We start from the raw sequence: 72,089 nt of genomic DNA, 5'->3' as shown, positions 1-72,089 counted from the left end.
ATCCAGTGTGACCTTGCCTGGCCTTGGCCACCAGCATTACATACAACCAAAGCCAGGATACACAAAATGTGGCAGGAAACTGGAGACAATGCCCAGGAGGTGCAGGCTCAAGGTGAGATACTTTCTGAGACAAACAAATATACACAATTCTAACATCTGCCTTAAGCAAGTTCATTGTGACATTCCGTTCTCCCCTCAGCTCATAAATCCAAAGGAGCTGGATGTTGGTTTGAAGCAGTGATTCTTAGAAAGTGGTGCCCGGGCCAGCAGGCTCAGTATTACTTGAGATTGTGTTAGAAATGCAAATTCTAGGGTCCCACTCCAGACCTACTCAATCAGAAACTGTAGGAATGGGGCCCAGTGATGTGCTTTCATAAGTCCCCCTGTTGATTCTGATGTACACTAGAGATGAAAAAGTATTGGAAAGAGTTATTTTAAAAAAGATATCTTTCAGCCTGGTTGGTTTGCTCAGTGGTAGAGCATTGGCCCGGTGTGTGGATGTCCCAGGTTCGGTTCCTGGTCAGGGCACACAGGAGAAGCAACCAACTGCTTCTTCACCCCTCCCCCTCTCTCTTCTATTTCTCTTTCCCCCTCCTGCAGCCAAGGCTCCACTGGGGCAGGCTGGCCCTGGCACTGAGGATGGCACTATGGCCTCTCCTCAGGCACTAAAATGGTTCCAGATGCAATGAAGCAACAGCCACACTGGGCAGAGCATCACCCCCTAGTGGGTTTGCAGGGTGGATCCCAGTTGGGAGCATGCCTCCCTGCATCTTATTTAAGAAAAATACAAAAAACAAGATATATCTTTCAAAAGGGGCACAGTGTCTCACTGCTGATGTGGGGAATCAGAACAAAAGCTTATTAGGAAACTACAGTAACTATGTTAAAGGCAAGAAAGAAGTCTTTCAAGAAGACAATTTGACTTTGGGTGAGGGGTACGCAACAAAATCAAATGTCAAAATAATCTGGAGATGTTTTCTCTGAACATATGTACCCTGATTTATCAATGTCACCCATTAAAATTAATAAAAAAAATATGTGAAGTGAAAAAAAAAAGAAGCAGAAAGACAAAGCCAATGGCTCTCCTGCTGGATATGAGGAGTGGATGAACTGATTTCATATGTATACAAGAGCCCAGTGGCTATTTGCTTTCTGGTTCTTAAGATGTACAGCCTCCTCAATTCCCTTGAACTGTCCCACTCCTCATATCCAGCAGGAGAGCCATTGGCTTTGTCTTTCTGCTTCTTTTTTTTTTCACTTCACATATTTTTTTTATTAATTTTAATGGGGTATACATTAAAAATGTATACATATGAAATCAGTTCATCTAGTTACTGTCATATATTTTCTGCCTTCAACTTGTATACATATGAAATCTTGTATACATATAAAATCAGTTCATCTAGTTACTGTCATATATTTTCTGCCTTCAACTCTCTCTAGATTTCTTGCAGTTAGAAACTTTTGTGCATCTTGTTCATCATGAACGTGACAGCAGAAGTAAATGATAGATACCTACACATTTTTAAACTTTTCTCTTCATTGTGAATGTGGATACTAGGTATTACTTGTGTGTAAATTTTGTCTAGACATCTGAGTGTAACAGGAAACATGCCTACCCAAATTTATTACTTGAGTGATATGGGAGCCTCCTGGGAAGGACCTTTGTTTTAAAGGAAGAGAAATTAGAAAGATTGACCCAGTAGCCAATACTGTGTCACTGGTGAGATCCTACTACTCAGATTTGCCTGTTGACCAGTAGTTTTGTGGAAGAAGGGTGGGTTGCAGGTAAAAACAGATAGTTGCTTTAAATCAACAGCCCAGAGATCTCAGGGCATAAGCAGCACCACTTTGGTGCCTGCAAGGAAAAGAACAACTCACTGGGAGAGAGAATCCACCTTCACTTTTCTGTAAGGAAAACGACTTTTGTTTTAGGGCATTCACAATTCCAGAAAATGCCTTCAAGTGTTTTCTGATTCTCAGCAGTATGGGAGTCACCTGAGGCTCCTCTGACCCACGACCCACATGGTGCTAATCCCTGCTGCCCCCTGAATGACCTTGGCAGTAGCCCAAGAACACCGGCATTATAAAGAAGGTACAATATAGGAGAGAATTTGCACTTCCCTCTCATTTCCTGGCCTGTATTCTCTTGTCATTTTCAGTTGTGTTTATGGCAGATGGGGAGGTTTGGGGTGGCATTCAGGACAAATTTGTGTGTCTCTTCATTGCCTGTCTCACACTGTGACACCTAGGCCACAACTCTGATACAAAATAGGTGTTCAGGTAATCACATTGATTGAGAGGCCCATGAAAGCAAACCTTTTAAGAATGATTTGATATTTAGCAAAAATGTGGCATGCTGGTGAATTACAAACAAGGTGAGTCCATTTACTTTGCTAAACATATCCAACCCACAGAAATATTGTATTTGACTCCCAAAAATGGGAAACAAGGAGAAAAAGACTGAAAAACTATTAACAGTAGGGGGAAACAACGAGGCATATATTTGCTCTGTGGTGTGCTGCCTCTTTCCCACTTATGAATTCTGCTTTGAAAATCCTGCCAACAGCCAGGCCTTGTTGTGAATGCCTGTGGATAGCTAAGCTCCTTGAGCTCCCCTACCTGCTACCACTGCCACCCTCAGCCCTTCACCCCCTGCCTCTGCTCTCCCCACCTCCATCCTTCACCTTCCTCCCACAGCGAGGGTCCTTCTGCTGGGTGGCTTTCTCAGAAGTAGCCACCGCCTTCCTGATGGCAAATATACTCTCATACTTGTGTTTCTTAGTGTTACTTGCATGGGCAAAGGCCTCCGGAAATAATAAGTGCCTGACTCTCTGCTGTATTGCTTTGCCTTAGCTACCACTTTGCTGCCCTCGTCCAAGGACTCTTACATCAGATGTGTATGTGTGTGTGTGTGTGTGTGTGTGTGTGTGTGAGAGAGAGAGAGAGAGAGAGAGAGAGAGAGAGAGGAAAGGAGAGAGATGAGAAGCATTGACTCATAGTTGTTCATTGATTGCTTAGACGTGCCTTGACAGAGGGCTCCAGCTGAGACAGTGACCTCTGGGCTCAAGTCAGTGACCGTGTGGTCCTGTCTATGACTCCATGCTCAAGCCAGCAACCCTGTGCTCAAGCTGGTGCCCTTGGGGGTTTGAACCTGGATCCTCTGAGTTTCAGGCCGATGCTCTATCCACTGTGCCACCACCTCAGATTTAATCCCCATGTCAGTCCCACGAGGCTTCCTGGTGAGGACATTTCTGACCCTCCCCTACTACCCCATCTTATGCCATGATACTAAAAAAATCTGCACATATTGAACATACTAAATAGGATGAAAGCATTGTGTTTCAACCCAAACATTAGCAAAATTCTTAAGAGTGCTCTGTGGACCACCTGCATCAGAATTATGTGGAAGCAAATTAACAAGGTGAAGTCCTCAGTCCTACCTCCAGCTTTTTGATTCTGTAAGTTTTTGATTCTGTAAGTTTTTGATTCTGTAAGTCTAAGTGCAAAAAAAAAAAAAAAAAAAAATCCACCCAGTTTTAGAGGCACTGCTTTATATCTGCTTCTTAATCTCCACTGAAAGTGGAGGAGAGGGGTAGAAAAGTGGAAGATTCTTTTAAAAACTATAACACACACGTGGGTCCCACTGTACAGCAAGTAAATGAGAATTTCCGAATGTAGAAACTAGCCATTGTGTTTGTAAAAAGCCTCCTGCCCTGGCCGGTTGGCTCAGCGGTAGAGCATCGGCCTGGCGTGCGGGGGACCCGGATTCGATTCCCGGCCAGGGCACATAGGAGAAGTGCCCATTTGCTTCTTCACCCCCACCCCTCCTTCCTCTCTGTCTCTCTCTTCCCCTCCCGCAGCCAAGGCTCCATTGGAGCAAAGATGGCCCGGGCGCTGCGGATGGCTCCTTGGCCTCTGCCCCAGGTGCTAGAGTGGCTCTGGTCGCAACAGAGCAACGCCCCGGAGGGGCAGAGCATCGCCCCTGGTGGGCGTGCCGGGTGGATCCCGGTCGGGCACATGCGGGAGTCTGTCTGAGTGTCTCTCCCCGTTTCCGGCTTCAGAAAAATACAAAAAAAAAAAAAAGCCTCCTAAGTGAATCAAGAGGGCAGCCAGGTTTGAAAATAGCCACTTTAGGCTAGATGATTCAATATATGCAGTCCAAACTCTGTAATGTGAAAACTATTTTAACAAAGTTAGCTCCCTTTAACCATGTTGCCTAAAACCTTCTGGTCTATAGGGCATGCCAATTATGTATTCCCTTCTGAGTTTTGCTATAGAATTATCTAGCCTTGACTTTTTTTTTAGTCTTTTTTTTTTTTTTTTGGTGGGGGGAGGGTTTTTTCCTGATTATGTAAATAACAGAAAAAAGATAAAAACTGGCTCTACAAGCTTGTGGTATACAGCTGAAATAGTTCTAGCAGGTGTGTTTTATAATAACTACACAGTGTTTTAAAAAAGATTTAAATTAATAGTTAAAAGTTGAGGTTTATTTTCACATAAAAATTCAAATTTGCTGCAATGAGGGGAATACCAGAAGTTTCAGCGACATTGCAGCCATCTTCTTCAGGAGTGCTGAGTGGTAGCTGCTCCTTGGGAGGGGGCGATGAGGGCCCAGTCTGCCTGTCTGGCTCTCCCTAGCCCACTTGTGGTTGGGTCCTCAGGTGTTGTATTAGTGACCTTTAGGATAAAGGAATGGATTTAATCAACATTTGAGTACTTACTAAGTGTCAAGCACTCTATAAAGTAAATGCTTTTATTCCCCCCACAAACCTATGAAAAATGCATTATCTTCTTAATAGTAAACTCCAACTCTGGACTGGGTTGAGCTGAAAGTCTAGGTCAGAATGCTAGTCCAAGTCTGTATGCTGCCGAAGCTTCCCCAGGTCCTCATGCTTGTAGGAACTGTAGACATTTTGGCTTGGTTCCATACCTCTTAGATTAGAGATGAAACTTTTTGGAACACCTGTGTAGTATTTTGCATTCAGTTAAGGCTTCATCACCTGGATTAAGGGAATTTAGAAATCAGTAAATTTAGTAAGGACTTCAGTCTAATTAGCTTCAAGTATAAAGGCAGCTTTTTGGGCAATTTAAGACAGATTTGCAATCCTATTAAGTGGAAGCAATCATGTATGTAACCTGAACATTTCAAGGAGAGTTAATAATGACTTCTCAGTCACCTCAGGGAACTGAATGGGAAGAACATTTGTTCAATGCAGTCAGTTATTGGAGTAGTTTTTTTGTAACAAAAATTTTAATGTATCTCTGGGGAAATGAAGCTTCATGCTCACAACTCATAGCAGTCACTTTAACTCTGGTAGTCTTAAATACCACTTTTTTGGTATAGTTTTCAACATGTTATAAATATTTTATAGTAGTTTGCTAAACAGCATTTTATATTCTTTCAATGACATCTCTGGGCCAGAATTCTTCCTTTAGATATAGATCTCAAGTAATGAGTATAAGTGGAAAAATGCTATTTCCATATGCCTTTTAATAACACATCACATGCAGAATTGAAGCATGCAATTGCTTTTTTCTTTTTTTTATGTAGAGCACTTCAGGGTCATTGAGAATGAGTTGAAAAGAAGGCAAGTGGTGAACCATCCTGTGTGCAGAAAATTTTCCACGTCCCAAGTAGCATGTGTGGCTTGGCAAGTTAGGGGAAGATAGGAATAGAGAAAAAAAACCAAAGGACATTAAACAATATTCAAATGAATAGTGTTATAATAAACAAATCAAATTAATGTAAAATGTAAAAATGAAACTAATAGTGATTTAGGTATAACTGGTTTATGCCCTTTTGAGATAACTCCATATGTTTGAAATGTGTGCCAAGGCTTAGAGTGTCAAAATTGATAATGAGTGTATTAATAAAATTAGCTATACCCATGTGTGACTTCCCAAGATAACTATGCATGTAAGACTGTGATTAAGATGGAAATTCCCCCAAGCATGTAACCCTGAGATAACGTATGTATTGAACCATGATTATGAGTGGAATTTCCCCAAGTGAGTTACCCTATGACGTGACAAGTGGTGAAACCATATATGATATAAATAGCTGGGGTGAGGATCAAGTCAGTTGCCCGAGACTCCAACGCAGACTCCACATCACCCATCACGATCGTGTGGCAGCTGCCACAAAGCACTCCTCCTCTCCAAGCAAGTTCATTCGGGGCCCTGCCAAAGTGAGGACCTAGACTTAGCCAGCCACTCCTCTTAACCGTGAGTGAATTAAAGTCTATGTTACTTAGCTCGGTATGAGTGTCTTTGCCTATTCAATTGACTCCTCATTACTTTCATTTTACATCATGAACTACTCAATGAACCCAGCTATAACTTAATTATAACCGACTAACTAGTTTACCACGACAAATAGTTATCAGGATAAGAAAACATTTGAAGCTATTATTAGATCATGATCAGTGAGCTTTTGCCTTTGTATTCCTACAGTTTCTGCCAGGAGTTGGTGGCTGTGTCTTTGAATACATTGCCTGTCTGTCTACCTCTGTCTGAGCATAACCCTTGGGGGTTGTAGGTCTTTGGCAACTATAGTTGACAGAACTGGAATAGACCAAATAGGTACTTCTTATCACCTAACTCTGGCAGAGGCCCTGGAAGAATTAATTCTTTCTCTTTGGCTTTTACCAGCACATTGCAGGAGCTATCAAAGTCAGGCCCAAAATAAAGAAAACATTGGCTATCTTAATTCCCAAGATGCTTCCCTAAATCATTGAAAGGAAGAGAAGTTAGGTGGGTTGTGTGCTACCATGGGGGCTCATTTGCTCTGGTCTGGTCCTAGTTTTCTGTGTGTCAGCCTTTTATTCCCCCATGGTATGGGAAGATTCTCCAATGCTGGGAATCATCTCTCTTAGGGTATGGATAGAGGCTGGAGATTCTGTCCCAGATCTTGTCTCATGGGGTCAAAAAGACTGGCATCCTCAGGCCCTCACATAGGAGATTTCTTTTTTCAAAGTGAGAGGAGGGAAAATCGTGGGATGGACTCCTGCATGCACCGCAGCCAGGATCTACCAGCAAACCCTATCTGGGGTCAATGCTTGAGTCAACCAAGCTATCCCCAGTGCCTGAGGCCAATGCTTGAACAAACTGAACCACTGGCTGTGGGAGGGGAAGAGGAAGAGAAGAGGGAGAGGTAGGGGAAGAGAAGCAGATGGTCACTTCTCTTGTGTGCCCTGACTGTGCATGAATCGAACCCAGGATATCCATACACTGGGCTGATGCTCTATTCACTGAGCCAACTGGCCAGGGCCCACATAGAGGATTTTAATTCTTGCAGTCTCTTGAAAGGAAGGACCTTGGACTGGAGACAATGCTTCCTGGAATTTTCCCACAGAGGTGCCTACAGGTCTGCCTAGGTGAAGGCTTACTTATATTACATCTAAGAATAGTTTCCTTGTTTCTTAATTATGCAACAATGTTGTGATCTCTTAGCAGGAAATGGTAGGGTATAAATGATGAGTTCAAGAATTTGCATCATTTAGATCAACATCCAAATCCAGACTAACCAGTTACTAGATATGTGTTCCAGAGCACAGAGCTCTGAGCCTCAATTTCTTCATCTGTAAAATGAGACAGTGTTAAACTGAAGGGGATATTATAATTAAATGAGAGGATTAAATGAGAATGCATTATATACGGATGTTATAGATGCTGGCACATGAGTGATCAATAAATAGACATTGTTTTTAAGTGAGAAAGTATTCCTAAAGGTAACCTCAACTCCATCAGGTGTCAAAAAGATTCCTGAATTTTCAGTACCACTTCCACAGATCGCCATCAACAACAGATGAGATGTCTTCTAGTCTGGGAGTATCAGCATCTGCAGTGTACCATTTATTAGGGATCTAGTGCTTGCCTATGCTCAAAGTAAGATCACATTTTAGTGTTCACCATTAAGAGAGTCAGATGGGAGTCAGCATACTGCAGACCACTATTTTATGGGAATCCAGAGTGAGGCCACATTTAATAAGGATTACACTCTTTTAAGGTATACTTTTTTCAGTAGGAGTGAATTAGGACTCTCTATTCCTGAAAAGACTGTCTCACCCTTCTGTCTTCTCAACAGTCACAGCTTTGCCATCCTGTCTGCCTTGGGACCAAACACAAAAATCTCATCATGCCCCATATCCCTGTTCATCATAAGAAGTTCAGGATTGATGTCACTGCTCATCTCCCCATTCTTGAATTCCATTACCTCCTTCCTTGCATCACCATTTCTTGAAACTCTTACTTTGTTCCCAGGAACATAAGGTTAACCATGATTAAAATGCACTTTACACAGAGCCTCTTCTATGAATGTTCTCTTTACTTTTTAGCTCTGACCTGCTTTTCTCTTGACAACTTCTCTGCATGAGTGATGTGATCTGACTTACATTTTAAAATGATCGGACTGGTATGATCCTTCTCCATTATACCCACTATTCATCCATTCATTCAGTAGCCAGTTTAACATGAAATATAAACCCTCCAACTGGAATGGAACAGATTATCTTAAATGGAACAATCTCTCTCTCCCTCTGTCTCTCTCCCTCTGTCTCTCTCTCTCTGTCTCTCTCTCTCTATCTTACACACCCTCTTTTACTCTCTCACACACACCTTTTCTTATAATCCTTTTCAAGGAAGAATTAAGTGGATGACTACCTGCCTCATAACTTTTTCAAATGCAGGTAGTTGTAAGCTAGGGCTGTATTCAAAACCAGCTAATTTACTGCATGAACAAGCCTAATCCTGGTGAATATTTTGAGGTAATCAATACACAGTTATCAAGTGAGAGAAGCAGCATTTCTGCTATATCTCTGTGGGTTCTCATCCTCTCCAGCCACTTTGTTACCAGAACAAGCTGGAGCTTGTGCTACCCATCTCTATGAAGCCAGTACACAGAGACAAGGACTGAAGTGAATATAAATGACTTTCATTGAAATGCTAGCAATTCATTAAAGTATGAATTGATGTTAAAGTATACCTTAACATCCTCAGTTTGCAGGCCTCTTTTATAAGGGTGATTAGGCCTAGTTAGGGATGAGAAAGGAATGTGGCTACATGTCCTTTCACAGGTCCGGATCCCATTTTCCATTAAACCTTGGCATATTCACCATTCTTGCAGATAAGTTTTCCGGCCTTGTAACTTTTCTTAGGAACTTGGATTGGATCTGAATGCTCCGTGGTCAGGGCTGTGGACTCTTGCATTTGATCTTGGCTTGATATCTGGGCTAGGGAAGCAGTTCAGCTGACATTCATATACCTGAAAAACAACAACAACAACACTCAGACAATTCTACAATATAGAATGGGAACATGTTTATTGTCTGTCCCCTTACAACTTCTCCCACAGGGTCCTATAGAGACTTATCTTAGATAAAACTATACAGTTGACACAGTTGACTTTGGTCGTAAACAGAGCTTAGTATACTTAACAATGAAAATTAAGGAGCAATCTTTTGTAGTAGGATTATTGTGTTTTTAAGCAAGAATCCTCCAGGCTGACTCATTCCTCATGTAGTAGAGAAGATGATGGAGAATTAATGGCCTCAGACTTATAGGTGTTCCTAATCACATTTTTAATCATCCTTGGGAAGAGAAGAGACAATTGCTGCTTGTCTAAATGCTTCTGAAAGTTTTCTGACCCCTGGTTTATACAACATCATGTATGAGTTTGCCCTAATTACCAGTCGAGTGAAAGATGTAGGCACAACACCCACAGTTGTAGAAATAGAGACAGCTGAATGAAATAACAAAAAGGTTTAAAATAATCAGTAATTTATTTATGTTGGTGAATTTTTTTTAACTAAGTGAGAAACAGGGAGGTAGAGAGACAAACTCCCTCATGTGCCCAGACCGGGACCCACCTGGCAAGCCCCCTACAGGGCGATGCTCTGCCCATCTGGGGCCACTGCTCCATTGCTTGGCAACTGAGCTATTTTAGCACCTGAGGTGAGGATGGAGCTATCCTCAGTACCCAGAGCCAACTTGCTCAAACCATTCAAGCCATGGCTGTGGGAGGAGAAGAGAGAGAGAGAAAGAAAGGGTGAAGGGGTGGAGAAGCAGATGGTTGCTTCTCCTGTGTGTCCTGACTGGGAATAGAAGTTGGGACTTCCACATACCAGGTTGTTGCTCTACTGCTGAGCCAACCTGCCAGGGTCTATGTTGGTGAATTTAACATAATTTATTTTCTAATAACAGATCTAAGAGCCTTAGATATCAATATTACTTTAGCCTAGTTCTGCACTCTGTCAAGAATTAATTCCCCTTTTCTACTTTTCTGGTCTTTTTGTGAAAACCTGGAGAGCAATAGGGAGAAATAAGGTCTTAGGAGAGGAGACTAAAGGTGAGAAGTGATGATTTAAAATTTTTACTTTCAAGTCTGATTTATTGATCTCTGTGTGTCTTGTATAGATATGCTGGAGACATAAAAGCACACACAGAACATCACATAGTATGATTTTGTCCCATAAAAATATCATCTGGGATTAACATTAGTAAGTTATAGGTGATTGCTGGAGCTTTATTTTGGTCACTCATATTGTTCTTCTAATGTAAAGACAGAAAAAAGAATTATTAGCCTATTCATTACATTTCTCCTTGTAAAATATCTTTGTTCTTCCATGATTGATTTATAGACCTTTCTTTCAAGTGATGTAAAGTACAACTAACATGAACTTTTTGTCAATGCACACAAATTGTCTCCACCATTAGCTAAAACTGAAATTTATCCGTAAGATGTTACTGAACACTAGCTTTGAAAAGTTTCTTAGAATTATGTGAAGAACAGTTTTATAATGCAAATGGTTTTTATAATTGACAAAGATATTTACATTATTTACAAAAAAATGTGTTTCATCACCCTAACAAATTATTGTCCAATACTGCTCTATATAAATATGGCCTTAATGAAGAAATTACAAAGATATTACAAAGATAAACATCACCATAAGCTTAGGTCAAGAGCATCAATACTCATTTGAAATTAACGTGATTATACATAATATGATGTGTGAACAGATTGTTTCCTTACCTTGCTGGTTTAAATTTTAGATGCCTGACAATATTGCATAGTGTTTATTTTGGAATCGCCCTACATGCAATGTGTCTAACATAATACGAGCATTTTATAAATGAAATATTCACAGTTGGGAATTAAATCTTGGTAGGCAAATTACATTTTAAAACTAATTGGCTTAATATGAAGAAAGTAAAAACTTGTGATATTTCTAATGTTTCTTTATTTTAAAATGCATTCATTAAAATTGAATTTCTACAATATTAGAAAGAGTTGAGTGAAATGAGGAGAAATAGATGTATTGGTGGATAAAAATTGAAGGTGACTTTTATAAAAGATGAAATTGCACTAAATTGGTTCAATACTAAAAGTTTTCTATGTTCCAGACCTTGCTTTGCAGATGGCAACACAGAGTGGTCCTGGTCCAGTTAATGCACTGCTAGAGTGAATTATGAGAAGGCTAGACATGATTTAGTGAGTTGGAGCTGATGCCTTAAGTTCTGAAAATGGTGAATGTAGTTGGGAAACATCAGAAATAATCACAAAAAATGACCCCATAAATCTTAAACACATCACTGAAAAAAATACGTCCAGAAAATAATGTTTACCACATATTAGTGTTTCATGTTGAGGAAGCAGAGGTTCCTTGGGTTATTCAATTGAACCAATTTCTTAAGCTCTGCTGGCAAATAATTCATGACCAATTATACTTTGTCTAAAATAACAGACAGTAGGATAATATGAATAAATGGGATGCCATTTTTAATTTATAGTTTTAGTATTTGGTGATTATGGCCTTAGTTTGCTTTTTAATAGTGATAGTTCTGAGGATAAGGTATTAGAGAGAATTTGAAAGAATTAAGTATGAGAGAAATGTATGTGATACTTTGATATGGATGCTGAGATTTAGGTCTTGACCCTGTGGTTAGAAAGCATCCCATACAGAGTTCACTGTCATGGACAGGATTTTAACAATTTACTTGATTTTCAAATTAATCAACCTAGAGTCCCTCATGTTCACATTTATTTATTTATTTATTTTTATTTTTTATTTTTTGTATTTTTCTGAAGCTGGAAACGGGGAGAGACAGTCAGACAGACTCCCGCATGCGCCCAACCGGGATCCACCCGGCACGCCCACCAGGGGCGACGCTCTGCCCACCAGGGGGCGTCGCTCTGCCGCGACCAGAGCCACTCTAGTGCCTGGGGCAGAGGCCAAGGAGCCATCCCCAGTGCCCAGGCCATCTTTGCTCCAATGGAGCCTTGGCTGCAGGAGGGGAAGAGAGAGACAGAGAGGAAGGAGGGGGGGTGGAGAAGCAAATGGGTGCTTCTCTTATGTGCCCTGGCCGGGAATCAAACCCAGGTCCCCCACACGCCAGGCCGACGCTCTACCGCTGAGCCAACTGGCCAGGGCCTCACATTTTTTTTTAAAATAAACAATTTAGAATGAACAGGAAAAAACTTCTGCCCTATACTTCTTAATTCCTTTAAAAAGTCCAAATAATAACATGATTTCCACAGAACTTAACAACTTTAATTATTGCTTCTTTAAAAGCTTTCCCTGCCTGACCAGGCAGTGGTGCATTGGACAGAGCATTGGACTGGGATGTGGAGGACCTAGTTTCAAAACCCCAAGGTCACTGGCTTGAGTGTGGGCTCACCAGCTTGAGCATGGGGTCACTGGTTTGAGAGTGGGATCATAGACATGACCTCATGGTTGCTAGCTTGAGCCCAAAGGTCACTGGCTTGAAGCTCAAGGTCACTGGCTTGAGCAAGGGGTCACTAGCTCTGCTGTATCCCTGTCAAGGCACATATGAGAAAACAGTCATTGAATACTAAGGTGGCACAATGAAGAATTGATACTTCTCATCTCTTTCCTTTTCTCTCTATCTCTCTCTCTTTCTGTCAAAAAAATGTGTTTGTCTTTCCTACTTGTATGTGACATACAATAGGTCTGGGATTTTGTTGTGTTTGTTTGCCTTTATGTGTTTTAGTGTCTATACAAGACACGATCGATGGATATTTGTTGACTAAATAATAAATAAAAAAGTTTGGTCCATAATCTTGAAGTCCCGAGGGTCATTGTCGCCTCCATGGATAGACAGAACCCATGAATTAACATGGCCCAGTAATGCCAACAGGGTGACATAAATGTGCACAGAATATACAAGAGAAAAAACATACCTCAAGTTCTGAGAAGGTTTATTTCAAGGAGCAACCAAGTGACAAAAGAAATGCAGTGATACTATTTCTCTCCACTTAACCAATCATTTTAGTATATTATTTTGATGTAGATGCTTCATAGCAATATCCACCTCCTAACTATTAAAAGTTTTTCATGTGCAAGTGCCAAAAAACATAACCTAAGTTTGCTTTTAATAAAAGGGGACACAATTCCTTTCTAATAATATGAATAACTAGGTATTATCCAAATAATAAATCTATTCAAGACTCTTATTTTTAAAACAAATAAAAATGCTATGGTATATAAAAACTATTCCAAAAATATTGAAGATATGCTAAAATAGTGAGATATTGTAAGGTCAATATCAAAGGTGAAAGCCCAGAGAGGTAAATTGACCATAAAATCTTCTTTTGTTCAAAGAACATTTACCAAACCTGTTTTTTTCCCCCTTTTTGAGGGGGTTGGAGGTGGGCAACTTTGATCAAAATAAGAACCAGCAAAAAAAATTACAGCATTTTTTTCAACATGGGCACTCTTCCCCCATAAATCTGGGACTCTAAAGGCCATCCTTCAGAGTAAGGATAATTCAGAATGAAATCTGCACTATTCCAGGTCAGAGAACAGAGGAGAGGCGCCCATCTGCTTCTCCACCCCTACCCCTTCTCACTTCTCTCTCTCTCTCTCTCTCTTCTCCTCCCCTCCTGCAGCCAATGTTTGATTGCAGTGAGTTGGCCCTGGGCACTGAGGATAGCTTTATAGCCTCTGCCTCAGGTGCTAAAAAAATGGCTCCAGTTGCATCAGAGCAAGGGTCCCAGATGGGCAGAGCATCGCCCCCTAATGGGCTTGCTTAGTGGATTCCGGTTGGGACACTTGCAAAAGTCTGTCTGTCTCTCTGCCTCCCCTCCTCTCACTAAAAAAAAATATGCTCTAGATTTCTACTGCCAAGGGCCTGTAGGAAAATATACCTTTATGCTAAGCAGAGCAGGGACGTAAAAACCTTGAGAGTTTCATGAATAGGTTGACTGTCAGGTGAATTTTTAGATTAAGTTAGTACCATGGTGGTGGTCCAGAAGCAAATCCAAATTTTTGGATAAATATCCTTAAAGAATCTCTTAAAAATAAACAAAGCAATATTTCCAAGTTTAATAATAAGCTCACAGGTAAAAAAGGGTGTGGATGGGCAACTAAGCACAGAAGAAAGCCAGGAAACATATCTTAATTTTGCTTTTCATCATAGATGATTCAAGGCAGGGATTTGTGGGCATGTAGTTTATTTGGGAAATGCAGGTGACACTAGTTGGGAAGTGGAGAAGTGATATAGAAGGCAGCCAATAAAGACCAAAGTGGGTGATTAGAAGTTAAATTCACTAGGAAACAGGAAATAGTACAGAAAACACATCTCAGAATAAACCCCTTTAAAAGGTAAGGAAACTCACTTTTAAAGGACAATTCTGGTTGATGGATCATTGGTTGATGGTTGGTCAGTGTGGGGTTGCTACAGTGAATTCTCTGGCACTTCTGGACAGCCACACACATGGGTTGTACAGCTGTCCTGGTTCTGGGGAAAAGAGCCATTGGGTAGAGTCCAGAGTGCAGATGCTGGCTGTGGGAGTCTGCCCCAGGACACAGGACAGGCCCAGGGATGTGGGTGGGGCACTGACAGCATCTGCTGCAAGAGAAATAGCAGAACAGATACACAAAGATGAAAGAGAATAGAATTTTCAGACATTGATTATAAATGGAAACATATAAAGGCAAATTTGAAAAATTTATAGATGGAACAGGAGAGTATAAAATGTCACAAAGAAGTTTTATAAATTACCCAACTAGAAATTCAGAAAATAAAAAAATACAACAACCAAGAAAACAAAACAAACATAAACAAACAAACAAACTCAATGGTTGGTAAATTACACCTCAGTGAGGTTAATTAAAAAAGAAGTAAAAACCTCAGTGGATTGGGCCCAATAGCAGGTGAGACTCAGGTGAATAAAGCATTAGTGAGTTGGAGGATAAACAGGTTAAAATAAATTGTCCAGAGTGCAACAGAGACAGCCAAAAAGATGAAAAATGCAGATAAAAGCAATAGAGACTTACTACACATGGTGAAAAGATCTAACATTTGATTAGAGTTTCATAAGGAGAGGCAAGAGAATAAAGAAGAGGTGATATTTAAAGAAATAGCGGTACCACATAGGCTTTAACCACCTTTGTGTTACAACCTGACCGGTACCTCACCTCAGCAATTGCTACTTTCTCTTGCTTCCTGCCTGACAATTTGATGCCTATGTGAGGTATTGTCGGTACCTGCTGGCACTCATGTATGCACAACATGGAAATGTGTGGGAGTTATGGGCACCATTTTGACATTGGGGAACAGGTCTCATTGAGGGACCAATGAGAGACTTATAGGTAAATGCATCCTCCTTTCCTCCCCTGAGTGGACAATTCTGAGATACAGATTCATAAGGCTCCTCATAATATTTAATGTGAATGAGCATCAGTTACCCTCAGGGATGGCCTACTTGATAATGCATTCTTGTATAGGCTTTTCTCCTCTATCCTTCACTCCTTTCTGAGATCACTTCTCAAACTACCTGTACATAATTGACTCAGTCTCAGCTTTTGCAAGGGATCAAATGGAAGAAAACAAATATTAATGTAACTAGTCACATTACAGATTAAAGTAGAAAAAAAACATAGGTAATATATATATATATAATACATATATATATATATATATATACAGAAAAAATACTTTTATAGAATTCAGGATCTATTCATGATAAAAACTTAACATACCTACAAATAAAAGAAAGTTCCTCAGCCTGATTATCAAACATGCTTGATGGTGACATATTCAAAGCTTTCCCCTTGACTAATATTGTGGATATTCTGTTGCTCTTTATCTCATAATCTGGTCAGGAAAAAACCCAAAACCATCTGTCTATTTCAATAGCGGAGATGAAATACTACAGGGAAATGATTACACAGATGCCAGAAGTGTGGAGAAACTAAAGGGATGGTGAACTCTGCTGTAGATTAGAAATACAGGAAGGGCTTGGGTTGGAGGGGGGAGTATTCTCAGAGACCAGAAGCTGGGGCCTTCAGATAGAGCTAGAACAGGGGTCGGGAACCTATGGCTGGTGAGCCAGATGTGGCTCTTTTGATGGCTGCATCTGGCTCGCAGACAAATCTTTAATAAAACAAAATAACGTTAAAAATATAAAACATTGTCATGTATTACAATCCATTCATTTCCTACTGCTCATGTTCGTGGTTGTGGGTGGCTAGAGCCAATCACAGCTGTCCTCCAGGACAACACCAAATTTTTATTGCATAATGCATAATGTACACAGGTCGTTGTATGGCTCTCACAGAATTACATTTTAAAATATGTGGCGTTTATGGCTCTCTCAACCAAAAAGGTTCCTGACCCCTGAGCTAGAACGATGATAGCACAGGGACCACAAAGGGAAGGCCTATGCTTGGCAGGAGCTACTAACAATGAAGAGACCTAGCTGCTGCCAGACACTTTCCAACTGGGTGACAAAGAAATTCCCTGTTTTCTCTTCTTCCACATTCTAATCTTCCACCAGTACCTCCCTTTGGTCACATTCAACTGGAAACCAGAGGATAAGAGAATCTGTTGATGTAATACATAAATTTATTTCTCTTGGGATGTGCATCAAGGTGAAGGATGAACAAACTATGCAATACAGAAGAGAAATAATTATCACAAAAGTCAGGGAAGTAGCCACCTCCAGGGTGAGGGGGGAAGTATACACGTGCCTCCTGAGTGCTGGCCATGTTTTATTTCTTGACCTGATAGGTAGTTACACTGGTGTTTGCTTTGTAATTCTTTAAGCCTCACATATATTTTAGGCTCTCTTTTGTCTATATGACATATCTTATAAAAAGTAAAAAGGAGAAAAAAGAAAATTCATAGACTCACATAACTGAAAAATTCAGAGGTAAGACTAACTTTGACTGTCTTTTATCTAGAGATTCAAATGTTGCCAACAAGGCTCTTCTCTGTCATCCCACCTCATGCTCAAGGTGGATGCAACAATCTCACCTTTTGCCACACTGATGATAGTCTTTCCCTCTTTCCCAATTGCTTCAATGAATATTTCATTGGCCTTTTCTCCATCACATGCTCCTTCCTAATGCTAATCAACGTGGGCAAGGAGAGCGAGAAATTGTTTCCACACAGATTTCGTTAGTGGAGACTGGAGAACATGTGACTCCTCTAAAGGAATCAGTTCCAGTAGGTGGGGGGAGGATGGGGGGGCACATGCCAAGTGACCATTCTTCCACTTTCATCAGTCCTTATCCACCCAACTCCTGGGCTGATGAATCTCTCATGTTGCTGTATTGCCTACTAGGACCTAAAGAGAAACAGGAAATGAAGGAGATAGAAACTGAGCTCTCTGTGATTTGTGTTTCTGTTCTGCATCCTGACAAGTTTTTGTTAAATAATATTTGCTAGTTGATTCCAGGAAATATTAAATATTATTAAATGATTGTTTAAATCATAGGGTTTCTCTAAGTTGTCTACTTCCCCCTCCTTCACCCCAGATACCTTAAGAGGTCACTATACCCAGCTCTGAAAGGAATTAGAAATATAAGCTAACTCAGAGAGAGGCTCATTAGGTGAGTGATGGTAACTATTCTGTGTACCGTAGATGGCATGGACCCTACATTTGGTTTACTGAATCTGTAAATAATAATTTTACATCTTTTAAACACTCTTACTTAATCATTTTTTTTAAAAAAACAAAAAAGGCATACCGGTATGTGTCCTTCATGTCTACATCTTAATATATGTCTATTAACTTTTGTTTTGAAGCATAATATTGCTTAAACATTTCAACTGTAAATTTAATTGTTGACTATAATTAACCTCATAGGCAGGATGAACACCAAGTGGCACTGCTCAGATTCCACTTGGAGGAAGGTGCATTGCCCCCGCTGCTGAGAATGTGATCAGCAGACTGTTTTCAGCTGTCAGCCCCTTGAGGGATTGCCTCCATGCCTTTCTTGGGGGGTGTGATGGCTAACTGTGTGTACCAACCTCGCTAGACCACTATATTCACTATTTGGTCTACCTTCATTCTAGATGTTTCTGGGAAGGTATTTTTTAAGTGAGAGTAACATTTAAGTCAGACTTTGAGCAAAGCCGATTGTCCGCCATAATGTGGGTGGGCCTAATCAAATTAGCCGAAGACCTTAATAGAAAAAGGTTGATTTCTGCAGAAGACAGGAGCTTTCTGCAAGCCCACTGCCTTTGGATTTGAACTGCAATGCTCCTCTGGGCCTTCATCCTGCCAGCCTACCCTGCCAATTTTGAACTGACCGGGCCTCTACAATTGTGTAAGGTAATTTAAAAAATCAATTTTTCTCTTTCTCACACTCTTTCTCCACATACTGTATATATTCTGTTAGTTCTATTCTGGAGAATATTGATTATATAGGTAGATTGCATTTAATGACAAATTAAGGTGGGAATATAAAGTCCAGTCATTTTTCCCGAACATGAGAATCCCCCCTTCTTTCCTGCTCTCCCTCCTTACCCAATACACTGGGGGCTGATTAGAGTTACATGTTCACACTCTAACCCATTAGTTTTAACTTACGCCATATACTTTTAAAGGTCAAACTTTGTGCTGTGATTACCACATGAACTCCAGTCTATTTCTCCAAAAATGAGCTTAAAGTAGGGCCATTTCAGTTAGCGTGTGGTGGTGTTTTGAGTCCTCAGCTAGACCACAGACTTGCCTGTTGTTGACTTTTCTTTTATAGTGCTCAGATATCTTTTTTGGATTTTCCCGATCAATTGTTTATCATTGTGGATGCACTTCTTTTTGTATATATTAGACAGAAATAAAATAGAATATAGCAAGATAATATGATAAAAATGTAATGTAATAGGAGTGCTATTAGAACTGAATTTGAGTTGCGTTTCTTGCTGCTGTAGACTTAGGAGGAGTGGAAAGTTTTGCTAGCTTCCCTATCCAAGTCCTTATTTCCAAGTCCTGTCTTCTACCATACTTCCAACCCACCCCTAACCATGGTAAGGAGAGCTCAGATCTTAGGGACATTTTTTTTTTACTTGGTTTCTGTTTAAAATAGGAATAAAAGCCAGAAAATGGTTACCTTCAGCAGATGGGTGTAGGTTGCTGTTGACTGGAAAGAGGCATGAGAGAACTTTCTGGGGTGATAGAAATATTTTATATTTTGATCTGGATGATAGCTACATAAAAGTGTACAAATGTAAATATCTTTGAGCAATACACTGAAGATTTGTGTGCTTTATGCATCACACCCCCGTAGGTGTCTTTCTCAATTAGAGCCCCAGGCATAAAGTAGAGGACCTTTAATTTGTTTTACTGAGATATAATTGATGTACTATTGATTAGTTTTAGATGTACACATAATAATTGGTATATTTATATGCTATATTATGTAATGATTACCCCAGTAAGTTTAGTTAACATCCATCCCCTCACATGGGTACTCATTTTTTCTCTTGTAATGAGAAATTTTAAGACCTATTCTCTTAGAAATAGAAGACTCTTGAGGTTGAAAATTTAACCTCTTTTGGAGTTCTTTCTACTCTTTTACTATAATTTACACCTGGGTCCAATCCTAGTGATTTTCTGCTCAGCCTGCAGGTGGTTAAGTCTTTTTTCTATGTTGCCAAAGGGCCTCTGGCTTTCACATGTTGTCTTAAAATGGTAATTAATGATACTTAGCATTTTATTGATTTCTTCAATATATTGGATGTACCCAGCAACTGCCAACAATTTCATAATCTTTATTGCAACTACTTCCCTTGTAGTTCTCAAATGCCTTGTAGATTGCACCTGGCAATGCACTCCCTTCTGCTGATACTCCATTCCAGTCTATCACCCATAAGAGTTTTCAACAGTTGTACCACTACAACAAGCCAGGGCTTATCTATACTCTACCTGCTACCAATAATGGGCTCTTCTTTGCCAGCTAGTCACTGAGTCATCCAACTCCAAATTTCACCTGAGATTCTGCTTTGTAAGTATTATTTATTTCCAGCATCGATTGTTGCAGATCAGGTTCTGGTAAACAGACTCTGAGACATTGGTATTTCCTACAGTAAGTTTATTTGAGCATGCTCTTTAGACCAATGCCTTTGAGGGAAGAATGAAGGCAGAATTGGGTTGAGGGAGAAACTGAATTACTGTATAGGTGCAACATTAGCTTCAGCCAACATTATGGGAAACTCTTAAACTAGCCTTTCAGTGATTTCCCCAGTTTAGTAGAAGAGCCAGTCTTTTATAAGAGCATATCAGCTAGTTATTAAATGTGGGTTTCCGAGATAAATCAATAGTGCTAGACAGAGAGGTTTCACCACACAGTTGTTAGACAGCTATTGCTCCTGAAGTTTTGACTTGTGCTGTTGGACTGTGGTCTTCTATTATTACTCAGGAGTTTACCTAATTATAAATGGACTTAAAGTATCCTATGTAATAAAATTGGTAGAGGTTCAAAATCTTTTATTTGGGAAATCATTTCATTGTTGAGATACAAAGGAATGTGAGTGCGAGTGTGCAGAGTAATTTACTATTATATTAATATGCCTTACTATGGTAGATTCCATTGTTCAAAATATTTGCTGCTTCCCCCTATGGGAGGATTAAATATCCTCAGCTAGATTATATGTCTCTCTCTCTCTCTTTTTAGTGAGAGGAGGGGAGATAGTGAGACAGACTCCTGCATGCACCTCTACCAGGATTCACCTAGTAATCCCTGTCTAGGGCTGAACCAATCTATTTTTAGCACCTGAGGCTGATGGGCTCTGACCATCCAAGCTATCCTTAGTGCCTGGGGCTGACGCTGGAACTAATTGAGCCATGGGCTGTGGGAGAGGAAGAGGCAAAGAAAGGGGAGAGGGAGGAGAAGAGAAACAGATGGTTGCTTCTCAGGTGTTCAACCTGAGAGCGTGAAGCTGTTCAGGTGTTCCTGACCCAAAATAGAACCCAAGATGTCCAAATGCAGGTCAATGCTCTATCCACTGAGAAAACTGGCCAGGGCCCTCACCCACTCCTTTGATATCAGACTTTGTTCTGTGCATTGCAATGAAGTGAAATGGCCGATGAGTAAAAACTTCTGAGCAGAAGTTTTCAGACTCCAGTGAATGGTCTCCTACTTGATCCTCTTTTCCTTCTTTTATAATATGAGAAATAATCCAGTTAGGGGCTATTTCATCCATCTGGGCCTTGACATACAGATGCATGGGGCGGAGCCACAGTTGACTCATGATGAAAATTCAAAGTAAGTGAGAAATAACCTCTGCTGGTTTAGGAAATTGAGATTTCTTTTTTTCTTTTTGATAGGTTGTTTGTTATTACAGCATACTTTAGCCAAAGTTGACTGATACAGTTAAGTTTCATAAGTTTCATTTTGTGTAGACTCTGTTTGGAGATTCGGTACATTCACCTAAAAATGACTAAGGGGCACCAGATTGAAGTAATTCTCTCTCTGGTAGGAATATTGCAGAAGTAAAATAGACCATTCCATCTCATCCCTGTAATCTGGTCATTTCAGTGTTTTGTTTTGTTTTCATTTTTGTAACAACAGTGAAGGCTAGGAGAAGGAAGACAGGGCAACACTGAGAAGGTAAACAGGTAAACAGTCCCTCGCGAGGGTGGGGAATGATGAGTAGGGAGAACAGCAGCTCTGTAATTACAAGAAAAGAAGATAAATTGCTAGTTTTGAATTAGCATTTTTAAAAGATATATGGTATTAGTTTTTTTGAATAAGAAGTTTGTTCTGTAGTTTGGGTAGGATCAAAGGGGAAAGCATGAGGCTTTCTTACACAGCTTTGTCTGCACTTACAGATGGTACACATTTTGTATATCCATGCATACCCACACCCTCAAATGTATGAACACACACAGATGCATTCAGTGAAGTTACATGTTTATTTCCTTCACTGAATATTATCAGTGAGTAAAATAGTAACCCAAACAGCTAAAGATGCTTTTAGGCAGTGATTTTCAACCTTTTTTTTTCATGGCACAAACACACACTAATTACTAAGGTCAGTGCCCCTGACTAAATACAACCATTTTCATCTCATGGCACAAATAAATTAGTTACTAAGGAAGAAGAGGTCAGGGCTTCTTTTTCTTTAGTAATTAGTTTATGAGTGCGTGAGAAACAAAGGTTGAAAATCACTGCTTAGGTATTTGAAAGAAGATTTTGTGTGTATTTATTTATTTACTTCATTTTCAGGGTAGGCATGGGGGTTCTTTTTCTTTCTTTTTTTTTTTTTTTTTTTAAGCCAGTGAGATTGGGAGACAGGAAGAGAGATGAGAAGCATCAACTTGTAGTTGCTTCACTTTAGTTGTCCATTGATTGCTTCTCATATGAGCCTTGGGGGGGGGGGGCTCAAGCCAAGCCAGTGACCCCAGGCTCAAGCTGGATGAACACATGCTCAAGCCCATGACCTCAGGATTTCAAACCTTGGACTTCAGTATTCTAGGTTGATGCTCTAGCCACTGTGCCACCACTGGTCAGGTGGCATGGGGATTCTTGGTAGTCCATATTCTTAAATTTTATACAGATATAAAAATATGAGTCCAAAAATCATATACAGCTCTGTATACAACTTTTAAAATAATAACCATCATTTAAAATATGCTTTTATGTGAAATGCTGTGTTAAGTAGGTTTACATGATAATAGGCTATAACAGGGTGGATGGTCTCATCTGCAAAATGAGGCTTAAAAGACAAAACTCACTGGTTAGCCAAAATAGGAGTACATAGGTTAGTGCCTGGCACAGAGGAAATAGGGGAAAAAATTTAATGTGTACCCTAATGTAATAAATACTTCCTCCTACCAAATGATACAAGTTTTTAGCTTCAGTTTGCCCATTTTTCTCATGGAGAAAATACTAAAGAAAATAGACCAAGGTAATTGAATTGGGACAGAAACTTTTTTATATGTCCCCTGACTTCCTCCTTTCTCTCTCTTGTTTTGTGCCCCAGGAAGACCTTGACACCTTCCCCTCTTGGAATTGGATTGTGCGGGGTAGAACCCTAAGATAACCCCAAGATTTTGTCCCTAATATATATGCTCCGTATCTCTCGAGTCTGGGCGGATCCTGTGAATATGATAAAATATTATACCCATGCTTGAGTTACTAATCCATGGGCTTCTAGTTAATTGAAAGGGAAATTACTCAGTGTGAGCTTAACCTAATCATGGGAGTTCTTTAAAAGAAGGTGGGGCATCATAGAGCTGCTTCTTCTGTTGGCCTTCAAGGAGTAAACTGTCATACTGTGAGGAGGGTGACATGGTAAAGACTGAAGAAGAGCCTCTTACCAGCAGATAAGAAGAAGCCAGAGACCTCAGTCAGCCACAGAGAAACACATTCTGTCAACAAGCCAAGGGGGCAGCATAGACATAGATCTTTCTCTAGTCAAACTTGTAGATAAGGATGCAGCTAGCTGACAATTTGATTTCAGTTGTATGACACCCTGAACACAGGATCCACGGAAACTGTGAGATAATAACTGTGGTTTTAGGAAGCTAAATTGTGGTCATTTGTTATGCAGCAATAGAAAACTAATATAAGATAAAATACATCATGGACATGAAATCTGGCCTCCTGAGTGACTACTAGAGTCAGATTGATAGGGGAGCCCAAAAGTTAAGAATTTGGCTTTAGTAATAGAAGCTTTTCAGTTGTAATGAATAGGAGATATATAAGGGTTAGGAAAGAGTTAATCTGCTTGCTAGTCTTTCTTAACGGTTGCTTGGCCTTTACTTTGAAATGTAGCAAAAAGTTTACCTTTGGCCTGACCAGGCAGTGGCGCAGTGGATAGAGCATTGGACTGGGATGCAGAGGACCCAGGTTCGAGACACTGAGGTCGCCAGCTTGAGCGCGGGCTCATCTGGTTTGAGCAAAAGCTCACCAGCTTGGACCCAAGGTCGCTGGCTCGAGCAAGGGGTTACTCCATCTGCTGAAGGCCCGCGGTCAAGGCACATATGAGAAAGCAATCAATGAACAACTAAGGTGTTGCAACGCGCAACGAAAAACTAATGATTGATGCTTCTCATCTTTCCATTCCTGTCTGTCTGTCCCTGTCTATCCCTCACTCTGACTCTCTCTCTGTCTCTGTAAAGAAAAAAAAAAGTTTACCTTTGTAGGAATGTCAAGAGACGCTTACATTGGGGAGAGACCTGACAATTAGGGGAGTTTGAATCACAGTAGTTGTTCGTGAAAGCCTAGCTGTAGGATTTACTGTGAAAAGTCAAGGCCTATAATTAATTAGAAACTTAGTTCACCAATCTTAAATCTTTACTTTGTATCCTAAGAAAACAGGGAGTTTTTTCACAGACAATTCAGAGGTGCCAGGTCTCAGCTGTTCCTGGGAGACACCTGCTCCTCCTGACTTGAAGATTTATCAAGGACCCTACATATGTAGCTGATTGGGCTTGTGCTGCATCAAAAGAACTTGCAGAGAAGATATTCCTGCAGCTGAGCCCCCATATCCTTGCATATTGCTATGTAACTAACTACACAGACTTTTTCTTTCCTTTTTTTTTTATCCCTTATTACTAACAGCCCCTGAATCCTATAAAAACCACCAGCAACAGGAGACTGTTAGGGTAGTTCTTATTTATTTATTTAATGAGAGGAAGGGAGGCAGAGACAGATTCCCGCATGTGCCCTGATGGGGATCTATCCAGCAAGCCCACTAGGGGGCGATGCTCTGCTCATCTGAGGCCCTTGCTCCATTGTAACAAAGCCATTATTTAGCACCTGAGGCAGAGGCCAATGAGCCATCATCACTTCACTTGAGCCATGGCTGCAGAAAGAGAGGAGAAGAGTGAAAGAGAGAGAGAGAGAGAGAGAGAGAAGCAAGAGAAGAGGGGTGGAGAAGTAGATGGGTGCTTCCCCTGTGTGCCGTGACCAGGAATTGAACACAGGACATCCACATGCTGGGCCAATAGTCTACCACTGAGCCAATCAACCAGGGTCTAAGGTTGTTCTTTTGGACAGGAATCACCTGCCTTTTTGAGTTGCTGCAATTTGAAATTGATAACACATCTTATTCCTATTTGGTTCTCATCTCTCTTTATTGGCATTACGAGTGGTGGGTGTAGGCCCAGTAGTCGCTGCCATCACAGCTGCCAGGCAGGTGCAGGTTCTCATTGAATTTGGACAGACGGTAGAGAAACAGTGGAGGTGAAAACTGGTGGGCCCTACCTTTTATTCTAGCCTCGCACCTGGCCAGTGAGTAAAAAATATACTGGACTCCAAAACTCACTCATTCAGCACTCACAAAGCTATTGACACATCTGGGTTCTCCTAGTATCAATGCTCCCCACCCCGCCAAGTTCAGTCCCTTCTGGTTCCCCATGTCCTTATCTCTGCACAAACTGGCTTCTCCTTCAGCACCTTGCCATCTTGGCTGCCTCTCTGCAGAAATGGCGTCCTACTTCTCCTCCTCCTTCTTCTCTTAAAACTTTTTGGCATGAAAACCCTTCCTCTAGCACACATTATCATAACAAGTCCCCTTCTCAAGCAGAAAGGTAATTAGCAGTATCACCTGGTAGCATCATTCACAGGGCAGCACCATTTTTAACAAATTGAGCATAAAAATCACATTTTATAAACTTATTTGCCCAACAGTGGGTAACCCAGAATCCAGCTTTATTTTCCAGTTACCAGATGACACAATCCACAAGTGAAGGGAACTTAACTTTCCTTGAGAGAAAGATTGACCAATGGGAAATGAAAGGTGGGACAAAGACAAGAATAAATTCCCCAAATACTACCCTTTCCCTCCACCCTTGGTGGACTACTCTAATATATATTTTTTCTTTGTAACTCTCAGCATAAGAAATTTCCAGACCTGTAAGAATTTTTTATGAGTTTATTTGAGCCAAACTGTCGACAATTGCTAGGAACCAAATCTCAACGGATTGAGAAAATGCTCCAGAAAATAGCAGTTTCACCACTTACTTTATACATTAGAATAAAAGGGAAAGATGTCAGGGGGTTACATGAAATTGATTGGTTATAGATTAGGGTGGTGTGAGAAAGCAAAAAGGCAAAAATCTTTGGAATTGGATAAAATGTAAAAATGTATATACTGCAACTTCTTTTACATAGGAATAAGATAGTTAATAATAATTAACATGATAATAACAACAATAGGAGGGTTTGTTGGTTCCTGCTCTGTTGGGATGCCTGCTCTGAGGGGGGCAAGAAAAAAAGTACCCTTACATTTCAAACACATATTATCAGGTACATTATTGAAGATGCAAAAGAGGACAGGCCTCATTAAGGTAAGCATTGACCTTTGTTTAGAGAAAAATACCACCCTAGGACATAACTACCCACCATGAACTGTTTTTAGTTAGCAAGTTTTAATTTCAGACCATACTGTGTGGTTACTTTAGGTTCCTGAGTTTACAAGGCTATCGTGCAGGGCTCACCTGAGCTTGTCATGTTTAGTCTGTGATCCCATCTTTCTCTTTTTCTTTCTGATAGATATAAGTATTCCAAACTGCCCTCTTGATGTTCCACTTATCTGTCAGACCTCACCCTTACTGGACTATTGCCCCTGAGACAGAGGAATTCCGAGAAGCTGGCAAACCCCCCAAGGAGGAGCATTCCGGACTTACCAGAACTTTTGCCTCAGGCTCCCCCAAACACTATATAATTTGCCCCTAGTCTGTAACCTGTTCTCTTCTCCCCAGGAGAAGTGCCCAGCAGGGCTCCTTTCTTCCTTTCAATAAAGCCTGTTACTCTGGTCTTTTGGACTCGCATGGATTCCAACATTTGGTGCCAAAACCCTGGACAGGGTACTAACTGCCTGAACAATCCCTCTTTGCCGTCCAAACTTGCAACCAGGGAAGCAATGGGCAGCGGCAGCTCATCCTGGGTTTACTCCCTGATTCTATTTGGACGTATAATTGTAGGTCAATTGGCCAGCAGTCTAACCCTGTCCTGAACCCCTGCTGGACCAGAAGGTAAGGAGTTTCGCCCTTCCCCTTCCCCGGTTGGCCTCTAAATTTCTCTCTAGAAACACCCCTTCCTGTCGGAAGGTTTTCTCTGACATGCCTCACATTTTGAGGGGTTTGACTTTCAGTCTCAGTGGACTGCATGGAAGACTAGGCGCCTAGCCAACCTCTCCACTCTCTCGGACTTCTTATCCTCAGAGCTCCCTGACAGGTGGTGATGACCTCTATCAGGGACGACTCTCCCACACGGAGATTCTCTCCTCTTGGAAGAGTGACAAAAGGTGGGGAAGCCCCCTCTTGCTCACCTGTCTCCACAGCTCTTCAAAGTCTAAGCCCTCTGACCAGACCCCTCTAGGATGTCTCAAAAAACCTCACTAAACTTGGTCTCTCAGACCTCAAACTGAAGAAAGTAATCTTCTGTAACATGGCATGGCCTCAGTACAGACTAGACAATGACTCCCATTGGCCTGAAAATGGGACATTCGATGACAATATCCTAAGAGATCTTGACAATTTCTGCCACCAGACAGGGAGGGCATCAGAAATTCCTTACATGCAGGCTTTTCTTCTCCCTTCTCTCCTGTCCTTAATTTCTGTGCCTTCTGTTCTACATGCAGGCTGTTTTGGCCAAAGAAACCTCACCTAAAACCTCCGCTCCTAATCTTTCCTCTGCGGACTTCCAACTCTCTCCTTCTCTTGCCTGGCCCCTGAGGGCACCCCTCTTTTGGGACCCCTCTCTGGTCCCTATGCAAATTTTTTCCATTCAAATATCTCCCCTCCAGAAAGCCCCCTCCCTTCACAGAAACCTGTTTTCTCATCCACCTGCAATACCACACTCTCTCTTTCTCCTCCCCTGCTGGCCAGGGGCTTCTCCCTTCTCCACTGTGTTCTTCATCCCTTTCTCCTTCCTTAGAAGCTGTGGCTCGGGCTGCAGTTCCTGTCTCATCTCTGACTTCTCTTCCCTCCTTACAAACTGCAGTTCTGTCTGTCTCTTCTCCGACCCCTCCTCTCTCTTTACAAACTGTGACTGTGCCTCTTTCCTCCTCGCCACCTCCCCTCTCTTCAGAGTTCTAAATCTTTTTTGACTCCTCTGACCATGTGGTGCTTTAATCTTCTTCTCCTCCTGCAGATTCTGACCCTCCTTCTTTCCATCCAGCTGCTCACACTGTCCATCCATCTGCTTTCTCTCTTCCTCCCCTCTATGCTGGCAACTCCCTACCATCTCAAAAAACTTAAAAAAAAAACAACCCAGAATTGTATATTAAGCTATGTGAGTAAGTAATCTGTCTTGTCTCTTTGTTTGTCAGAAAATATTTCTAGTATAATTTAAATTGAAACAAGTAAAGTGCGCTCATTTAAATTCCTTAAATCATAACTTTTCTGTAAAGTATTTGTTTAATGTGTAACTGTGTCCATTTCTAAGGCCTTAAACCAGTAATTACCCACCTCTTAAACCAGGCTTACTCATCCCCATGGACTCTCCCTGCAATACCCCATCCTTCCTGTTCAAAAACCTTCAGGAGCTTATTGCCTTGTACAAGCCTTATGCCTAATCAGTGAGGCAATAGTTCCCCTCCATCCAGTAGTCCCTAATTTCTATAGGTCCTAGACCTCAAGAATGCCTTTTTTTTAGCATTTCTCTACACCCTGACTCTTACTTTCTGTTTTCCTTTACATGGACTGTCTTACCCTAGGGGATCAAACACAGCCCACACCTGTTTCGGCAAGCACTAGCTCAGCATTTAGCAGCATGCAATCTCAAAACTAGTACTCTCTTACAATATGTAAATAATCTACAACTCCTCCCTGCCTGCCTCAAGGAGACACATTGCCACCCTTCTTAACTTCCTTGCTGTAAAGGGATATTGTGTCTTCTCTATAAGGCTCAACTTCATTCTCAGTCTGTAGTCTATCTAGGCATCTCCTTAACCCCCACCACGAGAAGTCTCACCCTAGACTGAATTCAGACCCTCTGCAGTCTCCAACCACCTACCACCACATATCAAATCCTTTCTCTCCTCAGTCTAATAGGTTTCTTTAAACACTGAATTCCCAATTTTGCTCTCTTAGTCAAGCCCCTCAGTGAGATCTTCTGAGCATGGCTTTTAACGTCCATAATGACCAAGGAAGTAACAGAAAAGGCAAATAAGGCCCAAAAGAGGTCAGGAAATACCAGCTTTTGGCATACGCTCTTAATGGCTCCAGCGCCCTAAAGGGCTTCATAGTATTCTTTCAGGGCCCTACTTCAAGAGTGGAAAAAAGGTCATTGAACTGAAGCCTACCAGGCTTCCTGGCCTCATCAAGGGACCCACCTCTGCTGTAGAAAGAGGGACACAAGAAGGTAAGCTGCCCCCTTGCTCCATGGAGGGAGGGTTCAGTCTTTTCTAGCCCTGCTCCAGCTACCTGTGACCTGACCTTGCCCAGCATGCTGGGAATTGCCACTGAAGGCCCAAGGACATCGTTCACAAACCTAAGGTATTTCTTCCAAGTAGCAGATAAACTGATCTCATTTCTTGGAAACACAAGGGCCATCTACTATGCCTTGCTTGAATATTTGAGTTTTATTTATCCCTCAAAGATCTCTACTGTGGGTATTAACAGACTATTTTTGTTACTTTATTTAATGTATCTTCTTTATTCCTCTTATCTCAATGCCCCATGCCTATTGTAGGCTGGGACCTGCAGCTAATTCCAGCTAGAAGCAGTGGTCACTAGGACTTAAACTCTAACTGCAAAGTGTAGAAATGTAAACACCCTTTCCCTAAGTACTTGCAGGATTTACAAGTTACTCAGCAAACTGTTCAAAGACTGTTCAAGAGGCGCTTCCAGCATTACATCATCCAAGGACTGACTTTCACATGGACAGGTCCACACATCATGATCCTTACAACTCCCACTGCTGCTAAAGTAGAAAAATGGCTTGCCTTACTCCAACCACAAAACGGAAAATGGTTGGTCTACTTATGGTGAATATATGAAAAAACTAAGTACTCTTTTAATCAAACTTTGGGAAAAGGGAAACTAGGGTAAGTCAACTTAATTATTACTAAAGATTAAAGATTTTTAAATCAAGAGTTCTGACTAGAAAGGAATTGTATGGTTTTGATAATAGAAGGTATAAGATATGGAAATACTTTTGAAAGAAAAAGGAAAAGCAAGTTGTTATGAAGGCCAGTTATTTCTGGATGAGAAAGTTCATGAAAGCTGAAGGTTTATGTAAGTTGTAGAAGGTTTGTGCAGATTGTAGGAAGTTTGTATAGAGAAAAAAGAATTTGTACAGTCAGAAAACTGGTTTTCAAAGAATGTTTAATCAGTCACCCTAGCTAACAATCCTCTACTCTCCCCACATATTAGGATGACTCTTTCCTCCACCCTGACCATCTGGAACTCAGAAACAGAGAAACAAAACCAACCCCTTGTCCTTCTATTCTCTATTCACCTCTCAGCCTGCCTCATCCAATCAGGGGCTTTCTGGGACCAACACCTATATGTGTCTCCTTACTAGTTGGACAGAAACCTGTACCCTAATCTATCTCACCCCAAATATCAATGTAATCCCACCCCATGAGCCTCTTCCAGTTCTTAATACACTACCCGTCAATCTAAGGACCAAACGAGCTACACAGGTAATTTCTCTTCTTGTTGCTTTAAAAATTTTTATAAAAGTAGATCTAGGGACAGGGGGACTAACCACACTGCTCTGTCTTATTCCTTCTCTCTCTCTCTCTCTCTCTGAAACCCAGAAAATTCGTAAACATGGAGTCAGTGGTTTCGCACAAACTGGGTGTCTTAACAATTGCCTTCCATTGGTCCACTCACTCTCCTATTTATTTTTTTAACGTTTAGACCCTGCCTCTTACGTTTGTTCACTAGTTTCTTACAGAACCACATGCAGACCTTCACCAATCAGAAAATTGGAAAAATCTACCTAACCCTACACACCAACCCTGAAACCTGCCCTCACAAAATAGAAAAATCTGAAACCCTGTATCAGCAAACTTCCTAAATCCTATCCTTCAACCCCTAGAGCTCCCCTAACCCTAAAGCTTTCTTGTATCCCTGAAAAACTAGGAGAATGAATAACATTCACCACTTAACACTTCTCAGTCATTTTACCCTTTACATAGTAAGGGGACAAGATTGCTGGGTCTTCTTAGCTGAAGAAGAGCCTACAAACAGACATTAAACATTTCTTTTAGCTCAAGCTAACTGCTCTTTCCAGGGCTTCCAGGAAAAAATATCTATAACTTTACCATGGAAGAACTTTCACACCCCCCCCCCCATATACAACCCTCCTTATCTCTGCAGTCCTGATCTCCAAATACTTGCCTCTTTCTTTATCAAGTTCCTACAGGCCCAGATGAGAGAAATCTCTAGGATTACCTACAATCAAATGCTCCTACACTCCTATTCCCCAATACCCCAAGGAGAACTTCATGAGGGAAATATCAAATAGGTAGGGATGACAGCAGAAAGAAGCTGCCCCTCTGCCCGAGAAGTTCCCTCCTGAATGTTCTCCAAACCCCCTTCCTTTTATTTATTTTTTATAAATAAATTTTTATTCATTTTAATGGGGTGACATCAATAAATCAGGGTACATATATTCAAAGAAAACATGTCCAGGTTATCTTGTCATTCAATCATGTTGCATACCCATCACCCAAAGTCAGATTGTCCTCCATCACCTTCTATCTAGTTTTCTTTGTGCCCTCCCCCTCTCTCTTCCCCTCTCCCTCCTTCCCTCCCCCCCCCCCCCTAACCACCACACTCTTGTTTATGTCTCTTAGTCTCGTTTTCATGTTCCACCAATGTATGGAATCATGCAGTTCTTGTTTTTTTCTGATTTACTTATTTCACTCCATATAATGTTATCAAGATCCCACCATTTTGTTGTAAATGATCCGATGTCATCATTTCTTATGGCTGAGTAGTATACCATAGTGTATATGTGCCACATCTTCTTTATCCAGTCATATATATATATATATATATATATATATATATATATATATATATATATATATATATATATTTTTTTTTTTTTTTTTTTTTTTTTTTTTCCCCCACAGTGATTAAAGCCTTTAAGCAAACTCTTGGTCAATATAACAAGAATCCATAACAGTAGTGTCCTTAACGTGTTCACCAAGTCCAAGTTGGCACCAAAACCATTCCAAATCCCTGCGAATGCAACCCAACCCCAGTTCAGTCCATTATGAGCTATCACAAGAATCAGGAGTCCAGAAAAAGTCCACATCCAGGAAAAGTCTGCATGGCACTGGAATTGTTGTCACCATTCTATATTTTGCAGCTCACGTCCAAGTCCCAATGACCACTACTTCTAGCTGGTAATGATTCAGGTAGACTGGAAAAGCCATCTGCAGCATGTGTGGAGATGGAGCCTCTGTTCTCCTCTGCCTGGAGAGATGAGACCAGGGTACTTTTTCCTGGAGCTCTGCAACTGTGTCATGGTAAAGAGAACCTTGGGATACACTAAGCTGGGTGGCAAAGGTAAATTCACAATAGAAGTTGGCAAAAGGGGGAGAGAGAGCTCTAAATTAGGAGTAGTTCCCAGCCTGAAATATGAGTGGGGCATTGAGATAGGAGGAATAAAGGAAACACTATATATTAAACAAAGCAGCAGAAAATAGGACTATCAACACCCACAACAGAGATCTTTGAGGGAAGAATAATAAACCTGACTATTCAGACAAGACATAGTTTAAGTGGCCCTTGTGCAAGTGAGATCAGTTTACCTGCTTCTTGGAAGAAATACCCTAGGCTAATCCACAGTGTCACAGATGGGGCCGACGGCCCTGGGCACCTTCAGCCTTCAGTGGCAAACCCCAGCATTCTGGGCATAGGTGGCTGGAGAAGGGCTGGAAGAGACTGAACCTTCCCTTAGAGGAGCGAGGGGAAGCCTACCTTCCAGTGTCCTCTTTTCCTCACAGCAAAGGCATGTAAGCCTGGCAGGCTTTGGCTCAATGACCTTCCTTTTCACTATTGAAGCAGGATCCAGATGGATTCCTATGAGACCCCTTTGGGGTGTTGGAGCCTTTAAGGGCATATCCTAAAAGTTGGTAGTTCACCTGATCTCTATTGGGCTTTTTCTGCCTCTTGGTACCTTAAAAGCCATGCTCAGAAGATCTCGCTGAGGGGTTTGAGGATCCCCATCTGCCTATATAAACCTTTTTTGTATATCTGGAGCTATTTGGAAAAAGACAAAAGAGTGTTATTAGCTGGATCAAATAAAAGAAGGTAGAAGTTTGCAGGAGAAGAAGATTTGGCATTCAAAAGAAATTAAAATTTTTTAAAGTAAAAAGCATGATATGGTAGACCCATAGGAGTTCCAGGATATGATTCCACCCTTTTAAATTTTTTTAAATTGACCTTAAAATATTTTCTGGGTACACTTTAATAATACCTTGACTTTAAAGATTGTAAGAAATACCCATAATTCGAAAGATTTGACAAAATACAGTAAATGCTTTTGCTACATATGCAGGATCATTGTCAGTTTTAACTCCCTTCCTTTTAAACCACACATATTTGGTCCTTCTAAAAATTTACACCAACAGGTTCCCTGTCTCTAAAAATCTCCACGTCCTCCCATTCGAGAGCAACCAGACTAGCACGTCTCATGAGGCTTATCCAGGAGACCATGTATCACCATGTCACCCTGTTCAATCAGCACTTGCAGCAAACAACTAACAATTATTACCTCACAACATTTTTTTACTTCCTCACTCAGGTTTTTGAGGACATCACCTGGTTCAGACCTCACAGCACAGAAATTGAAGACCTCCTTAACTGGATGGGGGACTTGGCTTGGCAAGGTTCCCTTCTTGAGTTATCTCCAGAAGAAGCAATAATTTTCTAATTATTTCTCCTCTTTATCCTCATCACCCTTCACCATATATTATAAAATTAATAACTGCCTTTCTTTTATATGTAACCACAGAGTTTAGAAATGATAGATATGTGTATTTCAAACTGCCCTCTTGATGTTCCACTTATCTGTCAGACCTCACCCTTACTGGACTATTGTCCCTGAGACAGAGGAATTCCAAGAAGCTGGCAACCCCCCCAAGGAGGAGCATTCCGGACATACCAGGACTTTTCCTTAGGCTCTCCCAAACACTATATAATTTGCCCCTAGTCTGTAACAGGTGCTCTTCTCCCCAGAAGAAGTGCCTGGCAGGGTTCCTTTCTTCCTTTCAATAAAGCCTGTTACTCTGGTCTTTTGGACTCCCATGGATTCCAACACTTTCTTTTTTTTTTTTTTTTTTTTTTTTGGTCCACATAACCCTTCGAAAGAAATCTCATGCACCAAAGGTGCATCTCCTGCTTAACTTTCTTTGTCTTTTTATAGCTTGTGAGTTGTAGCCAGATTGGTAATGCATCACATCACGCTTTACTCATTTCTTTCATCATTTTCATCAACATAGTCTTGCATTTTCCAAATAAGGTGTTAGCACCTAATCCTTTCCCCAGGTTCTTATTTCTGAGGGACTTGGGCTAAGTCACTCACACACATGGCAGATCCAGAATTTGAATCCAAGTCTGACTCCAAAGCATAAGTTGATTTCAGGATACCTTATTTTATTTTAAGGAAGTTAAAGTTAAAAGTAAAAAACCGTATACATAGTAGAGGCAGCACACACTTTCTATGCTAATGACCACTCAGGAAGACATGAAATAGGGGATTCAGATTGCCTCATAATTCAAAAATAAGAGTTGATCTGTTAGAAGAAACAGCTTCTGGCACTTTCCTTCAGTTTAATTTAACATACATTTATTTGGCAACAAGCAACTCTATAAAATAAGCGATACTACCGTGACGTCACGGAAATGGCGCCGTGAGAAGCGCGTCCGACAGATCTCCCCAAAATCACAACAAATTTATCAACTAGAAACAGGAAAATTTATCTTCGGAGCAAACTGAAAGCAAAAGGACTGTTATCGCTCGAATCTGAGAGACGAGGGTGTGGAGGAAGCTACCGCAGGGACGTTCATTCAAGCCGCGAGAAAGTTCGCTTGTGGTAAGTCATCCCGCACTCGGAAGCCGCCGCCAGCCGCTGCCGCCGCCGCCGCCGCCAGCGGCCGCAGACAGTGCCCCGGTCGGTTGCAGAACGAGCGGCAAGCAGCTGCTGGCGCGCTCCCGGTCTGGTTGCAGACCGAGCACCGCTAAGTTCCCAGCGGCCCGCGAAAGGGGAGCGGGAGAGGCCCCAGGGCGGTATTCCCTACTTGGGAGATTCTCTCCGCGGGCGGGGCACCTCACCCAGCCATTCAAGCTAACAATCAAGCGTTGGGGGAGGGGCACGCGCAGGCAGCCTGAAATACCTTCGGGAGCACAGCTGCGACCCAATTACTAAAATTAACTTAACCCGTGAAATCTGCGCACCCTCGGTTCTAATTGATAAGATCTCTCTCAGTTCACCGACCCAAGACAAGAGGCGTGATATTTTTTGGTACCTCTCGCTAAAGGGGCGGGGGCAACTTCTGATTGATAGAGCCTCCATATTCAGGGATAAACGCTAACAAGAAGGACTTGGCAGATAATAAGATCTATACCAAACTAGTCGCAAGCAGAGACTAGTACCTCTTCTTACTGGCCAAAACAGGCTACAAAGTGTGGAAAGCCTGGGTTGAGAGGTCCAACGGAATGCTAGGCGCTGAACAATCACCTTGACAACAATTGACTCCCACCCCCGCCTGATTACACTGGAGGCCCTGACTGTCAGAGCCCTTCCCAGAGCCTTGCACTGAGTGGGGATAGAGTGGGGATTTCCCAGCTCTGTGAGCCTCTTACTCCCCAGGCAGAAGCAGTGGCAGCCTTGTGGCTGGATCGCCAGGCTGCTGGTTCGGGAGGGGGGGACTGGGAGAGAGAATCCACGAAGGCGAACTCTCTCGTCGTTAGACCCTGCAGACGCCGGCAGGCCTTGATTACCAGCAAGACTAAAGCCAATTGTGTGACATTGCCGTAGAACCCCATCAACTGCAAGTCCCTGCCTGGGTGTGGCACAGGGGCAGGGCCTGGGGTGCAGAGTCGCCGACCGGGAAGAGGGAGAGAGGAGAAGGAGGAAGAGGTTGACATCTCAAAATCAGGAAAAATCCACAGACTTTGCAGCTTGTTCCACTGTTTTTTTTTTTGTTTGTTTGTTTTTTTTGTTGTTGTTTGTTCCTTCTATCTTATTGTCTTTATTTCCTCCACCTCAGTCCTTCTATTCTCTGCCCATCTTATGCTTCCCTTTTCTTGAACTACACTACCCATAAGTGTTACATTTTATTTCTCTTCTTCATCCTCACCCTCCTTTGGGGTTATACTCCAGGACACTTAATTCTCACTCTCTCCTCTTTTGTTTTTTTTTGCCTTATTTTGTTTTTTTCTCTTGCTTTCTTATTTCTTCCTTCGTTTTTCTCTTTTTCTTATTTTTCCCTTTATATTCGTTTTTTCTTTTCTCGTTTTACTTTCCTCCCATTTAATCCTCAATCACGAACAAATTAGTTAATTTGGGACTCAAGGGTTTTTTTTTGTTTTTTTTTTTTTGGCTTTGTTTTTCTTTTTCGGTTTTGTTTTTGTTTTTTTTTCTGGTTGGTTTGTTTTTGTGGCATTTTGGGTCCTCCCAACCCAAGGTCTCCATTGTATTTGGTCTTTGCTCCACTTAATACAACGTATTTTTACTTATTATTTTTATTTTTTCTTCTTTATTATTCCTTTTTTTGTCCTTTTTTCTGGTTCCCTCTTCTCCCTCTCATTATATCTCTTGGTTGACCGTCACCTGCAGGCAGATCAACTTATGCTTGTCTAAGATTTTCTTCCTTTTTTTATTTTTAATTTTTTTTTTTTTTTTTTTTTTTCCCCCTTGAACTCTTCACCGCAAACCAGGCCCTCCATTATAGGCACGATATTTCCCTGAGGAGGGGAGAGGAGGGAAGGGGAACAAAGAAAAAAAAAAAAAAAGGGGGAAACAATAAATTATTACTGCTTTTTTTGTGGGGTGTTTTACCCTCTGGTTTTTTGTTTTTTTTGTTGTTGTTGTTTTTGTTTTTTTTGTTTGTTTGTTTTTGTTTTTGTTTTTTGTTTTTTACTTTTTACTCCTTATCAATTCTAATTAGTGCTATCAACAAGACCACCACCAGATGCCAATAAGAAAGAGGAAATCGAATATTATGGATACAAAAGAAAGAGAGGTAACACAAATAGATGTGGAAAAATCTATGGAGAAAAGACTTAACATATTGGAAGCCTTGGAGCTAAATGACAGAGAATTTAAAATAGAAATCTTAAAAATACTCAGAGATATACAAGAAAACACGGAAAGGCAATATAGGGAGATCAGAAAACAACTCAATGAACACAAAGAATATATTACCAAGGAAATTGAAACTATAAAAACAAATCAAACAGAAATGAAAAACTCAATTCACGAGCTGAAAAACGAGGTAACAAGCTTAGCTAGCAGAACAACCCAGATTGAAGATAGGATTAGTGAAATTGAAGACAAACAACTTGAGGCACAACAGAGAGAAGAAGAAAGAGACTCAAAAATAATAAAAAACGAGAAAGCCCTACAGGAATTATCTGACTCCATCAGAAAGAATAACATAAGAATAATAGGTATATCAGAGGGAGAAGAGAAAGAAAATGGAATGGAGAATATACTCAAACAAATAATAGACGAGAACTTCCCAAGCCTGTGGAAAGAACTAAAGCCTCAAATTCAAGAAGCAAACAGAACACCGAGTTTTCTTAACCCCAACAAACCCACTCCAAGGCACATCATAATAAAAATGACACAAACCAATGACAAAGAAAAAATTCTCAAGGCAGCCAGGGAAAAGAAGAGTACAACATATAAAGGAAGGCCTATTAGATTATCATCAGATTTCTCAGCAGAAACTCTACAAGCTAGAAGAGAGTGGACCCCAATATTTAAAGCCCTGAAAGAGAGGAACTTTCAGCCAAGAATACTATACCCATCAAAGCTATCCTTCAAGTATGAAGGAGATATAAAAACATTCACAAATACAGAAAAGATGAGAGAATTTATCACGAGAAAGCCCCCACTCCAGGAAATACTAAAGGGGGTTTTCCAACCAGATTCAAAGAACAAAAGAAAACAACACCACAAGTAACAGCTCCACCAAGAACACAATAAAACCAAACTTAAACTGTGACAACAAAGGAAAAAAAAAAGGGGGGAGAGAATGGAGATTAACAGTAGCAAAGGACGATGAAGTGCAGAAATACTTATAAGATAGGGTACTACAATGAATATGGTAGGTACCCTTTTCATTACTTAATGGTAACCACCCTAGAAAAAGCCACCACAAAAACACATGACTTAAAAAAGGTAGCAACAGAGGAAAGAAGTATGGAACACAAACAAACAGAAACAAATGATAGAAAAACAAAAGAGAAGAATCAAACTAGATACAAAACTAACAGAAAGCAATTTATAAAATGGCAGTAGGGAACCCACAAGTGTCAATAATTACACTAAATGTAAATGGATTAAACTTACCAATAAAAAGACACAGAGTAGCAGAATGGATTAAAAAAGAAAATCCAACTATATGCTGCCTACAAGAAACACATCTAAGCAACAAGGATAAAAACAAATTCAAAGTGAAAGGCTGGAAAACAATACTCCAAGCAAACAACACCCAAAAAAAAGCAGGTGTAGCAATACTCATATCTGATAATGCTGACTACAAGACAGAAAAAGTACTCAGAGACAAAGATGGTCACTTCATAATGATTAAGGGGACACTGAATCAAGAAGACATAACAATCCTTAATATATATGCACCAAACCAAGGAGCACCAAAATATATAAGACAGCTACTTATTGACCTTAAAACAAAAACTAACAAAAATACAATCATACTTGGAGACCTCAATACTCCGCTGACGGCTCTAGATCGGTCATCCAAACAGAGAATCAATAAAGATATAGTGGCCTTGAACGAAATACTAGAACACCTGGATATGATAGACATCTACAGGACACTTCATCCCAAAGCGACAGAGTATACATTTTTCTCTAGTGTACATGGATCATTCTCAAGAATTGACCATATGTTGGGCCACAAAGACAATATCAGCAAATTTAGAAAAATTGAAATTGTACCAAGCATATTTTCTGATCATAAAGCCTTGAAACTAGAATTCAACTGCAAAAAAGAGGGGGAAAAAACCACAAAAATGTGGAAACTAAACAACATACTTCTAAAAAATGAATGGGTCAAAGAAGAAATAAGCGCAGAGATCAAAAGATACATACAGACAAATGAAAATGAAAATACGACATATCAGAATCTCTGGGATGCTGCAAAAGCAGTAATAAGAGGAAAGTTCATATCACTTCAGGCCTATATGAACAAACAAGAGAGAGCCGAAGTAAACCACTTAACTTCACACCTTAAGGAACTAGAAAAAGAAGAACAAAGACAACCCAAAACCAGCCGAAGAAAGGAGATAATAAAAATCAGAGCAGAAATAAATGAAATAGAGAACAGAAAAACTATAGAAAAAATCAATAAAACAAGGAGCTGGTTCTTTGAAAAGATCAACAAAATTGACAAACCCTTGGCAAGACTCACCAAGGAAAAAAGGCACAGGACTCAAATAAATAAAATCCAAAATGAAAGAGGAGAGATCACCACAGACATCATAGATATACAAAGAATTATTGTAGAATACTATGAAAAATTATATGCCACCAAATACAACAATCTAGAAGAAATGGATAAATTCCTAGAACAATACAACCTTCCTAGACTGAGTCATGAAGAAGCAGAAAGCCTAAACAGACCAATCAGCAGGGAGGAAATAGAAAAAACTATTAAAAACCTCCCCAAAAATAAAAGTCCAGGCCCAGACGGTTATACTAGTGAATTCTATCAAACATTCAAAGAAGACTTGGTTCCTATTCTACTCAAAGTCTTCCAAAAAATTGAAGAAGAAGGAATACTTCCAAACACATTTTATGAGGCCAACATAACCCTCATACCAAAACCTGGCAAGGATGGCACAAAGAAAGAAAACTACAGACCAATATCTCTAATGAATACAGATGCTAAAATTCTAAACAAAATACTGGCAAACCGAATACAACAACATATTAAAAAAATAATACATCATGATCAAGTGGGATTCATCCCAGAATCTCAAGGATGGTTCAACATACGCAAAACGGTTAACGTAATACACCATATCAACAAAACAAAGAACAAAAACCATATGATCTTATCAATAGATGCAGAAAAGGCTTTTGATAAAATACAACACAATTTTATGTTTAAGACTCTCAACAAAATGGGTATAGAAGGAAAATATCTCAACATGATAAAGGCCATATATGATAAACCATCAGCCAACATCATTTTAAATGGCATAAAACTGAGGACTTTCTACCTTAAATCAGGAACAAGACAGGGTTGTCCACTCTCTCCACTCTTATTTAATGTGGTGCTAGAAGTTCTGGCCAGAGCAATCAGACAAGACAAAGAAATAAAAGGCATCCATATTGGAAAAGAAGAAGTAAAGGTATCACTTTTTGCTGATGATATGATCCTATACATTGAAAACCCGAAGGACTCCACAAAAAGACTATTAGAAACAATAAACCAATACAGTAAGGTCGCAGGATACAAAATTAACATACAGAAGTCCATAGCCTTTCTCTATGCCAACAATGAAATATTAGAAAACGAAACATTATAAGGAGTGAAATAAGTAAATCAGAAAAAAACAAGAACTACATAATTCCATACATTGGTGGAACATAAAAATGAGACTAAGAGATATGGACAAGAGTGTGGTGGTTACCAGGGGTGGGGGGAGGGAGAACAGGGGGAGAGTTAGGGGGAGGGGGAGGGGCACAGAGAACTAGATAGAGGGTGGCGAAGGACAATCTGACTTTGGGCGAGGGGTATGCAACATAATTTAATGACAAAATAACCTAGACATGTTTTCTTTGAATATATGTACCCTGATTTATTAATGTCATCCCATTACCATTAATAAAAATTTATTTAAAAAAAAAAAAAAAAAAAAAAAAAATAAGCGATACTATTTTCTGGTAATGTTGACTGCTAGTACATTCTGGGACAATACTATGATAAAAGGGTCTCTTGCCCTTTGCACAGTGGAACTTTGGCTCCAGCATACCTTTTCCTTTCAGTTTTTTTTTTTTTTGAGTTGTCAATACCTTTCCTGAGGTTAGAATTTTGCCTTTAACTATTTCTGAAATGCTCTTTTCATTGAGCAGTGTTCAGTGAGCCCAAGGCACAGTTTGAAGCAAATAAACAGAAATAGTACCTAAGTGCATTTTTAACACTGAGTTCACTTGGTAAATGAAAATGTTCCTTTCAGATTGGCTAATCTGTTCAGTGCATTAATGCCTAATGGTGGTGGGGGGTGGGGTTCATCATACTTTACTCCCTGAATGTTAGGGCCCAGAGAATAGGTGAGGCCTACTTTTCAGGGCATTTTTCTCCTTAGAAACTTGTGGTAGCTTGATGACCATGACCATGAGTTGAGCCTGTTGCCTATAAATATGTCCTTAGGATTCCTTTGCAGATTGCTTGGAGATGTCTGTGCTATTCTCTAGCTCTTTGGAGGTCTCACTGATATCTGAGTTGAGTCATTTGGCAGTTACTTCTCCCTCCACCCCACAGTCACAGGTGATTGAATGAGACATGACTATCTGACTGAAGCTTGGCCAGATATACTCTCTCAGGAATTTGAGGTTGAGATGGAGACCGCCAAGGAGATAGGGCTGATTCCCCGACTAGATAATATGGAAAGCTGGGAGCTACAGGGTGGACATCTTACCCCTGTATCTGGATGGAGACGTTCAAAAGCAATTTGGTTTTATTTTCTTTGTGGGTTCTTTGCTCAGCTTCCCTATTTTTATGAATATGTTGTATGAAGAGAGAATGCCAGCAGCAATGATTTTGACTTTTCTCTTTACATCTACTCTTAATCTTTCTTCATTCTGCTTTGTTTCCCAGGAGGTTACTCTCCATTATTTGATTCAGTGTGACACCCCTACCCTCTGGCTTCCAGGTAGGTTTGGTCATGAGATATTATTAGGAGATCAAAATGTAAGAAAAGAGGTTGGAGTATTTATTTTCTTGCTTCCTCCCACTGAGGCTACAGATGTGCTGTGGTTGCCTTTCCGTTGCAAGGTCCTAATCTCATAGGGTGATTTTCTCCCTCAGCTATAGCTATAGATCTTATTGTTTCAATAAATACATCCCAGGTCTGCAAACAGGCAGATTCTATTACTACGACTAGGCCTAAAGGAGAAAGAGGAGGGAGCTTCATCTTGCCTTATTGGTTTCTCTTAACTCCGTATTCAACCTTTTTAAAGTAAGTCACATATGCCTTTTGAGAGTGCCTTCTTTTTCTTGCAGGGATCATGAGACTGTTATATGATTGTAGGCTCAGTAGTTGTGGCCGCCATCACTGCCAGGCACGTGCAGGTTCCCATTAGATTTGGGCAGATGGTAAAGAAACAGTAGAGCCAAAAAATGGTCAGCCATTCCTTTATTCTACTCTTGTACCGGCCTATGAGCACACATACAGGGCACAAAACCCTGACACATTCTCCGGTTCCACAATCAGGAGAATCCTCTCTGGTTTTTTCTAGAATCAAAGCCCCCCACCAGTCTCAGTCACCTCTGGTTCCCCATCTGCACACCTTCTCCCTTCTCCATTCTGCACAAACTGGCTTCTCCTTCAGCACCCTGCCATCTTGGCTTCTTTCCTTCTTCACTCTGCAAAAAATGGCTTCCTTCTTCCTCTCCCCCTTCTCTTCTTTTAAAACCTTTCTGGTGCCAAAAACCTCTCCTCCAGCACACATTAGCATAACAATAACCCTTCCCAGGCAGGAAGGTAATTAGCAATCTCACAGACCAGCACCATTTTTAACAATAAAAATGAGCAAACTCAGAAATCATATTTTACAAACTCATTTGCCCAACAATGACCTATGCTCCTGAGGTTTTAATCCCTTTTAGATCCTGATTTTGAAACAAATGTATAATCTTACAATAAATTTTTGTTTTAACTAGTTAAATGTATCTAAGACCAAATAAAGTTGATGCACCATTTTTTGAAAATTTTGGGGTCTATAAACCAGGTGTGTCTTATACAGAGGTTATAGATTTTTTCACCTGCATTTCCCACTTTTTCATGCTTGTTTTTGTGATCATTGTTGACAACAGTGATTCTCATCAGACACAGATGAGGACAAGCTAATAGATGGAAGTTTTGACAGTGATGAAGAGTTGTATGAATTTTATGATGAGTAAAACTTGAGTTCAGTTACTTTATGTAATACATCTGTTTTCAAATTTCAGGCTCCAACATTAAGGTGTGTCTTATACATGGAAGCGTCTTATGCATGGTTGAAATACAGTATATATTACAAAATGATTAATACAATAAGTTCAGTTAATATTCATTCTCTCACATAGTTACAATTATTTTTGTAATTAGAACTTTTAATGACTTATTTTCTTAGCAACTTTCAAATATATGACATGTTATTGTTAACTTTAGTTACCATGCACCATACTACATGTCCAGAACTTACTTATGCTATAACTAGAAATTGTGTCTTTTGACCACTTTTACCTATCTTGTCCACCCCAACCTCCATTTAGAGTTGCTTTTCTCATGTTTACTGTAAAATAGGAGCCCAGTTGAATTCTTTTGCATATAGTTGTACAGTTTTCACAGCATCATTAAAGAAACTATCATTTCCCCATTGTATATTCTTGTCTCCTTTGTCATAAGTCAACCATATATATGTGTGGGTTTTATTTTGGGCTTTTTATTCTATTCTATTGATATGAGTCTGTTTTTTATGCTAGTACCATACTGTTTTGATTACCATACCTAACTTCTACTAGCTTTGTAAAATGGTTTGAAATCAAGAAGTATTATGATAAGGAAGGAAGCCCTCCTGAATGAGGAAGCTTGTCTTCCTGTTGGAGAGAAGCTTGAAGGACATTTTACATTTTAGGCAAAGTGCTCAGAGAAGGGCACCTTTGTAATTGTTGAAATTGTATGACTTGTACTGTTACTGTAATTTGTTTGTATAATGTACCTCATTCCCTGCACAGGAATGCCTGTGGTGTGGGTTGCAAAGTGAGCAAAAGCGGTAGAATGTTGGCCAAATAAGTTTGTAAAATATGATTTTTATGTTTGCTCGCTTATAGTTTGAAATAAGGGCTGAGCAATGCCAGCTAAATGTGGCCTGTGAAATTGCAAATTACCTTCCTGTGTGTAAAGGGCCATAATTTTGCTAATGGAGAAGTTTTTGCACTAGAAAGTTTTGAAGAGAAAAAAACAAAACAAAGATAGAACTTATCTGAAAACCCCTTCCTCTTCTCTTTTCTTAAACAAATTCCAATGCTTATTCTTTCACCTCACCTAAGCTCACCCTCCCATCCTGGAGTTGTGTGATTGACATGTACCTCTAGCCAAAGGGGTCACGAGCCCCTAGAATGTAAACCTCTACTCTGTAAAGGGTATATAAGATGTTAGAAATCTAACTTTGGAGAGCACATGTTTGGTTGCCTCTTTTGGGGTCACGTGGTGTTCCACTGGCTAAATAAATCTTACTTCCTTCATCAAGTTGTCTGGGATTTTTTGTCCTCCTTTGATTCCTGCAATAATGACTCTGAGTATGTTTCTTCTTTTTTGATGTTGCTTTATCTATTCAAGGTCTTTTAGAATTGTTTGTTCTATATCTCTGAAAATTGCCATTGGAATCTTGATAAGGATTGCATTGAATGTGTAGAATGCCTTGGGTCATATGAGCATTTGAACATTAATTCTTCCAACCATGAGTACAGACTATATTTTCATTTATTTATGTCTTCAATTTCTATCATTGACCTCTTACAGTTTTGAGCATACAAGTCTTTTTACCTCCTAGGTTAAATTTATTTCTAGCTATTTTTTTCTTCTTGATGAAATTATAAATGGGACTTTTATACTTAATTTCTCTTTCTGATAGTTCGTTATTGGTGTATACAAGTGTAACTGACTTTTGTATATTAATTTTTTTATCCTGCAACTTTATTGAAACTGATTAGTAGTTCTAATAGTTCTTTGGAGTCTTTAGGCTTTTAAACAATATATAATATGCCATTTGTGAATAGAGGCAGTTCTATTGCTTTCTGTCTGATTTGGATACTTCTCTTTTTTTTCTTGCTAATTGCTCTGGATAGGATATCTAGCACTATGCTGAATAAAAGTTGTGAAAGTATTATTTTTTTTCTTGTTCCTGACCTTTGAGGGAAAACTTTAGATTTTCACCATTGAGTATGAAGTTAGCTGTGCGCTTGTGGTACTCGGCCTTATTAAAGAGCGGGAAATAACATCCTATAAATTTATTTTGCTTACTGTGCTAGAGGAATCTATTTCCCTTTCCAAGAAATGGGGAATCAGTGAAGAGTTTTGAGTCGGGCTGGGAGAATGATTTGAAATGAGACATTTCTATTTTTGTCTACTGGATGGTTCCCTCTGGAAGATTAAGCATAAATGTCTCAGCCCCTACCCACATGGCTCAGTGGATAAAGCATTGTCCTGATGCATCAGAGGTTGTAGGTTTGACCCCTGGTCAGGGCACATATGAGAAGCAATTAATGAGTACACAACTAAATGGAACAACTGAGTGAGAAACAATGAGTTGATGCTTTTCTCTCTCTCTTTCTCCTTTGTCACCCCGCCCTTCTTTTTTTCCTCTCTCTCTCTCTCTCTCGAATCAATGGAAAAATAAAAAAAGAATAAATGTCTTAGCAGAAGGGATGGCAAGGTCTCCAGTTGATACTGAGGATCATATGCAATAACCTAGGCGACTAATGCTGGGACCAGAATGTTTCTCTTATCAGCAAGGTTATTTCCTCTTACCATGTGAGCTCCAGGCCTTTTAATTCCCATTATTAGATGAGTATCTGTGTATTCCTATTCTACCTGCCTCCATTTTTCTATAAATAAGTATAACTAGGGAGGGCAATGCTTCTCTCTGGAGCCCAACTCCTGGTGTGTACTGCTATACCCAAGTACTCCTCTCCGTGGGGTGGTGAGAAATGGTATCAATGCATTCATTTACTAGTGAACCTTCTTTATACCTGTACTGTGTCATTTGTAGGATTCACGTTTGTCCCGGGCTTGACAACTTTTGTGCTCTAGGAAAATTAATTTGGCCTACCCGCTTGACAAGAATGCGGGTGAGTTAGGGACACAAATTAGAAATCCAATTCAAAGGGTGGCTAGGTGAGTGGTAATGAATCCCCAGTGAGAATCTTAGAAAGAAATAGAGACACATAATCAAGTAGTAGCTACAGGACTTGGTAGCTGAATGTGAAAAGATAGATGGAAGACACCCAGGTTTCAAACCTAAATTACTAGGAGAACGGTAGTAGCATTCAAATAACTGTGGAAATTGGTTGGTTCCCAGAGGCTAGATGAGGAATGATATGGATTTGGAATATTAGCTTTGGTATATGTCCAAACCAGATAGAAAAGCCAGTGGTAAAATTGAGCAAATGTCTTGGAAGCTGCTATCAATATGATTAAAAAAAAAAAAAGCCAGAATTAGAGGTTTTCCTCAAATATATATTAAGTTAATATTTTAAATAAAGATTTTACTTCAAGATTTTAACAAGGAAGCTGAAATGTGTTGAACACAATTAACTAGCTGAAAAAAAATTGTCAAAGTATTTCCCAGACATGGTCCAAAAGAAATGAAAGTTGGGGGAATGAGTGCTTTTGTATTTTCTGTTCTCTATTCTCTAATTTGCCAAGGGAATGAAAAAGTAGCCACCTGATAGATGTGCCACAAAATTGGACTTTCATGTTCCATTCAGCCTGAACATATTCCTCATTGTTCTCCCCCTGACCTTCTCTTTCTTCTTATGCTCTCTGGTGAATAGAACTCATAAAATATGTGTGTGCAGGAAGAAGACAGTATGCAAGGGATGAACTGTAATGGAAGGAGAGCTGGCTTGTGGTGGTGAACACACAATATACAGAGGATGCATTAAAGAATTGTACATCTGAAACCTATATAATTTTTTAAATTTTTTTAAAATTTATTTATTTCTTTATTCAGTTTAAAAAAGAGAGACAGAGAGAGAGAGAGAGAAAGAGAGAGAAGAGGGATGAGAAGCAGGAAGCATGAACTCCCACACATGCCTTGACCAGGCAAGCCTAGGGTTTTGAACCGGTGACCTCAGCATTCCAGGTCAACGCTTGATCTACTGCGCCACCACAGGTCAGGCTGAAACCTATATACTTTTATTAACCAATGTCACCCCAATAAATTCAATTAAAAAAGTAAAAAATATGTAGGTACATAATGAGATAATAAAAAACACAGCAATCTCATTCCAGTTAAAGATACTTGCTATCTCTGTTGACATTGGGTTTATTTAAAGGTCTTCAGAGAAGAACCTTCTGGATCCTGCTCTGGCAAGATTTATTTATTTATTTATTTATTTATTTATTTATTTATTTATTTATAAGTGAGAGGCAGGGAGGAAGAGAGACAGACTCCCACATATGCCCTGACCGAATTCCACTGGCAAGACCCCCATGGGCCAATGCTCTGCCTATTTGGGGATGTTGGTCCATTGCTCAGTAACCAAGCTATTTTAGCACCTGAGGCGAGGCCATGGAGTCATTCTCAGTACCCAGGGCCAACTTGCTTGAATGAGCCATGCCTGTGGGTAGGGAAGGGGGTGGGAGAAAGAGAGAGATAAGGGGAGGGAAAGGGTACTAAAGCAGGTGGTTCCTTCTCCTGTGTGCCCTGACCAGTAATTGAACCTGGGGTTTCCACATGCCAGGCCGATGCTTTACCACTGAGCCATCTCGCAGGGCCATGAATTACTTCTTTTTACTTGAGGTACATTTAGAGAAAAAATGACAAACCTCTAAATTAGTTTATTATTAAATTTTTTTGTAGATATTTCAGCAAATGGTATAACCAAGTTTATGTGGAGGCACACCAGTGGACTTCTCCCTGTCTCTCAGTAGGAAACAACAAAGCCGGTCAGATACTCTCAGCTTTTTTTCCTTAAGCTTGTTTGAAATTTGCTTCCTCATCTATGAAATGGAGGGGCTGAGCTACATGTTCCAGGTCTTCTCCTGCTTGAGGTTACTGGTTTCTAGTGACAAGTCCAAAGTCACAAAGTACAGTAAGTGACAGTATCAGACACTTCCTTGTGCAGCATGAGGAGGAAGAAAGCCTGACTAGAACAGGAAATGGCTGCTTTTGGAATTAGAGCAACCACATATGAAGACTGCTCCCAGCACCAATTACTAGTTGTAGATAAGACAGTAAATTTTTGGTTCCTCGTTTTAAGTTTTAAATGACCAAATTAAGTCTCAAATGCCATGTGTTTTACCAGACTGTTTCAGGTACCTCCACAAAATAGATACTTTGTCATTTTCCTTCCCAGTATACTAAGAAACTTCTTTTGGGACAGTTTTATGAGAATTTTTGCTACGTTGAAATCAAGCTTTGAGCCAGTGGTCCTTTAGAAATTAAATGTCAGTGAATGTTGAGGCTAAATTCTAGCTTTATTTTTACCTGTTTTACTAATAGTTTGCTGACTCACCTCCACAGTATTTTAGTTTATATAATGGGGATGACATTTCCTATGATGGTGATGAAAACAAAACAAAAAACTCAAACTGCTCTCGGTTCTCTCTGAAACACTATGTAATAATATAAGTGTTAGGATTCCTGTCAAAATTATAGCTTATCTTGTATATCTTTTCCTCTCATCCTCAACTACCAAATGATTTTTCCACAAATTTATATCAGACATGTAGTCTCTTATTATAGCTTCTTCATTAGCTTGTAACCTCCTCTGTGGGAGACAATGCTTTACTCATCTTTGTGTTGTCTGCCTGTAGCACAGTCACTAGCACACAATATTAGGACAGTAAATGTTGATTGAATAAATATAACTGTAACACTTCTCTCCTTAAAGAGAAAATCTAAACAGCTCCCATCTCAAAGTTCTTTTTACTTTGTCATGTTTTCCAAGGTTAGGTTTTATGAAAAAAGAAAAAAATTTGTGTGTTCTTTGTAAAAAGGCAAATATATTTAGCTAAGTTTTTCATTGAATCACAACTATTTCATTATATTGGGATGAGAAGAATAGGTAGGTGAGTTATACTTAAAATCAGTCTCTGGTGTGTGGTTTCTTGCTGATGCCATTATGCCACAGGCATCAATGTGTATGTCTGGTAAACTCCCATTACTCTGTTCCGCTGGGCCCATTGATAATCTCCTTGAATAGAAGGTTCACTTGAAGCTGATTGGACAACTTTCTGGTAAGTTTCAGCTAACTATCTTATTGAAATTAAATGACTGTGCAGTTTTAAAATTGAGTCCTGATTTTAGTGTATGTCTGCCTAGCTTGTCTAGAAAGCAGAGTAAGGTCAGGTGCTGATACTGGAAGTCCACGAGCAGGGAGCTAAGGTTCAGGAAAAGGTAAATGACACAAAGAAAGACACATATTATGTACTACCAGTCATTTTTCCACAATAAGCTGAAGGGATATCTGGAAAAAGGAAAATGACAATCACACAACCTTATGGGTTGTGAGCATTACGTTAATCTGTGTAATATATTTAGAATACTGCACATAGTAAGAACTGTGTATTAGCTGTTATTATTTGAGAAATTGTCCTTGCTCCAGGGTTCAATGATAGAGTTTATGTAAACTCATAAATTACAAGTAGCTTGGATTATATTCAATCTCTAAAATAAAGTTCTCATTGAATCATTCAGTAAACATTAAAAATTACTATGCTTGAGAAACAAAGAATAAGATAATGTCTTTAGCTGGTGCCTCTAGAAGTCAGAATCTGGGACAAGGATTAAAGTTCTACAACATTGAGAGAGACAAGCCTAGGGCAGTGAGTCAAGGAAAGGTGTGACGCAATTCAAGTGTTGCTCTATTGCCTGTTGCTACCCAATAGGCTATTGAAGGACATAGCAAATTGCTCAGCAGTTGTGTTTACTCACCATATAGGGCTCCTCCAGGAAAGAGCCACACCTCAAATTCATAAGGGAGAGAAAAGAGACTTCATATCTGTCTTCTCTTGTCTTTTGTTTCCTATAGCCAGCTCTCCAGTATCACTGGTCTGTCAACAGCTTTTCAGTGGGATTGGGTACATGTCCTGAACTGTAACATTTCATCTAAATCCAGAAGCAGAGAGGCAACAGCATGGGTAGGATAAGAGAAAAATAAAGAAGCTTCTGTGTCTACAGGTTAGTGAGAAGTACCTCCAATTTGATATTCTTCCCTCAGTGACTTCTGGGTAGATGTGGATGCATCCTACATCTCACTTTGGTTCAAAAGAACCCACAAACAGATCAGTGTCTTGAAGGTATGTCTATTTGATTAATACTGTCACCCACTTCCCTGTATTGCTATCTATGCCTTCTTTTGAACTCTTTGACCTCTTTGAAGAAAGAATCAGAATTATTTTTATTAATGCAATGCTCAGAGTCTCTTCTGAGCTCAGGTGTATTCAGTATAAGAATATATAAAAAACTCTTTTCTGCTCTGTTAAATTCTAAAATCCCTAAGGACAGGAACCATGAATTTTCTTCTCTGCATTTCTCAAAGCACTCAGCACTAGATGGTCATGGATGAATAAATAAATATTGGTCATAGTAGTTAACCCTTAGATCCTACCTGCCACATCTTATATGATCTCTCTCATTTTTAACTTATACTTCAAGGATGGTTCAGTTGTCACCTAAACCAAAAATGATAATTTTTTTCTGAGATATCTTGTTGCATGAAATATCAAAATATCACCCACTAAATTTCCTATGGCAATTTATTTGAAAATATGAAAGTACCTTGTGATATGTTGCATTGTAATCTACTTAAGTGTGTGTGTATGTGTGTGTGTGTATACATATATATTTAAATATCATTTTTACTTCATTTGTTTATTCAATCAACTTTGAAAATGTACTGCTATGTTTAGGACTGGAGTTACATAAATGAGAAGACATGGTCATTGTTGTGAAGGAATTTATGACTCAGGATAGAGGGATTCACAGACCATTATCTTTATCACAGTCAATACCATATTGTTATGCTTAAGCTGCAATGGGAGCAGAAAGAAAAGAAAGGCATTAGGGCAGTTTTCACAGACGAAATTGTGCTAGAGTTTAAAAATAAGTGGTAAATGAATGGTGTGTGTGTTAGAGCAAAATGAGGCTGAAGGGTAACAGATATTGGCCCATTGAGGGCATACCAATGGAAGAGAGCTGTTGTATTCTTGTGACTCTGAGACAAAGGACACATGGAAAAAGTGGGGAGAGCAGGCTGGGGAGGAAATCTGGGAGTAGAGTACAATTATAGACCGTGCTATAGATAGCTTAGGGGCAAAGGGGAGTCACCAAAGCACTGTAAATTGCAGAGAGAATGCAAACTTTTTGAGGGTCAGGGACTATATCTTGGACACGTTTGTTTCCTTTATGATGCCTAGCAGAGTTTCCCATATGTAGCAGGCCCTCAATGAATTTTGGTTAAGTGGTGAACCCTCCAATAGTCCTGGGTCACCACATGACAAGCGCAGGTCTTAGCTGAATTTATAGCAAGACAGTAAATGTTTGTAATTCTTTGTTCCTGGAAACAACCTGCAGAAGTAGGACCTTGTATTGCATGCAACTTTGTTCTTCAAAAATTGCTGCTGTATAATACTTTTTGTCAATTAGTTGGAATTGCATTCGGTTAATGGCATATGTAATTAGGCCTCTCATCTTGCTTGGAAGGGCACTAACAAGAGGTAAAATGAGCTATTTTAGGTGGTTGTAAAACTACTGAGCCACAGAAACACAAGGTTGAGACACTTTTAAGGCTCAGAGGAAATGGAGCTGAAACTTAAAAAAAAATAGCATTTACAAACAAACTATTCCATAAAAGAAGAGAGAATTTCAACCTGAAATTTTGGGATTATGCTGCCATATGTGTTAAATTTTTACAGAGTGGTTGATCTTTTCTACCACACTCCCAAACCCTTATGAAGATAAATATGGTACACTGCTCACAAAAATTAGGGGATATTTCAAAATGAATATGAAGTGAGAAAAAAAAGCAGTTGATTTTTTTAATTAAACAGGAACATCAGAAAAACAAGTCAAAGAAAGTTGTTTGATTATGCAAATGAGGTGCAAAACCAACTTTTATTTAATTGGTGAAAATGCACTATACAAAAGGCTGAAAGACTGGAGTATCTGCACTTTCCCTGATCCCCTAATTTTTGTGTGTATTAAACCAAAGGAGAAAATTGATTAGTTTCATAAATCTGTTGTTTATCTTATCAAACTATAAAAAATTGGTTAGTAATTAAAATTTAAGAACCAGGTACATAAGAGTATTAATAGAAAAGTTAACATTCCTTGTGTGCTTACTGTGGGCTGGGCATTAATTGAAGTCCTCTCCATATATTTTCACTTAATCCTTGTAACAACTCTATAAACAACAAAATGGAATAACTACTTGATTATACATTAGTAAGGAAATAATTATCTCTGTACCCATGCTGTGTCTCTGGAGCTGTTACTATCCAGTATAGTAGCCATTAGACAGGTGTCTATTTAAATTTCAATTAATATAAATAAAAAATTTAGTTTCTTAGTCACACTACCCAAGTCTAGTTGCTCAACAGCTCCAGGTGGTGAATGGTTACCATACTGGACAGCGCAGATAGAGAACTTTTTCATAATCAGAGAAACTTCTGTCAGACAGTGCTATTCTGTATCTTTATTTCCAGCTGAAAAATTATTTGCCAAAACAGTTAAGGGCTTTGCTTGAGATCACGTAGCTTATAATTGAAATAGCCAGGACATAACCCTACTAATCTTTACCCACGTGCACTGCTATATCATACCGACTTTTACTAATGTACAGCAGGAAGAGAGCAGTGAGGATACAGTAGGAACCACAGCCTTGGCCATAATGCTCTGTTAAGACTCATCTCGGGGTGGGAGTTTGTCTATGACAGTTCAACAACTAAGGGTGAAGACTAGAGTTCATTACTCTCCTTTTGAATGCTAACTCAGATGGAAGAGCAACACCAGAGAACAAGAGGATGCCTTGCATTATGGGACAGATTGAGAATCAGCATATATGGAATTGAACTTCCATTCTTTTCTTCAGGGTCCAGGGAAGCCTGAAGGCTTCAGTGACCTCTGCTTTTTCCTCTGTGATACCCTGTGGCATTTTAAACATGATTTTTACTTAGCACCTCTGAGGAATGGCTTGTGCCAAAAACCTGGCTGAGGCCTGGAGCTTGGGAATCTGTTATACAATTTTTTTGTGTGTGATCATATTTCCATTGTGACTTTCTTTCATTTAAAAATTAAATAAAAACTTCAAACATTATAAAAACATAATTAACATTACAATGTCTTATATACATTTTTTACATGTTATGCTTATGTTCTAGCCTTAACCATACTCGTTTGTATCTAATATTTTAAGAACCTTTAAAAAATGAATGTTTAACATGTTAGAATTTGTGTGTTGTCCCTTCACCTTTCTTTTAAATTGGCGAGGCTTCTTCCCTTCAGCAAGGCGGCAGGTGCTCTAATGCCCAGCGGACTTCCCCCTTGGCCCTGACAGTTCTCAGTCTAGCCGGTGGGATTCCTTGCTCCAGGGCTTCCTCTGGATGCAGGATCACATTTGTTTGCCAACCGTGAAGCAGACCAGTAATGCTAGATAGTTAATGACTCCAGGAGTACCCATCAACCAATGACAACTGAGGATTGGTGGATGAATAAATATCCCCATCTCCTCGCTCTGTGTGGGACGGCTCTGGGTTGGGAACCCACAATCATGTGCACCCTTCTCTTCTCATGGGTAGGGGCAGAACCTGGGACTTGCTTCTACTCAATATATATGGAAAATGTGACGGGATAGTCATGCTTGTGAGATTATGTTATATAAGACACCATTTTAGCAGACTGTAGTGAGACTCTCCTGCTGGCCTTGAGAAGGAAGCTGCCATGCTGTGAGAGGGCTGCATGGTGAGGAGCTGCAGGTCATCTCTAGGGGCCGAGGGCTTTAGTCGTGTAGCCAAAAGGAACTGAATTCTGCCATCACTGCGTGACCTTGGAGAGGACCCAAATTGCAGGCTGATTTGACATCTTGTTTGAAGTCTTGTGAGACCAGAAGATCCAGGGAATCAGTGCCCAGACTCATGGCCCATGGGAAACTATAGGATAATAAATGTATATTGTGTTAAGCTGCTATGTTTGCATAATTTGTTACAGAGCAATAGAAAACTAATACAAGATGCTTACATAGCCTTCCAGAGGTGTGCAGTGGGACTGAGCCCCACTGCACTCAGAGGTAATTTGCTCAGTTTTGTACCCTACCGAGGCTTCCTTCTATTTTCTTTTTTACTTCCCTATCCTCCTGCTGCTGCTTCTTGGAATCACCTTCTAAATAATCTACTTGTACTCAAATCCTTAAGTTAGGGTCAACTTCTGGTAGAACTCAATCTAACACTAGTATTTTGGTGCATTTTTAAAAAGATTTCAAAAAATCTGCTTTATGAAGCTATAATTCACATGTCGTACAAGTCACCCACTTTATACCACTCAATTTCTTATATATACAGTCAGGCAACTAACTATCTTACAATCAATTTTAGGAGCTTTATGTCACCCTAAAAAGAAGCCCATATATACATTAGTGGTCCTTCCCTATTTTCTTCTCTGTCTTCCCCCCAAAGGCAATTCTAATCTATACTTCCTGTCTGTACAGACTTGCCTATTTTGGATATGTCATTGAAGCGAAATCATAAAATGTGATCATATGTGATTGGCATCGTTCATTTAACAATATTATCAAGGTTCATCAATATAATGCATGTATCAGTACTTTCTTTTTATTGCCTAGTATTCCATTACATGGTAATACCACATTTTATTTAAATAATCACCCATTAATGGACATTTGATTGTTTCCACATTTGGCTGTTATAAATGCTGGTGTTGTGAATATTTGTGTGTGTTTTTTTGTGACGTGTTTTTATTTCTCTTCTGTGTGTACTAGGAGTGGAATTGGTAGGTCATATTGTAACTCAATGCTTAATATTTTAAGAAATTGCCAAATTGTTTTCCAAAGTGATTGTGTCATGATACATTGCCATCAGAAATGTGTGAGGGTTCTAATTTTTCACATACTTGACAACATATGTTAGTCTTTTTGATTATAGCCATGCTGGTAGGTCTGAGTGATATCTCACTGTAGTTTTTGTTTGCATTTTCCTAATGACAAATAATGTTAAACATGTTTTCACATGCTATTGGCATTATGAATACATTCTTTAGAGAAATGTATGCTCACATCCCTTTCCTATATTTATATTGAATTTTTTCTTATTGAGTTTTTTTTGTATATTCTAAATATACATCCCTTATCAGATTTGAAAATATTTCTATTCTGTAAGTTATCTTTTCACTTTATTTTAAATTTATTTTTGAGATATAATTGACATGTAACATTGTACAAGTTAAAGGTGTACAACTTGTTGATTTGATCCATTTATATATTGCCATATGATTACCACATAATCTTAGCTAATTCCTCTATCATGTCACATAATTATTATTTTCCTTTTTGTGGTGGTAACAATTAAGATCAAACTTCATATCAACTTTGAAGTTTATCATATGATACTACTATTTATAATCACTAGGTTGTGCATTAGATACTGAAGACTTATTCATCTACTAGTTGCAAGTTTGTCTCCTTAAACAACAACTCTTCAATACCTCCAGCCCCTAGATACTAGAAAAAACTGTTCTACTTTCTGTTTTTTTAAGTTTGGCTTTTTTCATATTCCTCAGATAAGTGATATCTATAGTGTTTGTCTTTCTCTGGCTGACTTATCTCACTTAGCATAATGCCTGCAAGGTCCATCCATGTTGCTGCAAATAGCAGGATTTTCTACACACACACACACACACACACACACACACACACACACACACACACGTCTTCTTTATTCATTCATCTGTTGGCAGACACTTATGTTATTTACATATGTTGGCTGTAATAAATATGGAAGTGCATATATCTCTTTAACATCCTGTTTTTATTTTTATTTTTGGATATATACCCATGAGTGGAGTTGTTGGATAATATGGTAGTTCTATATTTAATTTTTTTAAGAACATCCTATTGTTTTCCATTGTGGTTGAACCATTTGCAGTCCCACCAATAATTAACAAATATTTCCTTTCATCATCTTCACCAATACTTATTACTTGATTTCCTGTTGATAGCCATTCTAACAGGTGTGAGGTCGTATATTATTGTGGTTGTTTTACGTTTTCCTGGTGATTAATGATGTTGGCTATTTAAATGTGTTCTTTGGAAAAATGTCTGTTTAGTTTCTCTGCCTATTTAAATTGTAGTTGCTGATTTTGATGTTACTGAGTTGTATGAATTCTTTTTTTTTTTTTTTCTGAAGCTGGAAACGGGATAGACAATCAGACAGATTCCTGCATGCGCCCGACTGGGATCCACCCGGCATGCCCACCAGGGGGCGACGCTCTGCCCACCAGGGGGCGATGCTCTGCCCCTCCGGGCATCGCTCTGTCGTGACCAGAGCCACTCTAGCGCCTGGGGCAGAGGCCGAGGAGCCATCCTCAGTGCCCGGGCCATCTTTGCTCCAATGGAGCCTCGCTGCAGGAGGGGAAGACAGAGACAGAGAGGAAGGAGAGGGGGAGGGGTGGAGAAGCAGATGGGCGCTTCTCCTGTGTGCCCTGGCCGGGAATCGAACCCGGGACTTCTGCACGCCAGGCTGACGCTCTACCACTGAGCCAACCGGCCAGGGCAAAAGTATGAATTCTTTATATATTTTAGATGTTAACTCATTGCTAGATATATGGTTTGAAAATATTTTCTCCCATTTTATAGTTTGCCTTTTCATTTGTTTCATTTGTTTAATTTGTTCAATTATTTCTTTTGCCATGCAGAAGCTTCTAAGTTTGATGAAGTGCCATTTGTTCAAATTTGCTTTTGTTGCTTGTGCTTTTGGTGTAATATCTAAAAAATTATTGGCAACACTAATGTCAAGGAGCTTTTTTCCTATGGGTTTTTTTCCCTAGAACTTTTACGATATTAGGTCTTATTTTTTTTAATGTTTATTTTATTGATTTTATAGACAGAGGAAGGGAGAGAGAGACAGGAACATCAATCTGTTTCTGTATGTACCCTGACTAGAGATAGAACGACAACCTCTGCACTGCAGGACGATGTTCTAGTCAACTGAGCTTATCCAGCCAGGGCTTAGGTCTTATGTTTAAGTCTTTAATATATTTTGAGTTAATTTTTGGAAGTGGTGTAAAATAGGTAGTCCAATTTTATTCTTCTGCATGTGGTTACCAGATTCCCCAATTCTTTGTTGAAGAGACTATCCTATCCCCATTTAGGGTTCTTAGATCCCTTATCAAAAATGAGTTGACCATAAATATGGGGAATTTATTTGGGGGCTCTCTATTCTCTTCCATTGGTTGACGAGTCTATTTTTATGCCAGTACCATACTGTGTAAATTACTGTAGCTTTGGAATTTGAATGCAAAGGGTGTGATACTGATCCTGGCTAGATAGCTCAGTTGGTTAGAACATTGTCCCAATATACGGAAGTTGCAGGTTTGATCCTCAGTCAAAGCACATACAGGAATAGATCCATATTTCTGTCTCTCTCTCCCTTCCTCTCTCTCTAAAAAATAAGTAAGTGTGATTCCTGTGGCTCTGTTCTTCTTTCTCATGATTTCTTTGGCTAATTGGGGTCTTTTGTTGTGCCATTCAAATTTCAGCCCTCACCTGTGGTAGCTCAGCGGATCAAGCATCGACTTGGAATACTGAGGTCTCTGGGTCGAATCCCCAGGCTTGCCTGGTCAAGGCAAATACAGAAAGCAACTACTACAAGTTGATGCCTCCTGCTTTTCTCTCAATGCCCTCTCTTTCCTCTCACCTCTCTCTAAAAATCAATAAATAAAATCTAAAAAAGAAACCAACACATTTCAGGATTTTTTTATTTTATTTCTGTGAAAACTGGCATTGCCGGAGTGACGTCACGGAAATGGCGCCGTGAGCAGCGCGTCCGACAGATCTCCCCAAAATCTCAACAAATTTATCAACTAGAAACAGAAAAATTTATCCTCGGAGCATTCCGGAGTTCCACACACACACTGAAAGCAAAAGGACTGTTGCTGAGGAGAGAGCACACTTGTGGTGAGTCAACCCACATGTGCAGCTGCCCGCCCACACTCGGGGACCGCTGCCTGGGCACTGGCAGCCGCCCCAGCATACCCTGAGAAACCGTGCGCGCGCGCCCCGTGCGTGGTCCCCGACCACTGGTGTGCGGAGAAACCCCGCGCACGCCCCGTGCCGCAGTCCCCATCCACTGGCGTGCGGAGAAACCCCGCGCGCGCCCCGTGCCGCAGTCCCTGTCCACTGGCGTGCTGAGAAACCGCGCGCACGCCCCGTGCCGCGGTCCCCGGCCACTGGCATGCGGAGAAACCCCGCACGCGCCCCGTGCCGCGGTCCCCGGCCACTGGCATGCCGAGAAACCGCGCGCGCGGGCACGCGACCCGAGCCGCAGTCCGGGAGGGGCGCCAAGGCGGTCTTTCCTAGTCAGGATATTCTCTCTGTGGGCGGGGCACCTCACCCAGCCATTCAAGCTAACAATCAAGCGCTGGGGGGAGGGGCGTGCAGCCAGCCTGAAATACTTTCTGGAGCACAGCTGCGGATCCAATCACTGAAATTAGCTTAACCCACGAAATCTACGCACCCACGGGGCTCTAATTGATAAGATCTATCCCAGTTCAGCGATCCAAGACAAGAGGCGTGATATTTTTCAGTGCCTTTCGCTAAAGGGGCGGGGGCAACTTCTGATTGACAGAGCCTCCATATTCAGGGATATACCTAACAAGAGGGACTTGGCAGATATTAAGATCCATAAAGCAAACAGCGACTAGTGTTTCTTCTTCCCAGCCAAAACAGGCTACCAAGTGTGGAAAGCCTGGGTTGAGTGGTCCAACTGAATGATAGGCGCTGAACAGTCACCTTGACAACAATTGACTCCCAACCCCACCTGATTACGCTGGAGGCTCTCACTGCCAAAGCCTTACCCAGAGCCTTGCGCTGAGTGAGGATAGAGTGGGGATTTCCCAGCTCTTTGAGCCTCTTACTCCCCAGACAGAAGCAGTGGCAGCCTCATAGCTGGATAACCAGGCTGCTAATTCAGGAAGGGGAGACTAGGAAAGAGACTCCAGGAAAGCAAACTCTCTCATTGTTGGACTGTGCAAACGCCAACAAGCCTTGACTACCAGCGAGACTAAAGCCAATTATATGACATTGCCATAGAATCCCATCAACTGCAAACTCCTACTTAAGAGTGACACAGGGGCAGAACCTGGGGTACAGAGTCACCGACCAGAAAGAGGGGGAGAAAAGAAAAAAGGAAGAAGTTAACCTCTCATAATCAAGAAAAATCCACAGACTTTATAACTTGTTCCACTAATTCTTTGTTGTTGTTGTTTCTTTCTTCTATCTTATTGCCTTTATTATTATTTCTATTTCTTCCACCTCGGTCCTTTTACTCTCTGCCCATCTTCTGCTACCCTTTTCTTGAACTACACTACCCATGAGTGTTACATTTTATTTCTTTTCTTCATCCTAACTCTCCTTTAGGGTTACACTCCAAAACCCTTAACTCTCACTCTCTCCCCTTTTGTTTTTTTTTTTGTTCCTTTCCTTTTTTTCTTCCTTCGTTTCTCTCTTACTCTTATTTTTTCCTTTCTATTCATTTCTTCTTTTCTCCTTTTACTTTTCCTCCCATTTAAGCCTCAATCACGAACAAATTATTTAATTTGGGACTCAAGTTTTTGTGGGTTTTTTTTTTTTTTTTTTTTCTTCTTCTGCTTTTGTTCTTGGTTTTCCTCTATTTGTTTGTTTTTGTGACATTTTGGGCACTTTTTACATTGCTTTTTAACTCACTAGCATTCCTCCCAACCCAAAGTCTCCATTGTATTTAGTCTTCGCTCCACTTAATACAACAGATTTTTACTTATTATTTTTATTTTTCTTTTTTCTTTTTTAATTATTGTTTTTTCTCTCCTTTTTTCTGTTTCCCTCTCATCCCTCTCATTATATCTCTTAGTCGACCATCACTTACAAGCAAATCATTTTATGCTTGTCTAAGATTTTCTCCCCCCCCCTTTTTTTTTTGTATTTAGTAGGTCCCTACTCCCTTTTTTGCCCCTTGAACTCTTCACCCCAAATAAGGCCCTCCATTATAGGCAGTTTTTGTTCCATTTAGCATAATATAATTCACAGGTCATCACGATATTTCCCTAAGGAGGTGAGAGGGGGGGAAGAGAAGAAAGAAAAAAAAGGGGGAAATAATAAATTATTACTTTTTTTTTTTTGTGGAGTGTTTTGCTTTTTTCTTTTTTTTTTTTCTTCTTTCTTTTTATTTTTTATTAATTCCAATTAACACTATCATCAAGACCACCTTCAGATGCCAATAAGAAAAAGGAAATCGAACATTATGGATACAAAAGACAGAGAGGTAACACAAATAGATGTGGAAAAATCTATGGAGAAAAGATTTAACATATTGGAAGCCTTGGAGCCAAATGACAGAGAATTTAAAATATAAATCTTAAAAATACTCAGAGATATACAAGAAAACACAGAAAGGCAATTTAGGGAAATCAGAAAACAACTCAATGATCACAAGGAATATATTACCAAGGAAATTGAAACTATAAAAACAAATCAAACAGAAATGAAAAACTCAATTCAAGAGCTGAAAAACGAGGTAACAAGCTTAGCTAATAGAACAGCCTAGATAGAAGACAGGATCAGTGAAATAGAAGACAAGCAACTTGAGGCACAACAGAGAGAAGAAGAAAGAGACTCAAAAATAATAAAAAACGAGAAAGCCCTACAGGAATTGTCTGACTCCATCAGAAAGAATAACATAAGAATAATAGGTATATCAGAGGGAGAAGAGAAAGAAAATGGAATGGAGAATATACTCAAACAAATAATAGATGAGAACTTCCCAAGCCTATGGAAAGAATTAAAGCCTCAAATTCAAGAAGCAAACAGAACACCAAGTTTTCTTAACCACAACAAACCCACTCCAAGGCACATCATAATGAAGATGACACAAACCAATGACAAAGAAAAAATTCTCAAGGCAGCCAGGGAAAAGAAGAATACAACATATAAAGGAAGGCCTATTAGATTATCATCAGATTTCTCAGCAGAAACTCTACAAGCTAGAAGAGAGTGGACCCCAATATTTAAAGCCCTGAAAGAGAGGAACTTTCAGCCAAGAATACTATACCCATCAAAGCTATCCTTCAAGTACGAAGGAGATATAAAAATATTCACAAATACAGAAAAGATGAGAGAATTTATCATCAGAAAGCCCCCACTCCAGGAAATACTAAAGGGGGTTTTCCAACCAGATTCAAAGAACAAAAGAAAACATAACCACTAGTAACAGCTCCACGAAGAAAACAATAAAACCAAACTTAAACTGTGACAACAAAAGAAAAAAAAAAGGGGAGAAAGGATGAAGATTAACAGTAGCAAAGGACGATGAAGTGCAGAAATACTCACAAGAAAGGGTACTACAATGAATATGGTAGGTACCCTTTTCATTACTTAATGGTAACCACCCTTGAAAAAACCACCACAAAAACACTTCACTTAAAAAAGGTAGCAACAGAGGAAAGAAGTATGGAATACAAACAAACAAAAACAAATGATAGAAAAACAAAAGAGAAGAATCAAACAAGATACAAAACTAACAGAAAGCAATTTATAAAATGGCAATAGGGAACCCACAAGTGTCAATAATTACACTAAATGTAAACGGATTAAACTTACCAATAAAAAGACACAGAGTAGCAGAATGGATTAAAAAAGAAAATCCAACTATATCCTGCCTACAAGAAACTCATCTAAGCAACAAGGATAAAAACAAATTCAAAGTGAAAGGCTGGAAAACAATACTCCAAGCAAACAACACCCAAAAAAAAGCAGGTGTAGCAATACTCATATCTGATAATGCTGACTACAAGACAGAAAAAGTATTCAGAGACAAAAATGGTCATTTCATAATGATTAAGGGGACACTGAATCAAGAAGACATAACAATCCTTAATATATATGCACCAAACCAAGGAGCACCAAAATATATAAGACAGCTACTTATTGACCTTAAAACAAAAACTGACAAAAATACAATCATACTTGGAGACCTCAATACACCGCTGACGGCTCTAGATCGGTCATCCAAACAGAGAATCAATAAAGATATAGTGGCCTTAAATGAAATACTAGAACAACTGGATATGATAGACATCTACAGGACACTTCATCCCAAAGCGACAGAGTATACATTTTTCTCTAGTGTACATGGAACATTCTCAAGAATTGACCATATGTTGGGCCACAAAGACAATATCAGCAAATTTAAAAAAATTGAAATTGTGCCAAGCATATTTTCTGATCATAAAGCCTTGAAACTAGAATTCAACTGTAAAAAAAAGGGGGAAAACCCCACAAAATTGTGGAAACTAAACAACATACTTCTAAAAAATGAATGGGTCAAAGAAGAAATAAGCGCAGAGATCAAAAGATATATAGAGACAAATGAAAATGAAAATATGACATATCAGAATCTCTGGGATGCAGCAAAAGCAGTAATAAGAGGAAAGTTCATATCACTTCAGGCCTATATGAACAAGCAAGAGAGTGCCGAAGTAAACCACTTAACTTCACACCTTAAGGAACTAGAAAAAGAAGAACAAAGACATCCCAAAACTAGCTGAAGAAAGGAGATAATAAAAATCAGAGCAGAAATAAACGAAATAGAGAACAGAAAAACTATAGAAAAAATCAATAAAACAAGGAGCTGGTTCTTTGAAAAGATCAACAAAATCGACAAACCCTTGGCAAGACTCACCAAGGAAAAAAGACACAGGACTCAAATAAATAAAATCCAAAATGAAAAAGGAGAGATCACCACAGACATCATAGATATACAAAGAATTATTGTAGAATACTATGAAAAACTATATGCCACCAAATACAACAATCTAGAAGAAATGGATAAATTCCTAGAACAATACAACCTTCCTAGACTGAGTCATGAAGAAGCAGAAAGCCTAAACAGACCAATCAGCAGGGAGGAAATAGAAAAAACTATTAAAAACCTCCCCAAAAATAAAAGTCCAGGCCCAGACGGTTATACTAGTGAATTCTATCAAACATTCAAAGAAGACTTGGTTCCTATTCTACTCAAAGTCTTCCAAAAAATTGAAGAAGAAGCAATACTTCCAAACACATTTTATGAGGCCAACATAACCCTCATACCAAAACCTGGCAAGGATGGCATAAAGAAAGAAAACTACAGACCAATATCTCTAATGAATACAGATGCTAAAATACTAAACAAAATACTGGCAAATCGAATACAACAACATATTAAAAAAATAATACATCATGATCAAGTGGGATTCATCCCAGAATCTCAAGGATGGTTCAACATACGTAAAACAGTTAACGTAATACACCATATCAACAAAACAAAGAACAAAAACCACATGATCTTATCAATAGATGCAGAAAAGGCTTTCGATAAAATACAACACAATTTTATGTTTAAGACTCTCAACAAAATGGGTATAGAAGGAAAATATCTCAACATAATAAAGGCCAGATATGATAAACCATCAGCCAACATCATATTAAATGGCGTAAAACTGAGGACTTTCCACCTTAAATCAGGAACACAACAGGGGTGTCCACTCTCTCCACTCTTATTTAACGTGGTGCTAGAAGTTCTGGCCAGAGCAATCAGACAAGACAAAGAAATAAAAGGCATCCATATCGGAAAAGAAGAAATAAAGGTATCACTTTTTGCTGATGATATGATCCTATACATCGAAAACCCAAAGGACTCCACAAAAAGATTACTAGAAACCATAAACCAATACAGTAAGGTCGCAGGATACAAAATTAACATACAGAAGTCCATAGCCTTTCTATATGCCAACAATGAAATATTAGAAAATGAACTCAAAAAAATAATCCCCTTCACGATTGCAACAAAAACAATAAAATACCTAGGAATAAACATAACAAAGAATGTAAAGGACCTATATAAAGAAAACTACAAGGCATTGCTAAGAGAAATAGAAAAAGACACAATGAGATGGAAAAATATTCCTTGTTCTTGGATAGGAAGAATAAATATAATTAAAATGGCCATATTACCCAAAGTAATATATAAATTTAATGCAATTCCCATCAAAATTCCTATTACATTTTTTAAAGAAATGGAACAAAAAATCATCAGATTTATATGGAACTATAAAAAACCCCGAATAGCCAAAGCAATCCTAAGGAAAAAGAATGAAGCTGGGGGCATTACAATACCTGACTTTAAACTATATTATAGGGCCACAATAATCAAAACTGCATGGTATTGGCAGAAAAATAGACACTCAGACCAATGGAACAGAATAGAAAGTCCAGAAATAAAACCACATATATATGGTCAAATAATCTTTGATAAAGGGGCCAACAACACAAAATGGAGAAAAGAAAGCCTCTTCAACAAATGGTGTTGGGAGAACTGGAAAGCCACATGCAAAAGAATGAAACTCGACTACAGCCTGTCCCCGTGTACTAAAATTAATTCAAAATGGATCAAAGACCTAAATATAAGATCTGAAACAATAAAGTACATAGAAGAAGACATAGGTACTAAACTCATGGATCTGGGTTTTAAAGAACATTTTATGAACTTGACTCTAATGGCAAGAGAAGTGAAGGCAAAGATAAATGAATGGGACTACATCAGAATTAAAAGTTTTTGCTCAGCAAGAGAAACTGATATCAAAATAAACAGACAGCCAACTAAATGGGAACTGATATTTTCAAATGACAGCTCAGATAAGGGCCTAATATCCAAAATTTACAAAGAACTCATAAAACTCAACAACAAACAAACAAACAATCCAATAAAAAAATGGGAAGAGGACATGAACAGACACTTCTCCCAGGAAGAATTACAAATGGCCAACCGATATATGAAAAGATGCTCAGCTTCATTAGTTATTAGAGAAATGCAGATCAAGACTACAATGAGATACCACCTCACCCCTGTTAGATTAGCTATTATCAACAAGACGGGTAATAACAAATGTTGGAGAGGCTGTGGAGAAAAAGGAACCCTCATACACTGTTGGTGGGAATGTAAAGTAGTACAACCACTATGGAGGAAAGTATGGTGGTTCCTCAAAAAACTGCAAATAGAACTACCTTATGACCCAGCAATCCCTCTACTGGGTATATACCCCAAAACCTCAGAATCATTGATACGTAAAGACACATGTAGCCCCATGTTCATAGCAGCACTGTTCACAGTGGCCAAGACATGGAAACAACCAAAAAGCCCTTCAATAGAAGATTGGATAAAGAAGATGTGGCACATATACACTATGGAATACTACTCAGCCATAAGAAATGATGACATTAGATCATTTATAGCAAAATGGTGGGATCTTGATAACATTATACGGAGTGAAATAAGTAAATCAGAAAAAAACAAGAACTACATGATTCCATACATTGGTGGAACATAAAAACAAGACTAAGAGACATGGACAAGAGTGTGGTGGTTACCAGGGGTGGGGGGAGGGAGGACGCAGGAGGGAGGGAGGGAGAGATTTAGGGGGAGGGGGAGGGGCACAGAGAAAACTAGATAGAGGGTGACAGAGGACAATCTGACTCTGTGCGAGGGGTATGCAACATAATTTAATGAGAAGATAACCTAGACATGTTTTCTTTGAATATATGTACCTTGAATTATTAATGTCATCCCATTAACATTAATAAAAATTTATAAAAAAAAAAAAAAAAAGAAAACTGGCATTGCCATTTTGGTATGGATTGTATTGAGTCAATAAATGGCTTAGGGTAGTGTAAACATTTTAACTATTAATTCTTCCAGTCAACGAACATGGGATATAATCCATCTGTTTATGTTGTCTTAATTCTATTTTTTTTTTTTTTGTCAGAGTCTTGTGGTTTTCATTGTGTACATACTTCACTTCCTTGGTTAAATTTATTCCATAGAATTTTATTGTTTTTGATGCCATTATATATATGATAGCTTTTATTGTCTTAGATGTTTTCTTGTTAGTGCATAGAAACACAAGTGGTTGCTGTGTATTGATTTTATATCCTGCTACTTTACTGTTTGTTGGTTTGTTCCAACTGATATTTTTGGTGGCACCTTTAGGGTTTCTCTCTCTCTCTCTCTCTCTCTCTCTTTCTCACACACACACATCATCATCATCATCATCATCATCATCGTCATCATCTGCAGATAATGAGAAGGTTATTTTTTCCTGTTTGATTTAGATTCCTTTTATTTCTTGGTCTTACCCTAACTGCTCTATCTAGGATTTCCAGTACTATGTTGATTAAGAGTAGTGAGAGTGGGCACATTTGCTTTATTCCTAATCAACAAGGAAAAGATTTCAGTTGTTCACCATTGACTGTAATGTTAGCTGTGGGTTTGCCACATAATGCCCTTTATTATATTGAGGTATGTTTCTTCTATACCTAATTTGTTGTGGGTTGTTATCATAAAAAAGTATTTTGCTAAATTCTTTTAAAGCATCTACTTAGATCATATGATTTCTTTTCTTTTTTCTTTTTTCTTTTTTATTCAGTGAGAGGAGGGGAGGCAGAGACAGACTCCTGCATGCGTCCCACTGGGATCCACCCAGCAAGCCCACTAGAGAATGATGCTCTGTCCAGCTGGGGCTGCTTTGTTGCTCAGCAACTGAGCTCTTTTTAGCACTTGAGGCAGAGGCCATAGAGCCATCCTCAGTGCTCGGGGCCAACTCACTCCAATAAAGCCATGGCTGCAGGAGGGGAAGAAGGACACAGAGAGAGAGAGAGAAGTGAGAGAGGGGAGGGGTAGAGAAGCAGATGGGCACTTCTCTTGTGTGCCCTGACTGGGAATTGAACCTAGGACATCCACATGGCAGGCCCATTCTCTACTACTGAGCCAGGGCAATCATATGATTTCTATCTTTCATTCTATTAATGTGGTATGTCACATTTATTGATATGTTGAGTTGAAACATCCTTGTATTCCAAATAAATCCACTTGGTCATGATGTATAACCATTTTAATGTGTTGTTGAATCAGTTTGTTAATACTATTTTTTGAGAATATTTACATCTATATTAATTAGGTGTATTGGTCTATAGTTTTATTTACTGTAGTGTTCTTATCTGGCTTTGGTATTAGGGTAGTGCTGGCTTTGTAAAATGAGCTTCTAAGAGTTTACCCTTTTTTATTATTTTTTGAGGAGGAAGAGTTTGAAAAGTATTGGTGTTAGTTCTTCTTTAAACATTTAGTGGAATTTGTCAGTGAAGTTGTATTTGGTTCTTGAGTCAGTTTTGATAGTTTGAGTTTTTAAAGGAAATTGTTAATTTCATCTAACTAGCTTAATGACAAAGAGTTATTATTTCTTATTTCTGTACCTTTTTTTTTTTTTACAAGGACAGAAAGAGAGAGTCAGAGACAGGGATAGATAGGGACAGACAGTCAGGAATGGAGAGAGATGAGAAGCATCAATCATCAGTTTTTCCTTGCGACACCTTAGTTGATCATTGATTGCTTTCTCATATGTACCTTGACTGCGGACCTTCAGCAGACTGAGTAACCCCTTGCTCAAGCCAGTGACCTTGGGTCCAAGCTGGTGAACTTTTTGCTCAAGCCAGATGAGCCCATGCTCAAGCTGGTGACCTCATAGTCTTGTACCTGGGTCCTCCGCATCCCAGTCAGACGCTCTATCCACTGCGCCACCACCTGGTCAGGCCTGTATACATTTCTTAGTCATCTTCATTCTTCATTCATGATTTTATTAATTTGAGTCTTTTTATTCTTGGTGAGTCTAGCAAAGTATTTGCCAATTTATTGATTCTTTCAAAGAGCTAACTTTTGATCTTCTTGATTTTTCTCTTATTCTACTAATTCAGTAATTTCCTCTGTAATCTTTATTCCTTTCTTTTGTTTGATTTAGATTTAATTTGCTTTCTTTTTCTAGTCTCCTCTGGTAGAAGATTGGGCTATTGATTTGAAATCTTCTTCCCCTTCTTTTTTTTTTGGTAATATTGATATGTGTAGCATAAATTTGGCTCTAAGTACTGGTTTAGTTAGTTCCCATATTTTATGATATTGTTTTTTCATTTACATTTATCTCAAATTCTGATTAAATATAAAAATGTTGCATTAGTATAGTTTTATTCCTTTCCTTTGTGCTATTATTGTCAAGAATGTGAAATCTAAATTTATCAATACAGTTTCATAATTATTTTTATGTGATCTTAAATATTTTAAGTCAATTGAAAGGAAGACAGAGAGATATTTTTATACAGCATGTTATATTTATCTATGTATACTCTTTTTCTGGTGCTTCTTATTTCTTTGTATGGATTTAAATTTTTCTTTTTTTAAAAAAAGTTTTATTTAGAAAATTTAACAGGGTGACATTGATCAATAAGAGTACATAGTTTTCAGGTAAATGTTTCTATAGCTTTTGAACTGTTGATTATGTTGTATACCCATCATCCAAAGTCAAATCATTTTCCGTCACTGTATATTTGTCCCTCTTTACTCCCCCCCCCTATCTTTCTCCTCCTGGTAACCACTTCACTTTTATCTATGTCTGTGAGTCTCAGTTTTATATCCCATCTATGTTTGAAATCATCAGTGATTTAAACATATGTTTAAATGTTTATTTGATGTTTTTCCTTTCAGAACAAAGGGCTTTCTTTTGTATTTCTTATAAGACAGGTGTGTTGGCAACAAATTCTGTCTTTGAGAATGTATTTATTGTACCTTCAGTTTTTAAAACATTCCTTAAAGTAAAACTTTTAGATCAGTTTTAGGTTTATAAAAAATTGAACAGAAAGTACAAAAAGTTTCACATACTTGTTTTCCTGCTCACATTTTCCTTCATTAACATCTTGTATTGATATTATACATTTTTTTTGCAATTGATGAATTAGTATTGCTATATCATTATTAACTAAAGAACTAAAGTCCGTGGTTTACAATAAGGGTCATTAAACACATACCATCATTACAATAAAACATACAGATACAATTAAACATATACACCATTACAATAACATACAGATAGTTTTAGTTCCCTACAAATCCTCTGTACCACCATCTTTCTACTTTTCCTGTAGTTTTGCCTTTTCCAGAATGTCATTTAGTGAGTCATACAATATATAGCTTTTAAAATTTTTTTAAGTGAGAGGAGGGGAGATAGTGACACAGACCCCTCTGCAAGCGTCCCAGCCAGGATCCACTGGCAATCCCTGTCTGGGGCTGATGCTCTAATCAACTGAGCTATTTTTAGAACCTGAAGCTGACACGCTTGGACCAATGGAGCTATCCTCAGCACCTGGGCCAATGCTGGAACCAATCAAACAACTGGCTGCAGGAGGGAAAGAGGGGAAGAAGAAGGAGAGGGAGGGAGAGAGAGGCAGATGGTCAGTTCTCATGTGTGCCTTGACCAGGAATTGAACCTTAGAGGTCCATATCACAGCCGATACTCTATCCACTGAGTCAACTGGCAAGGGAAATATGTAACTTTTTAATCCTGGTTACTTTCACTTAGCAATATGCACTTAAGGCCCCTTCATGTCTTTTCATAGCTTGGAAGCTTGTTTCTTTTTATCACTGAATAATATTACATGGATGTCCCACAGTTTGTTTATTCATCAACCTATTGAGGGACAACTTGGTTGCTTCCAAGTTTTGATAATTATAAATAAAGCTGCTATAAACATTCATGCACAAGTTTGTATGTGAAGATTTTCAATTAATTTGGGTAAATACCTAGTAGTACAATTGCTGGAATGTATGATAAGGCTATGTTTAGCATTATAAGAAACTGCCAGGCCCTGGCCAGTTGGCTCAGCGGTAGAGCATCGGCCTGGTGTGCAGGAGTCCCGGGTTCAATTCCCGGCCAGGGCACAGAGAAGAGGCGCCCATTTGCTTCTCCACCCCTCCACCTCTCCACCTCTCCTTCCTCTCTGTCTCTTTCTTCCCCTCCCGCAGCCCAGGCTCCATTGGAGCAAAGATGGCCCGGGTGCTGTGGATGGCTCTGTGGCCTCTGCCTCAGGCGCTAGAATGGCTCTGGATGCAACAGAGCGACGCCCCAGAGGGGCAGAGCATCGCCCCCTGGTGGGCATGCCGAGTGGATCCCAGTCCTGCGCATGCGGGAGTCTGTCTGACTGCCTCCCTGGTTCCAGCTACAGAAAAATGAAAAAAAAAAAAAAACAACAACAACTGCCAAACTGTCTTCCAAAGTGGCAGTACCAATTTTCAGTTTCACTGGCAATAAATGAAAGTTTCTGTTGCTTCACTCTCTCCAGCATTTGGTGTTGTCAGTGCTTTGGATTTTAGCCATTCTAATAGGTATGTAGTGGTATCTCATCATTTTTTTTAATATGAAATTTCCTAATTACATATAATGTTGAGGATTTTTCATATGTTTACTTTCTAATTTTTATCTGTGTGTCTTCTTTGATGAGCTATCTACTTTTTAGTTGGATTGTCAGATATGTTTTGCAAAATTTTTCTCCCAGTCTATGGCTTGTCTTCTCAATCTCTTAACAGTGTGATGTGTTAAACAGAAAATAAATTTTTAATTTTAATAAAGTCTAACAATAATTTTTTATGAATTATGTTTTTTGTATTTTATCTAAAAACTCATTGTGAAGCCCAAGATCATTGGAATATCTTTTTTATCTTGCAAAAGTTTTATAGCTTTGTGTTCTAGATTTAAATCTAACATCCATATTGAGCTAATATTTGTCAAGTGAGTAAGGTCATCATCTGGATTCAAGTTTTTGTTTGTGGATGTCCAGTTGTTTCAATACTTCTTTCTCCTTTAGATTGCCTTTAATTATTTGTCAAAGATTAGTTTATTATGTTTGTGTGGGTCTATTTCTAGGCTTTCTATTATATTCCATTGATCTATTTGCTTATTCTTTCATTAATACATTGTCTTGATTACCATAACTTTATAAAAAGTCCTGAAGTTGGGTAGCATTCATCCTCTGACTTTGTTTTTTTATTATCATGTTTGCTATTCTAAGTCTTTTGCCTCTCCATATAAAATTTAAAGTCAGTTTGTTGATGTATACAAAGTAACTTACTGGGATATTGATGGGGTTTGCATTGAGTCTATAAAGGAATCTCGGAAGAACTGACATATTAAGAATATTAAGTCTTCCTATTTATGAGCTTAGGGTATTTTTTATTTTATTTTTTTAGATCTTTTATTTCTATCAGGGTTTTGTAGATTTATAACTAAATGTTTTATTTTGGGGGATGTGCTGATATAAATGGTAGTGATTTTTCATATTAAATTTACTTGTTTATTGATGGTTTTTTGAAAGCAATTAACTTTTATATTAACCTTGTATCCTTCAAGCTTGCTGTATTTACTTATTAGTTTTAGGAGTTTTTTGGTCAATTCTTTGGAATTTTCTCCATAGACAATCATTTCTTGCACAAACATGTTTTATTTCTTTATAGTCTGTATACACTAAATAAAGTGTATACACTAAATAAACTTTATTCAGTTTTCTTTTCTTACTGCATTGGCCAGGACTTTGAGCACATTTTTTCAATAAGAGT

The sequence above is a fragment of the Saccopteryx leptura genome, chromosome 6, assembly GCF_036850995.1.
Source record: "Saccopteryx leptura isolate mSacLep1 chromosome 6, mSacLep1_pri_phased_curated, whole genome shotgun sequence".
Taxonomy (NCBI): domain Eukaryota; kingdom Metazoa; phylum Chordata; class Mammalia; order Chiroptera; family Emballonuridae; genus Saccopteryx; species Saccopteryx leptura.
This window is presented reverse-complemented; position numbering follows the sequence as displayed.